This window comes from Eriocheir sinensis, chromosome 70 (genome assembly GCF_024679095.1).
Source record: "Eriocheir sinensis breed Jianghai 21 chromosome 70, ASM2467909v1, whole genome shotgun sequence".
NCBI lineage: Eukaryota > Metazoa > Arthropoda > Malacostraca > Decapoda > Varunidae > Eriocheir > Eriocheir sinensis.
This window is the reverse complement of record NC_066578.1, coordinates 2101152-2173240: the sequence shown is the minus strand read 5'-3', so window position 1 is coordinate 2173240 and position 72089 is coordinate 2101152. Positions and strand designations below refer to the sequence as shown.

General features: G+C 42.5%; 4 protein-coding genes and 1 long non-coding RNA gene across 8 annotated transcripts in view; 3 read left to right on the top strand and 2 right to left on the bottom strand.

Annotated features, from left to right (window-relative positions):
* Nucleotides 1-7413, top strand: part of LOC126988716 (uncharacterized) — a 91893-nt gene extending 84480 nt beyond the window's left edge. The window contains exon 3 of the long non-coding RNA XR_007742480.1: nucleotides 6641-7413. This is a non-coding gene — a long non-coding RNA (uncharacterized LOC126988716). The remainder of the gene's footprint in view (nucleotides 1-6640) is intronic.
* The window catches only part of LOC126988712 (decapping and exoribonuclease protein-like), a 16211-nt gene extending 2113 nt beyond the window's left edge, over nucleotides 1-14098 (bottom strand). Inside the window, exons 1-9 of the mRNA XM_050847073.1 lie at nucleotides 13938-14098; nucleotides 7420-7513; nucleotides 6347-6516; nucleotides 4603-4736; nucleotides 4291-4401; nucleotides 3830-3981; nucleotides 3288-3495; nucleotides 904-1039; nucleotides 1-642 (exon numbers count right to left, since the gene is read on the bottom strand). The exon at nucleotides 1-642 is cut by the window's left edge and continues 2113 nt beyond it. Coding sequence (XP_050703030.1) covers nucleotides 445-642; nucleotides 904-1039; nucleotides 3288-3495; nucleotides 3830-3981; nucleotides 4291-4401; nucleotides 4603-4736; nucleotides 6347-6516; nucleotides 7420-7513; nucleotides 13938-13976 — 1242 coding nt within the window. The 5' untranslated portion in view covers nucleotides 13977-14098 and the 3' untranslated portion in view covers nucleotides 1-444. The remainder of the gene's footprint in view (nucleotides 643-903; nucleotides 1040-3287; nucleotides 3496-3829; nucleotides 3982-4290; nucleotides 4402-4602; nucleotides 4737-6346; nucleotides 6517-7419; nucleotides 7514-13937) is intronic.
* A 2529-nt stretch (nucleotides 14099-16627) lies between these two features.
* Nucleotides 16628-18780, top strand: LOC126988713 (beta-1,3-galactosyltransferase 5-like). Its single transcript, XM_050847074.1, has one exon. The coding sequence runs from the start codon at nucleotides 17404-17406 to the stop codon at nucleotides 18595-18597; it is 1194 nt and encodes a 397-aa protein (XP_050703031.1). The 5' UTR covers nucleotides 16628-17403; the 3' UTR covers nucleotides 18598-18780.
* Nucleotides 18781-23808: 5028 nt separating this feature from the next.
* LOC126988710 (diacylglycerol kinase epsilon-like) lies at nucleotides 23809-57704 on the bottom strand. 4 transcript variants are annotated; one of them, XM_050847070.1, is made up of 12 exons: nucleotides 57458-57689; nucleotides 52129-52295; nucleotides 50074-50245; nucleotides 48916-49046; nucleotides 46155-46296; nucleotides 40014-40234; nucleotides 36989-37169; nucleotides 34227-34354; nucleotides 33008-33185; nucleotides 31866-32002; nucleotides 30359-30508; nucleotides 23809-29015 (listed from the first exon to the last, which is right to left on the bottom strand). In XM_050847070.1, the coding sequence occupies exons 2-11, from the start codon at nucleotides 52282-52284 to the stop codon at nucleotides 30389-30391; spliced, it is 1566 nt and encodes a 521-aa protein (XP_050703027.1). In that variant the 5' UTR covers nucleotides 52285-52295; nucleotides 57458-57689; the 3' UTR covers nucleotides 23809-29015; nucleotides 30359-30388. The 4 variants fall into 4 exon arrangements, with proteins under 4 accessions (XP_050703027.1, XP_050703025.1, XP_050703024.1 ...); XM_050847068.1 differs by having other exon boundaries at nucleotides 23809-30508; nucleotides 57558-57704; XM_050847067.1 differs by having other exon boundaries at nucleotides 23809-30508; nucleotides 57458-57688.
* Nucleotides 57705-62860: 5156 nt separating this feature from the next.
* LOC126988709 (CD109 antigen-like) overlaps nucleotides 62861-72089 on the top strand; it is a gene marked incomplete at its 3' end in the record, with an annotated part of 123160 nt that continues 113931 nt past the window's right edge. Inside the window, 1 exon segment of the mRNA XM_050847066.1 lies at nucleotides 62861-63061.

Here is a 72089-nt window from a genome sequence, read left to right as displayed (position 1 = left end):
GTGGGTAGTATTAGGCCACTCGGCGGTGACTGAAAAATCCCAGCATGTGGTACCGGGTGGGACATGAACCCGCGTAGGATGAGGCGTCGGCACGTTAACCACTCAGCCACCGTCTTCCCCGCCCCCACCGCCATAATGAGGTATGTTCAGAGTTGCCAGCCAGCGGGCGTCACCACCAATCACGTCTGTGGGCCCACGAAGTTTGAGCTATTCTTTCAATTGTCGTAAATTACCTGTGTTTCTCTGGGACTTGTAACAATCACACTTCAGTACAATAAGTGATACTGTTGTTGATAAAAATGTAGTTGATCATTCTCGTTGTTTTACTTACTGGTAGGCTATACGAGGGAAAATGAATGACCGTTCTCAAGGCTGCCTATATGAGACATGATATTTGGTATGTTACCCTTAGTTACTACCATCGCTTCAGTTGCTCTCTCAGTTTTATGTGGCGAAGAGCTGTTCTTTGTACCAGTCGGGTAAAAAGTCTTCCAGGTTAGGACTGCTGGAGTGGAGGATCTTACGGAGTTCGGCAGACTTCTCAAAGCGATGAACCACGTCAGGTTCCGCGACCACCTTTTCTTTGACAAAATTGAGGAACTCGTCCAAGAAATTGATGCATACGGATGGTTCCCACATCCCCTGGAGAAAGAACGAGAAGTCAGAATTCCGCTCAGGACTTTTTGAATGCTAATATTTAAAGGGTAATTGAAGTTTTTGCTACTGTCTTCACAAATGGAAAACTCAGACAGTCCGTCATTTAAAGTGAAATAATTCTTGACACCAATCCTGGATCATGTAGGCACTTCACTACTGAATTATATTCTCAGTCAACTAATCTTGCCTGGTAATGTGCTGACCTTTCTAAAACAAAAAAAGCTCAAAGAAATGTTGTAACCTCACCTGAGCCAAATCAGGCATGTCATCTGTTTGTAACATCTGCAGTGTGTACACCACTTCATCTGCGTTCCTTTTGCCTACCAGAAGCCGTGGGACACCTGTTATCTTGTTTTCAATCCACCATTCGTTTAGGACATACCTGCAACAAAAGCAATGCACGGAACTAATTGGCGTGGCATACATTTTTCGTTCTCACATTGTTTAGTGAACCATATTTATTTTTCAACTCGTGGTGTTATAATATTTGCTATATTGTTATAGCTGTACTGCTGCTAGTTTTCATGCTGAATAAACCTTTTACTGAATAAGGATTGCCATTGCTTTTCTGTGCATGAATATGCAAAGCCAATGTTTCCTTGTCTATGACAATAAATGAAACATGGAAGGAGAGGGCAGTGCAGGCCATTGCTTTTCTGTGCATGAATATGCAAGGCCAACGCTTCCTTGTCTATGACAATAAATGAAACATGGAAGGAGAGGGCAGTGCAGGCCATTGAGTTAAATCAAGATAATCTTGAGAGGTAGAAATGTAACATTCAGGTAAAGAGAGATGCAGGACATGTTGGGAGGAGGATGCTGAGGATGGAGCTGCGAGGGAGGAGAAGGTCAAGGAGGAGATTCATGGACGACACAGAAGAGAACATACAAGAATGTGGAGTGACGGAGGGACGCAACAGATAGAGATGGAGCGATAATCTTCTGTGGCACCTCCTGAAGAAGACAGGCTGAAAAATGATGAATTCTGCCCAGCTTGACCTATACCTCTGAACACCAGAAAGTTCTCAACCAACAAGGATATGTGTAGCTGAAACGAGTTACTTGAGAGCATGTGGTTGAAGATAGGATGACATAAGGAATATTGAGGTGTAAATCAGATTTAGTATGGATATCAGAGCAAGAGGTATAGTAAGTAGTAGAGTGAGTAAAGCAAATTAATTCATTGAACAGGTTTGAACAAGTCTCAAGAATCCAGAATTCTAATAATGTGAAGAGGATCCATGAGAGTCAAACAGGAACACAGGGTCTAAGGCACTGGTAAGTCGGCATCATGCATATATGGAATGTTTGGTGCTATTGCTGCTCAGTTTTGTGTCACAATGTTCTGTCTCACTGGTGGCGCTCGGGTGACGTGCCGTTGGTCAAGAAGGTTCCTCGCGCTGTCTCCGCACCAAAACAGCCTGACCTTACCTAAACATTGCGACACGAAACTGAGCAGCCATTGCACCATACATTCCACCCATCTCTATATGCATGATATCTACATACCAGTGGCTTACAAGAGTATGATAGGGAGCCCATTGTTTTGGTGGACGGATAGGACTGGGGAATACATGAAGAAGAGGTGGGGAAGGGGGGCAGGAATGCTGCAAAAAGGAAGCTAATAAATAAAGGTTCTGCTTCGGTCACCTCTTCACGAGAAATAGACCGTGGGCCATATGCTCAAAAGGTATATCCCTCACGCTTGTCCGCCTCTCTTCATATTAACCGCGGAGAGGCTATGCTCAAACGCCTAAGATACACAACAATCGCTGTGGAAGGCTTAGGATTTGATTTGAAGGGTGGTCGACCCCAGTCTGTTGCTACTTTATTTAGTCAAATGAGGCTTATAAGATGTATTAAGCATTCTTTCATTTGCTAACCGCTTTCCAAAATAATTTCAAGGTGGCATAAGCCTTCTGAGATACGAAACTTACCATAAAAAAATTCCCCGATATAACAGTAGCCTCTTGTGGCGAGGGATGGCATCCTCAGGCGTGCCTACAGCAGCAGTGTGTGTTAACATTTATTTTAAGACCAGAAGTCGAAATAACCACTCCTTCAGATATAAAACCCATTCAATATCAAATTCGATTTTACCAGATGCTAGAAAGCAAAACACAGCCATGAGCGAAATATTCAGGCGACGAAACATCTCATGTTGCCTTCAGCCAGTGTGGGGCTGTTCATGAGGTAGATACCGACCCGGGTACATTCGTCACTCAGTGGTCATAAATACCCTTGATAAATACCATAAGTACGTAGTCGCAAACCTTAAAACCTACGAGCAATGGGTAAAATGGGTTTTTTTCCCGCGGCCGGCAGGTGCCGTGTCTGGACAGTTGGCACCAAACATTAACTCTCATTCCGGAATCCCGAAATAGAAAAAAAGAATCGCTTTCACTAGGAAAAGCACCTCTTTGACAGTTCTCCAGGTGGCCGCGTGTGGCGCTGCGTGTATAGCCAATGCCGTATCTTCCCAGGTGGAACACGGTATACTCGTATGAGCTTTAGACATGGAGATGCTTTAATTTGAGTTTTGAATCTCCTAATTGTGGAAAACAGCTTTAATGCAGCGAGGTATTACCATCATGGACCGAGAAATCACAGCAAAACCAATGTATGTTTACCTCCTATAGATATTATCAGCATGTTGTTTGGTCGAGTCCTTCCGTGCTTTCAGTCTCACAAAGCTGTTCATGTCCCTGAAGTCTTCTTGGTGGCGTGTTGGGTCTGCTGCATCGATGTGTGCGGAGAGGAGCAGCGACTTCCCGTTCAGGTCCAGCTGCAGCACACACTGGAACTGGCAGTCACCTTCCAGGACACCATTGGGATCCCCTGAGAAGGGATGGAGGCATGAAGTGAGTTCGTTTGTCTGGCTGAAGCAGTTTTGTCATTCCTACTTCTGTTTTATATGAATCAAGTTTATGAACCTACCCCAGTAATGGATTTCTACACTTTATTGCACTGTTTTCATATTTCAACTTTATTTTTGTACTTTTGTGATTTCTAATTCCCTCACTCCATCTCAGCTGCGAGGTAATTTTCATACTTCCATATGATTTTCAATTCATTCATCCTACTCATAATGCTAAGTTTGCGCAAATTTCTTTGGGTGCGGCATCAGGTGCCAAGAATATAGCAACATCCAGTGCTACAAAGCTGTCCGTACCTCCCGTCATGTACTGTTCAAACCTATGCCCGTAGCGGGCTCCCTCCTGGATGGCCCCCTCCTCCCGGTTGGCCCCCTCCTCCTGGCGAACTCCCTTGCTGTGTTTCTTCTGGTCTAGATTTTCCTTTGTCATGTATATCGTTCCCTTGAAACTGGCAACGGGAATAACAAAAGACATGTGTTATGGATAACTGCATATCAGTAGTTCAATAGATTTCTTGAGTAGCACAAAAGGAATCAAGAAAGGGAAGTAGTGCAGTGGATCATTGATGATGAGTGTTATGCTTAAAGGCGATATGAAACAAGATTACAGGAATTAAGGCATACTTAGTAATGGATTGGTCGTCTGCTTAACTCTGTTCATCTAGATATACTCGCATCTTTATCTTGTTTTTGGTACAGTAATAATATTGTGTAGTATTGGTAGCTGATTCATGTTTAGATTAACCATATTTACTCACTATTTGGCATAAATCTTCCACTGAGCATTGAAGTTCTTAGGATGTTGTGCATACGGGGCCAGCATGAATTTCTTGAGCATGCTATTTGAGCACACAAAATCAGCCGCCAGTCTGAAGACACATCATGAGGAGCGTGTGGGGAGGCAAAATTAAACAATGAGTTATCACTAAATTCTCCTTTTCTTTTCTTTATTAACATTAATGCAGACATGGGAAAAATATGTGACCAATGACCACTAATGTTTAGGAATACATTTTCCAGTTAAGCCTCACAATGAAATCAAACGTGCTGCTGAATAGGCGACGACTAACCTGTCAGGCGAGTCTTCAGCTTTTAGTTTTTCCTGGTTCCGAAGAATCCATTGAAGGCGACGCCCTATCCCTTCACCTGACCTTCCTGTTCCGTAATTGCCTCTCTCCCAGCCCTTTTTGAGGTCTATATCCACCTGAAAAATGGAAATTATGTAGCACAGATGTTCGTCTTACCAACAGGGATGTGTGGGGTGATGAGTTCTTAAAATTACGTACTTAGTAATGAGTTTTATGGCAAATAATGAGTGCCATAACTTGAAGTTAACTTGCAGTGCCTTAACTTACAGTTCATTATTATTATTGCCATTATCATTATTATTATTATTATTATCATATTATAATAGTGATGTATGCACTATGATGTAAGTATTGAACTTTAAAGGTGAGGTGGAGGCATACAGTAAGCTGCACTCTGCCTCGGGGCTCATCTCCATTCAACTGTCCCATGACTCTGTGGTGGTAAGAACCCATGTACACTCACAACAAAAAGTTCTCGAACACCTGGGCACAATGGATGTGAAAATGAATCGATCGCGGCTAGTAGCCTCGGAATGGTTGCTACCCCTGATTGTGATGACGCATCTGAATCCATTACTGTATAATTATGATGCGTTTCAATCCCATGTTGATTTCATGGTCGAAGTAAGTCATGCTCACATTAGTCTCAGTGGAGACCTCACAAGACCGGCGCAAAGTCATTATTATCCTCACACTGAAGGCCTCAGTTACCGCCGAACAGCACAGCGGATTGGTGTGTCCATCTCTACCGTATCACTGTGGGCCAGCAGATATGTAGAAACTGACACCACTAGTGACACGCCTTGAAGTAGACTTAACAGTAAAATCGGTGCAGGTGGTTCATACACTCATTATTAAATAAATACCTCCCATCCTCATATATCTTACACTAAACTAAGCTGTAGCAGTATGTGGTTTACGTATTTATTTTGGCAGATAATTTAATTTTGCATAATTTTACTGGCAATTATACTCAAACTACCACCTGGAATTATCATTCCCTCATATGAATTGGACTGTGACGTCCGCCACAGCATTCAACCTGACCGATAGTCCTGAAGCAGAATGGGTTACAAAATAATTTTATTCACTCGGTGGTTCTAAATTAGCACCAGAATAACGTAAATCTACAAACGAAAAAACATCCTTGTGACGAGGATTATACAACGGTTACTTAACGGATACATTTTCATCGAAATCAAGCGACAAGGCTACCAGTGCGCATGTAATACTGAGCCATTGGCACCGCACTCCTTCACACAGAGCATTTGTACACAGGTCTACTGCCCGTTCTACACAGGGAGAGGAGTCTCACAACTCTTCGTCCGTGGATCTCAGAATGCATAGTGCTTAAAGCATTTGGGAACTTTTTCTTGAGTGTACCTTCCCCTGTGTTTCCCCAGCAACCCATTCGTCAACCAGTCTATAAGACAGGATTGTTTTGGCCTGGGAGGCGGATAGAGACCACAGGACTCTTTGGCTCGACGGTTATGTGTCTGCAGCTTGTCTCGGGGGTTCGGGTTCGAATCCCAGGCTGAATGTTTGTGGGAAAAGAATTATTCTCCCGAAAAGATCAATTACTCGTGTGTTTTGTGACACTTGAAATAGTGTGTGAGATAATGATGAGATAATGATGGGAAGTGAGTCCCATCAGAGGGTGAGCTGCGAGCACGGGTCACTCCTCAAAACACGCCGGGAACACCCCGTTACCACTCTTGTGTCTTGCCTCCATGAATTCGCCGTCCGGAATGTACATTTCGCACAGTTTGGGCATCATGGAGTTGTTGAAGATGATGTTCTTTTCTTTGTCCACAGAGAACGACCCCAGCACGGTGGGCGGGGGCAGAAGTGGGGCCTCCCTCTCGTACCTTGAGGCGTTCAACACGGGGAAGCAGTCTGGAAAAGGCAGTGAATTGAATATTAGTGTCAGTGTATCGTCTCCTCCACAACCAGTAGGAAAGGGAAGTAAAATGATCCCTGCTCCATCTAGCGCCATCTCCCATAGCAGCAGTCTTGAAAGGTAAAGTAACAGCCCCATAGTCTCCAGTGTTCACTAAGGTTATTCTAAATACTATAAGGTTACTCAATACAATATCCGAATATGTGCTTCTGTAGGCTGCCTCTCCAGTAGGAACTGTTTTTCAAGTTAACCCTTCGGTGCACCTCCACCACCTCATAGTATGCAGCAAGGTATAATACTGTCATCTTAGTTTGAGAAAATACCAGTTAAGGTTAAGGATGTTGAGATGCACAGATTTTTATGGTTTTCATTATCTGTATTTTAGTCGGTCTCTTAATGGACTGAATAGTTTTTTTGATCGAAAAATTCAAATTGCTGATGAAATGAGTTAAACACGCTGAATAATAACAGATGGTTGTGGCGACATTTTCCGTACGTTTCAGCTGGGACCGCTCCTACTCTCAGACCGCTACACCGGCCCACTAGTCAGAGCTTTCTCAAGAGGTAGTTACTGGATATTAATTGTGGGTATATCCCAAGGGAGGGCAGCCCATGATGTAACAACACTCCATGGGAATTATGGCTTTCTTAATACACCTGATTAAAGCCTTCAGTGTGAGCCGTGTCTAAAGAGAAGTACAACCAATCCCACCAAGGGTTGCCCGGCGGCCTTCAGGTGTAGGGTGCATTATTTCTTTAGCTGTCTGCATCGGGATCTTCCGCTAGTACTGAGAATCAATGAAAATATGAATACACGAACACATGAATAGTAATAAACCTCAGTAACCTCTCCATCTTTCATGCATGCTCTAATATAGGAAAACAAGACTTATCCTCACTGGGGTCGTGCTCTGCAGCTCTGCCCCGTCCTCGTCCTCGTCCTCGTCCTTGAACCAGCCTCCCTTCTTGTCCGCGCTCAGAGTCATCGTCGCCCTGCAAGAACAAAGATTTTCCACCATGAACCGCGATCACTCTCCTGCCTACCACAACGCTGATCTTTTTAAGGCGTCGGGTCAGTCTTCATCACCAATAATGTGTCCGATTTGTCTTTCCTGACCTGTTCTCCAAGGCGCGGTTTGTTGGCTTTGTTGATTATCTTATTTCACAGGATAAATGAGGTTGCAAATGCTGGCTTTGTGAAAATCCAGCACTTTTAAGAAACTCTGTTCTAAAAATGGAACTGAGAAAACAAACTAGTCGCACAACTTAATGTATTTTAATATGACGTTTAAACAATCAGACGTAATTGTCAGCTCACCTCTTTTTGTGGTGCTCGAGCAGCTTTTTGTTACCCAACCCAAAATGTTAGCAGTGTGGCGTCAGGGTATCTAATAAAACAATGAACAGCTAGAGTAATACCACCACCTGGCTAACTATGGATGATTCAAGAAAGTAGGCTGCCACCAGTCTAAGATATACATTCATACCTCGGTTTACGAGTGTTTTGATTTACGAACAAAAAATCACAAAAAACTTGGTTTACGAGCGGTGACTTGGTATACGAGCATCCTGTTCGTACAAGTCTTATTTATTTATTTATTATTTTTTCTTTTAATTTGTCGCCATCTCAAGGATGGGGACGGGCTATATAGAGGCCGTCAGGGTCAAGCGCGTACGTCCAACCGAGGAGGGACTACAGGCCCTTGCCGGGCAACGGCTCATGAAGGGGAGGGAAGGATGCCGACAGACCGACTCTATTGGGTGACGTCAGCCTAGCTGACCAAGTCGGTCTTTCGACTTTCGGCGTGTCTCTTTGTACAAGTCGAAGACGTGAGTGTGAGTTCCCTTTGTTTGCCGCAAGACGAGAGTGCTCAAAGCGGAAAACAATGGGAATAGTCTCAGTTAGGATTACCACCTATTTTTATATAAATATTTTTTGAGATATGGGACACATTATTGGGATTTACATTATTGGGGAAATTTGTTTTGGTTTACGTGTTTTGGTGTGCGAAAAAAATTCCGGAACTAATTAAAATCGTAAGCCGATGTATGACCGTATACTATAACTCGTAGGACAGCCCTCAGACATAGACTGATTATAGGAAATGATTAATAAAAACAATTCAACAACTTTTTACATAAAGAGATGGACCCTCGTGACTGAAGTTAAGGAGGGTGGCGTTGAGAGGTGAGTGTATATAGGGATGACCGAGTATGGATCTAGTCTGATAAGGATGAGAGGCTGTGGAAAAATAATTTACTTTCGCACTTCGCGGGTCACTTGACAAGTCATGTACATAGAAAATCAGACCACACAGACCCCATGGTCCTGAGTTGGTGATCTGTCCTTGAACCCAAGTGTTTCTACATCAATCAGATGGCTCCAAAATTTGCTTTTCAACTCTAGTATTAAGTTGAAGGAAGTGTCGGTCGAGGTTGTTTTTAAAGGAGTCATTCGTGTTACACTGAACCACTGAAGGTGGGAGCTTATTCCATTCTCGCACTACAACGTGGGTGAAGATAAATTTGGTGCAGTCTGAATTTACTTGCCTACATTTAAGTTTTGTGCCATTATTCCTCGTTCACAAAGTGTCATCGATCATAAACAATTTTGATTTGTCCACATTTGCGAATCCATTAAGTATTTTAAAACATTCGATCAGGTTTCCTCGAAGGCGACGTTTCTCAAGGGAGAACATGTGTAGTGCAGCGACTAGCCTGATGGGGTAGCCTCCCATAACTCACTCTGCGAGTGGGGTACCTCTTTGGCCGACTGGTTAAGGAGCGGCTCCTCCGTCTCGCTGGTCGCGGGTTCGATCCCCGGCGCCGGCAAAACCTTTCCTTGTCCGGATCAATTTCTCGTGTATTTCGTTACACGCGGTAGTCGTGTTGGAGCATAGTAAAGAGCAAATTCTGGCGTTTCGCTAGTGGCAAGGCGGTGGACATCCTCTCCTGTGATTCTGTTGTGTCTCCTCGAGTGGGTACCAGGTAGAGTGATGGCCCGTGCTCTCCGAAGAGTTCATAGAAAATGGGAAATCTCAACACAGAAATTAATCTAAATAGGAATAGGGAGCCGTGTAATGCAGCGGCTTGCCTGATGGGCGAGCCTCCCATAGCTCACTCTGCGAGTGGGGTACCTCTTTGGCTAAGTACCCGCTGATCGCGGGTTCGATCCCCGGAGCCGGCAAAACCTTTCCTTGTCTGGATTAATTTCTTGTGTGTTTCGTTACACGCAGAGGTCGTGTGGCTTTTCACATGTTAGAGGTAGACATAGATAGATGGAAAGACAGATACAGATAGAGATATAGAGATTTAAATAGACATTTCGAAAAGGTCTTGAGGTCTTGGACGTTTTTTTTTTTTGTCGAAATCCTGTAAATCTTGGATTTTTAAAGGATTTTCAAAGACAGAGAAAACAAAATATATGCCTATTGTATCATCCTAACAATGTAAATTGAAAGGGACGTATATATAACTATCAAGATGTTTTTCATCGTGTAGAATAAAACAAAGAAATCTTGGTCCAGCAACTTTTGGTGGAATTTTCCGTCTCCACGACAGGACACAGACATGTCCTGTTCACGTAATCTCTTCGCCGCCTCGCCTGCACTGAGTTGCCAACTGGTATATTCATTACTCAACAAAGCAAGCGAACAGACTCAAGGCCAGTTAGCACAATCGCAAACAGGCTCCAAGCAAAAGTTTTTTTTTTTTCTTTTACAAAGGAGACAGCTCAAGGCCACACAAAAAAAGGAAACTAATAAAAAAGAACCCGCTACTCGCTGCTCCTAAAAAAATAAGAATCAAAATAGGTGCACTACATTTGTTCGCCAGTCTAGCACATTTTGGTCACTCCCATTTGGCAACACTGCGGCAGTGGTTCTGAGAAAACCCTTGTGCAAGTCTCTCTACACTCTACACACACACACACACACACACACATACACACATATATATATATATATATATATATATATATATATATATATATATATATATATATATATATAAAGTGAAGAAGTACAAGGGAAAGATTTATTCAGGATGAAAACGTATTGTAGGACTTAACTTGGAAAAAATGTGACTGGAGAGAGAGAGAGCGAGAGAGAGAGAGTAGCGGATCCAGGGGGGGTGGCCACCTGGTCACGTGCCCCCCAAAAATATTATAATTCGTAATAACGGATTAATAATAATGATAATGAATATTATTATTACCGAATTATTATTAACATTATTCTTAAAATGCATAAATGAATGTTTATCTACTAGTTCGCGTTAACATGTTTTAAAGCTAAAAAGAAAAAAAGAAAAAAAAACGTGAAATATTCCCCCGAACAAGTATCTACAATACAGTTTATTAGGGATGGGCAAGTACCGTTAATTTGAGTACCGGTAGTACCGGTACCGAAAACTCAAGTACCGTTAGTACCGGTACCGGTACTGGTACCCAACGGAGTTTTTTTTTCTTAATGACTTCTGATGAAATTCCCAAACAAATTTCCTGTAAAGAAAACTCTCTCTCTCTTCCTTCAACTTAATATCAACTAAAGTAGAAATGCAACGTTTAGGAGCCTTCTGATTAATGTAAAATCACTTAGGTTTAAGGACAGACCACCTAGTCTGTACCATGGGGTCTGTGTGGTCTAATTTTCTATGTAAATCTATGTAAATCTCTCTCTCTCTCTCTCTCTGAATGAAGTGAATATTTATTTTTTCGAAAAAAAATAGCATGTATAGTTATTATGGATGTACTCGATCATAGTCTAATAACAATAAAAATATTTATTAGCAACCTAAAAAAGAAAAAGAATCGGACATGAAGAATTATCCAGTAACTCCAATAAATAAATCAAATAATAAAATAATGGAAACGGGAGCTGTGATGGAAACGGAAAGCAGGACAAAATGGTGGGAACTTGGGGAGACGGTCAGCGGGGCAGTGACTCAGCGTCTACACACAGGGCCCATACCGCGTGATACCACATGGAGGCGGGCGGGCGAGCGCCGAGCGTCACTAAGATCCAAACGGTACCGGTACTAGCGGCAATGCGCAGTGCCGAGTGATCATTAAGCTTCCCGGAACCCAAGTGATCATGATGCTTCGCGGTACCAGTACCGATACCAGTTATCGGTACCAGGTACCGGCGATCACTCGCCGGTACCTGGTATCGATAACTGGTATCGGTACTGGTACCGCGAAGCATCATGATCACTTGGGTTCCGGGAAGCTTAATGATCACTCGGCACTGCACATTGCCGCTAGTACCGGTACCGTTAGGATCTTAGTGACGCTCGGTGCTCGCCCGCCTCCATGTGGTATGAGCCCTGTGTGTAGACGCTGAGTCACTGCCCCGCTGACCGTCTCCCCAAGTTCCCACCATTTTGTCCTGCTTTCCGTTTCCATCACAGCTCCCGTTTCCATTATTTGATTTATTTATTGGAGTTACTGGATAATTTTTCATGTCCGATTCTTTTTCTTTTTTAGGTTGCTAATAAATATTGTTATTGTTATTAGACTATGATCGAGTACCCACTACCCATATCACCGAGATATCCACTCACTAAGTGGTGATCTCTCTCTCTCTCTCTCTCTCTCTCTCTCTCTCTCTCTCTCTCTCTCTCGCCTGCTACACCTCCAATATTTAATCATCTTATATAATTCATCATGCAATTCTTTATAGCCAGAAACTCTCGCCAAGGGATTCAAACTTTTTTCGTTCGTGCTTTATTGGATAAATGATTCTCTCTCTCTCTCTCTCTCTCTCTCTCTCTCTCTCTCTCTCCTACTCACCTCCAATATTTAATCATCTTATATAATCCATCGTGCAATTCTTTATAGCCAAAAACTCTCGCCAAGGGATTCAAACTTTTTTCGTTAATGCTTTATTGGATAAATATGATCTCTCTCTCTCTCTCTCTCTCTCTCTCTCTCTCTCTCTCTCTCTAAAAGTTAACGAGTCATACGAATTTAACAGTGGCAAGTAAAAAGAAAACGAAGTCTTGGGTTAAAAGTTAGTGAGTCCCATGAGTCTTTAGAAAACGCTAATATATAATGTTATTGTTATTAGACTATGATCGAGTACCCACTACCCATATCACCGAGATATCCACTTACTAAGTGGTGATCTCTCTCTCTGAATGAAGTGAATATTTATTTTTTCGATAAAAAATAGCATGTATAGTTATTATGGATGTACTCGATCATAGTCTAATAACAATAACAATATTTATTAGCAACCTAAAAACAAAATCGGACATGAAGAATTATCAATAAATCCAATAAATAAATCCGAGCAACTGGTACCGGATCCGAGCAATCTGGTACCAGTACCGTACCATTTAGCTGGTACCGTTAGTACGGGTACTGGTACCGGTACCTGCCCACCCCTACAGTTTATTCACGCTCTGTGAGTTTCGCCTCGCTGACATGTCTAGTACGCGTATCGGGTGGGTACTGGACTAGGGGGGGCGATGCTGAGAGAGCTGCGGCCTGCGGATGGTCGCTTTTGATGTACAAAGACTACCTCTTAATAAATGATCCAGTCCTGGGCCTGGATGATTTATATGATTGTCACTGAATCCAGAATGTGTAGATCACGTTGGTATTCTGTACCTAAGAGCTCCTTGCCAAATACTGTACTTAATACATATGGACAGTGCTCACAAAATTATCCTGTTACAAAGAAATTATTACTTATTTATGTCACTTTGCTCATTTCATCTGCTACAGCTGAACAAAATTTTTCTACACAAACATATTAAATCATACAGACGGCTAACTATGGATGAGGAGAGACTGGATGGGCTTGCAAAATTATACATTCACCGTGAACTAACTAACGGTGATCTGATCGAAAATTTTGTTACGGCTAACACTGATATATCTAAAAAAAAAAAAAAAGAAAAAAAGGAAGAGGAAACTTTATTCTGTAAGGTGTACGTCACAACACACACACACACACACACACACACAATGTATATATATATATATATATATATATATATATATATATATATATACGTGTATGTGTGTGTGTGTGTGTGTGTGTGTGTTGCGACGTACACATTACATAATAGTTTCCTCTTCCTTTTTAACATTTAACACTTTAAAACATGTTAACGCGAACTAGTAGATAAACATTCATTTATGTATTTTAAGAATAATGTTAATAATAATACGGTAATAATAATATTCTTTATTATTAATCCGTTATTACAAATTATATTTTATTTTTTGGGGGCACGTGACCAGGTGGCCACCCCCCCTGGATCCGCTACTCTCTCTCTCTCTCTCTCTCCAGTCACATTTTTTCCTAGTTAAGTCCTACAATACATTTTCATCCCGAATAAATCTTTCCCTCGTACTTCTTCCCCTCCCCCCTGTCTGTCTGCCATGCACAACTGTTCCGGACCTTACCCTGTGGCGCCAGTTGCCTCGCGGGTGATGCCGTTCCATGTTGTGAGACCTGCGGCTGAATGGGCTGGACTGGTACCGACGAACTGCTGGGTTGGTCCACTACACGAACACTACACGTATTCTCCGCCTGGGTGGAGCTCACCGTTGCCAGATTATCGTACTCTGAGGCTCGTATTTACCGGTTTCTGAGCCATAGCTATTGCCAAAAGCACCAATAATTAACCATTTTAACGATAACTATATATTAAGGCAATTATTGGGGTCGAGGAGGCAGTTTTGGGGTCGGAAATAGGCAAACATAGGAGGCTGAGTACGACAATCTGGCAACGTTGGACTGGAGCTCAGGCGGGCAGTAACACACACACACACACACACACACTCATGCACAGTTACCAGCAGTGCATCCGCTCACAAATTTTATTCATTTATTATCGGATCTGATAAACGTTTTGCACTTCACAGCTGCTTTGTTAATAATCACTGTCCTTAGTGTTAAATTAGAGACACTTTAAAATTTAAGTTCGCGGATGTTCTTCGAGAGGCAAATATTCAGCAAGTGGTCACGTGGCGCCTAATTGGAGCCTGGGCAGTCAGTGCAGTGTGCCACATGTGCGACGATTATCTGGCATCAACGACAAATTTACCCTTGCCATTACGTACCAATGATTGACGGTTTATTGTTGCAAACGTACACAACAAAGGAAAATTATTTGTCCGACATTAATTTTTGGTTTTGAAACCTCACAAGACATTATAGATTTAATAGGTTATTGTATTTGTTATTGGCGATGCATAGAAAGTGTATATCTGTAACAATATATAATATCAATCAATCAATCAGAAATGAGTAATGCGCAAACATCCCCAGTTCAGAGGAGTTCAACATAAATGACCGGAATAATATGGGAGCAAAAAAATGATGTGCAGTACTAGCACATAATTAATCAGAGAATCAGTTTGTGTATGTTAGCCTGCGTTTATACACGTACCGCTTGTATTCCTTGAGGGGGAGGGATGGGACGCTCCAAAACCTAGATCATGGGTCGACACTCCACCGGCAGTGGCTGTGGCCTAGCTATAGCTGTGATCGATTGGCTGGCACTCGTGGGCGCCTTTGCCTGCGTGGACAGGGGAAAGTTTGGAAAGTTTCGTTTAGTCGGCGCAACATCTGTGGTCATATGCCGGAGAGAGACAGAAGGGGAAGGAATTATAGGAGAAGGGAACAGACCCCAGGAGACGGGACACAACCCCCGATTAATACCTGGTACCCATTCACTGCTGGGTGGACAGGGGCGTAGGGTATCGGAAAAGCCGCCCTAATTTTTCCACTCCGCCTGGGAATCGAACCCCGGCTCACTCGGTTGTGAGTCAAGTGTGCTAACCACTGCACCACGAAGCCCCTGCGTGGACAGGGGAGGCCGTGCTGCCAACTGCCAAGGATAAATGTCAAAAGTTCCTGGCTGGTGTGGAAAATGTCATAACATGATAACTTATAATGAAAATAATGTTAAGAGAGAGAAAGAGATATGTTGTTGTTCAACTTAATTGTTGATTTGTCCTCCCTAGGGGAGGGCACGGGCTGGTGAGCCCGTCAGAGGATGTTGCCAGATTTCAGAGTTTATCGAGGAGGTGGGAATTCTGCCACCACCTCTGCCAGGGTGTAGTCTAGGGTGAAGGGCTCACTCGCTCTGCTGCTGTCTGGGGAGCCGTGTCGTCGTCAGGATGGATGGAGCTGTGGGCCGGGTGGATGCAATGGGGTGGTGAGGGGGCACTCCAGGATGTAGTGCCGCAGAGGTTTCCGGGTGGCTTGCCAGCAGTGGGGGCAAGGTGGGCTATCCTTGTTTGCCACCTATATAGCTCCTCGTAGCAGGCAAACCCGAGTCTAAACTAAAGCCTCTTGGCGGAGGGTGATGGGGTGAGAGGCCCTAGGAGCTGAGATGGTAGGGAGGCTCAGACCTGCCGGCTGCCACACCCTGCAGGGTGTGGCAGGTCTGAGCCACTGCAGACAAAAATTAAGCCTCTCCACTTCCAAGTGACGGACTGCGTCGGCGGCATCGTGTATCCAGTCCCCGTCAGGAGTGGCTTGTGGTGGTCTCTGGAAGGCATGAAGCAGCTGTGTGGAGACTGTGCCGTGTGGTTGCTGCTTCATGAACTTCCCAACTGCAGTGGATGTTCGGGCCAGGATGCGGTGGTGGAGTGATGGGAAGCCACTTTCCAGGCGAAGGTTGGTCAGGCGGGTCCATGGCGGGGCTCCTAGGATGACCCAGAGAGCGTCATTTTGAGAGAGAGAGAGAGAGAGAGAGAGAGAGAGAGAGAGAGAGAGAAGTAGCCTTTAGGGAGGGAGGGTGAGCCTCCCATAACACCCAGTAAGGGCGGTAACTCTTTGGCCGACTGGTTAACTGTTAAGGAGTGGCTCTCCCGTCTCGCTTGTCGCGGGTTCGTGTGTATCGTTACACGCTGTGTTGGTGTGGAGGTCTAGTGATTTGGAATTTAAGGGGAGTGTCTCAGGTTGCTATTCTCACACGTTTCCGCCTCCCACGTTAACTATTTCCAAGGGGCCAAAAAGGAGATCAGTCGAGTTCTGATGAGTGTAATCTTAGGGTCGAGTTCTAATGAGTGTATTCTTAGGGTCACGGTACAAAAGAAGGGTCAATTTACCTTAAGGCGTTACGAGTTACGACTCTCCAACGGGTCACCTGTACAACAAGAGCAAGGGTGGGCAGGTGGCAGCAGTCACCTGACTCACACTCAGCGCATTGTATTTCACGATACCTGACCCAATTAAAGGTGTCGCACCCACACGGAAAAACAATATCCAGTCATGCCTATCATAAAGACCGTTGCTCACTGACGTTTTAGGCGTTGATAAAGCTGATCTGAGTGTCGTGTTTTGGATTGATTTGTCGTACGTCTGGGAACGCAGGTGACGGGCGGGCGGCGACGCGGCCCTCAACGCCAAGTGGAGGCTGGTTGACATTCTGGGCCACGCGTGTGCTTGCATGTTCCCTTGTTCCCCCTGAACCCCTGCAGTCGAGGTGTGTGCTGCAGCGAGGCCCGGTGACCACTGACCACAGCCGTGTGTCTCCCTCCCCTGCCAGCACAGCAGCCCGCCTGCCCCGTGTTGTGTCCTGGCCGCTGTCTCCTGTGTTGATGTCTCCCGTGTGCTGGTGTGTGTCTTCCAGGGGCGCCAAGGAGTGGTGTGCAGCGGCCGGGCCCATGTGCTGCTGAATACTGAACACCTACAGCCGCCGCACATAAGCCGGGCCGAGGCGCCCCCTTGAGGGAGCTCTGCCCCAGGCCCCGGGGGACACCAGCCGACAGATCATGTCCTCGGGGCAGAGGTTGATGTTACTGTTAAGTGAATGGGTGAATCAAGGTGAATATGCAGTGACTGGCCAACGGGACAGTAGCGTGTGGCTGTGGTGTTGGTGTCCGTCTGGTGCTGTGCCTTGGCTAAAGGGAGAAAATGCTAAAAGATGATTTTTACTTGTGCTGCAAAAGTGAAGGTCAGTGGCCAGCGATGGGCAAGCCCTTTGGGTGGTGGGTGGTCCGCAAGGCCCTGGTGGTGTCCGGGGTGGTGCTGGTTGTGTTGCTGGCCATGGGTGTGTGGCAGGACCTGCAGGCAGCGGCCTCAGTGCGTGCGCCACCACCCCTTAACGTCAGTCCACTGTATCCCTCGCACATGTCACTCCTTGACCTGCCTCACTTCTCCTACGTGATCAACAACAACATCTGCGGCACCGGCAGTGTGTTCCTGGTGGTCATCGTGCACACTCACCCTGCCAAGCGACGGGAGAGGGATGTGATGCGCCAAACTATGCCCTCTGAGGATCTGGAGGAGCTTGGCATGCGCAGGGTGTTCCTCCTGGCCCGCGCTGAGTGGGATGACCAGCCGCAGTACAGCAAGACACCGCAGTGGAGCATTGAAGAAGAGAACGAGGAGCACCACGATGTTGTGCAGGGCAACTTTAAGGAGCATTACCACAACCTGACCTACAAGCATGTTATGGGCCTGCAGTGGACGGCCCGCTATTGTCCCCAGGCAAAATTCGTCATTAAGATGGATGGGGATATTGCTGTTGACTTGTATCAGTTCCGGAACAGGCTGTGGAGTAGATATCAGGAGCGGCATAATCTAATTGTGGGGCTCCTTCAGGTGGGGGCACGGGCGGTGCGGGACAAAGCCAGCAAATGGTATGTCAGCGAGACCTACTACCCTGGCAAGTTCTACGTGCCCTTCATCTCTGGCTGGGCGTACGCCATCACTGCCGATGCCGTTCGTGCCATCATCAAGGAGTCGTTCAAGTTGCCATACTTCTGGATTGATGACGTGCATGTGACGGGGACGCTGGCAGAGCGGGCTCACGTCAAGCGCGAGGGCATCAACGGCTTGTTCACCATTCACTCAGACCACTTGCACTGCTGCCTAGAGCTTCCCGGCAGTGCTGATTACTACTGCGACTACCTGGCGGGCCCAAGCGAGGGCGACCTGGACCTGCTGGCGCGGGTGCTGCGCCATGCCAGGACCTGCTACATTGATCCCTGCCAGCGCCGCACCCCTGAGGCCAGCGTGGCCAGAACTTGTGTGCGCGTCAAGCCACCGGGGCCAAAACCCCTCCCTGCCAAGGGCCACGGGGAGATCAAGCGTGTTTTCAGGTGACTGAGGCACAACACAGTGGGCAGTTGTGGCTGTAACTGAGCACCAGCTGGATGACTTGATCTTCATGGTGCACATAATCTTTATCATGATTCAGCTGTGCAGTGAATCTCCTTCACACTTAAGTCATACATCTGGCATTACATGAGCTGTTTGAGGCCAAATAAATCTTTTTGAAATGAAGAACTGCTCTCCTTTTATCTGTGTAGGGTGTGAGGTGGTCAGTCAGACTGAACTTTTAGAAATGTTAGATGCATATTCATAAATGCATTTGGGAAGGGAGTCGAGTGTCTCAGTGGGTGTGGTGAATGGCTCACAATTAAAAGGTTGGAAATTGAATCCCAGCTCATCGCAGCTTCTTGGTGAGAGACAGCACTCTATTGTAGCTGTGGCAGAGCAAATTAGTTTAGCTACCTCGCTCAGGAGAGTCTTTAATCGTCTTTTGGAAAATAGGGAAGAGGATGCAGCATGTTTGATGGAAGCATTTTATTTTGTGTATTTACTGAATACATATATGCATACGTCATACCTCGGTTTACGAGTTTAATTTGTTCCGGAAATTTGCTCACAAATCAAAACACTCATTAACTAAAACGAATTTCCCTGTTTAAACCAATGGGTCTCCCATTTATGTGTCCCATATCCCCAAAAATATCAACAAAGATAATTTTACATTTGATTTTTTACAGAATAAAAGTAATTTTAATAACAACTAGCAATGATAAATGATATAGTATAATAATAATATAAGTATAAAATAATATAGTATTATATATAAATAATATAGTGCTGAAAACACAGATCATGTACTAGAGCACAAATGTATGCGGACAGGAGCGTGCTGTGCTACCTCTGCAAGTGTACAAAGTGGACTAAGGCAGTGTCAAACTGGGCATTTTCATCTAACTGTTGGAGCAACCACAGTTTCCCCTACAGCCAACCGGGAGAGTTGTTGGAATGGGTAAACACGCCTGTCCTCTCGTCTCTGAGGCAATGATCGTACCCACAATGGCTTCTTCCTTCCAGTTAGCTGTAGCAACAAGTCCATAACCACAACAGCCCTTAGTTTGGCAAACGGCGCCATGTGGATGCAGGGCGACTGGTTTGTTTACGTCGTGGATACAGACAACCGACCTTGGGTGTATGTGATGCACACCCAGAAAAGTTGAAATTGTCTGTTACGCATACCGTTACGGTTGGAGAAAAAAGGCCCAGTGTGATACCAGCTTGAGACCCCATTCCCATTGTTTTCCACTCTGGGCGCTCTCGTCTAGCGGCAAAAATCGAGAACCCACGCTCGTGTCTTCGACTCGTACAAACAGGATGCTCGACATTGCTCGTAAACCAAGGCATTTTGGTTGATTTTCTTTTGCTCGTAAATTAAGATGTTCGTAAACTGTAGCACTTGTAAACTGAGGCATTACTGTATGTTCATTTAATGTTGAGAAGAGGTGAGAGAGAGAGAGAGAGAGAGCCTATTGATATTCTCATGAATTCCACCCAAAATTTTGTTTCATGCACCATTTACTCAAGAACATATGGCCTACTATTTTTTAAATCTCCATCTGAACATGTGTTGCATGGATGACCTCACTCCAGCAAGTGAGCAGATTGGTAAGGCAGCTCCTACTCCAGATCAGTGTCATGAATCACTCAGTGTTCCATCGCTTCCATTCAGCATATCAATGATTTTACAATGCCTTAAGGGATGCAGGTCTGTAGTCAAGGGCTATATATTTCTTGCCTGTTGAAAATAGAAGTGCTATTTACTCTATTTCGGTCTCTGGTACCTTGCCAGTGTTGAGCAGAGACTGAAAAGTGATTTGCCTATTTATCTATTTATTTATATCTCAGACACCCTGTTCCCTCCCAGGGACTTTCCTTGAGGGAGTGGCCTTGGAAGATGTGCCTCCAACTTTCCCTGTTACGGCACTCCCTCTCTGCATTCACTTCTTTGTCTACAAACTCTCTCCCCAACACTCATTCTTTATTATATGTTATCAGCCTTGGACATAACTCCTCTACTCTACCTCTGGCTCACACCAACACGAATACTCTTACTTAGCTCCTGATTCACACGCACAGAGGCACTTGCATTCTTGTTAAGCAATCCGATCCTTTCAAGTAAATGTGGCTGAGTCGTCAAAGTAACGGCCTCGTGTTCAGGAGGACGCGAGTTCAATCCCCGCCCGGTGCCACCAAGCTGGGATTTTTCAACCGCCGCCGAGTGGCTTAAAACTACCCACATGCTGTCCAGAAGACCACCTATCAACCCGGACTCTAGATTCTAGGATCAAAGATGAGCTCTGGGAGGGCAGCATGAGCCAATGCAAGATGGCACCACTATAAACACTCGCCTGCGCCAGAACGGGCTGGGCCGACCATCAGGACCTACCGGAAAGAAGCCTTGGACCGACCATCAGGATCCACCGGGAAGAAGCCTACCGGCGCAATAGGCTGCAATGTAAAAAAAAAAAAATAAAAAAAAAATATATCTATAGAACAACCCATAAACCTTTCCTGTAAGTAGTCCTATGGCAGGCTTTCTCCAGGTCTATGAAAACAGCAAACATCTTCCTATCCTTCTCATAAGTACTTTTTAACTACCATTTTCAGTCAAAAAATTTGGTCCACATATTTCCTTCTGCTCCTAAAACCTTGTTCATTGCCTAAACTTTTATTGGTTATTTTCATCCTCTCATTCAAAACCCTTCCCTGTACCTTTCCTGCTACAGTGAGAAAGCTTATTCCCCTGTAATTGTTAAACTCATCCCTGCTTCCTTTTCTTTTGTACAATGGCTCAATTATGGCCAGCCTCTTGGCACCTCATCCTGCCCCCATATTAGATTACATATCCAGATCATCCACTCCCTAACTAAACCTCCTCCTGTTATGCCATTAATGCTCAGAGCTTTTCCTACTTTAAACTTCTTACTTGTTACTTCCTATCTCACCCCTCCACCTCTCCCAGTGCCCTACATTGATATTTACTCCCATACTGGTCACTTTTGCTCTCCCTCTTACTTGGGAAAGGTAAACTGTGATAACCCAGTTGTCACGCTTGCCGTGTGTCTCTGGGTAATGGGTTCTCACCCACCAAAGGCTCAAAGGCCAATGGGATGGAAATGAGTACGAAGGCCACATGCAGCTATGGCATATGCCCCCAACGTTACCTTTACTTTCAGACAGAATTATAATCTTGTTTTCCAGCTCTGTCTTTAACCCGGTATCAGCGACGGGCCAGATTTGTGGCTCTACCGTGTAGCAGTGACGGGCCAAATTTGTGCCATGATATAAACCCCCAAAATAGATGATACATAATCTGATCATTAATGCTTTGATATATATAATGAAATGGTTTGTGTGAGGGGTGATTTTTTCTCATTTTTCTCGCTTGGAGGGACCATTAAGAAACATGATCCCTGCTGCTACTGGGTTAATTCCTGAGCACTGTACATAAATATCATCTCCAAAGAAAGGATGCTAACAACACTTTCTTCCCAGGGAGGGAGATTATTAGGGTTTTCTTTACCTTAGCAGGAACATTAGGTTTTGTTTATACCTGCCATTAGTCCTTTTATATAACCTTGAGCCTTGTTTCTTGAAGGCTCTACTATCTTGTCATTGTGTGCCAGCCAGATTTGAGTTTTTTTTGCACCTTCTGTAATAATTTTAGGGTGTATTGCAATCTCTCACTTCAGGAATATGGTAAGTAGCGGATTGTGCAGTGATGTGCAACGAAGGTATTGCTGCTAAACACGAACACCCAGCTCTTGTGGTGGAAGTGGAATGTGACCAGCCAGTCATTATTTATAGTTGCAATGATTTGAACCGTTAATTTCTCATGATTTTTATTAATTTTATATCAGTTTAAACATTAAAGGTATTGCAATAATTATAAAAAGGTTGATTTTGTTGATTTATATTTAGATACTATGCTTGTGAAAAGAAGGAATCCATAATTCCATAATTTTTGAGATATTTCATATAGTTTTCCTTTTTATATTTTTTCCTATAAATATTGAGGATATTTTTGTACCTACCCAAATATTTTATAACTCATTTTATCTTGTTTATTAGCTAATCCAACTTGAGTTATATTAAGATTATGCCGAGTAGTATGAGTGTCTGCATCTGATGATACAGAAACTTGTGTCTCGTCATCCACTAGGTACTAAAAATTGGAAATTGCTACGGATGTGATGTGTATTGTCAACCTGAAGAGCCAGATGATGGAGGAACATTTTGAGATCAACAAAATTACACCCCTGCTTAAATTTTTTTTATGAAAATATTTTTTTAAAAGCGTCCGAATCATCAGCACTCTCCCCTACATCTTTGTGTCATTTTGACATGTTCTGTTTCTCAATTTTCCTCATGACCTCTTAGCTCTGCCTTCACTAAACCCTTTTCAGTAATAGTTCTTTATTATCTGATTCAGATTACTCTATGTCATTTATGAGTTAATATAATGTAATTAGGTAACTCTCTCTCTGTGTTAACATCTGCATTTCTTTTAATATTTCTTCATAAGTTAAGTTCCCCAGACCTGGTACCATCTTGGTGGCTCTTTGTACTTTCTCCATTTTTTTTCACATGCTTTTTCTCGACCACACAACCTCGGCATATTCTAGTTTTAGGCTAATCATTGTGGTTATCATCGTCATTATATCTTTATCCAGGTAGTGAAGTGCCATTTTTATATTCCTTAGCATGTATGTATCTCCAAATATGATGTTTACATTCTTTTCTGGTGACAAGTCATCCTGAATTACCACCTCTAGGGCTTTTTCCTCTTTTCCTCACCATATATGATCTCCCATTTTATAAGTGTATATTGGTCTCATTTCAGTTGTCCCCATTTGTAGAACATTGCATTTTTTTGCATTAAACTCCATTTCCCATGTTTTACTCCATTCATATATCTTTTTGATGTCCTTGTGTAACTCAATCCTTTTTTTTATTTTTCCTTAACCCGGTAGCAGCGGGGATCATGTTTCTCAATGGTCCATCTAAGCGAGAAAAATGAGAAAAAATTTGAAATGAACTCACAACAAAATATTGGTTTATTTCCTTTTCTTTATTCTGGAATCATTGCAACTCCAAAGAGTGGTTAGGAGTTGTGAAAGTGTTTATTTAATTTCTGTTGTAGTCTGTAATAACCTCAACTATCTGCAAGGCATGTTAGTTGGGATCATGAAATAAAAGACACAGTAACTAAAAAAGAAATATATTCAAACTACAGCTCTGCAGTAGATGTAAACCTACTGGAGTCTCAAGAGATTAAAATTTTCATTTCTATAGGAAATGGGTAAAAGCACATCATGAAACAAGCACATTACAAAAGTCTTTGGTTTGTAAGTACATATTTAAAATCATTTGAACATTACAATGCTATCCTAGGATTATTTTCAATCAATCACAAAATCTTGAGTGGAACAGCATATATATGACACTACCTATCTGACCATTACATGATCTATGAACACTTTGTCACTGGTGTGTAGACATATTTACTAATTCAGAGTTATATACAGAAAATTTGACCTCAATCTTGCAATCAAAGACCTCAGAAAAAACACATCCTATTTATTATTGGAGCCCACAATAAAGACCTTGGGTTCACAAATAACTCCTACAACATCATGATCACAGTATACCATTCACACACAGGTGCCATACACCATAAGAATGTTTGCCACACTCTTCTGGCCTGAGGCCCTCTGAGGGAAGAGACTAGACTGTAGGTCGAGGTAGGGTGGACTAGCAAAATTAGACAAAAAACTTGAAAATCTGGCAATTGTCCATTCTGGCCTTTCTCTAGCTAAGTTGCGACTTGTTTTAATCTTTTGCTGCTATAAGGAAAGCCTGGCTACTCATATAATACTGTCCTTATTCATAACTGAATGCAAATTCTATCTAATTCACATTCAGTAACAATATATATTTCATCCTAACTGTCATAAAACAGCTATATCTAAAAAATGTTGCAAAAACTCTTGGAAATTAAATGGCATACCGTTACTACATGAACACTGTTAAGTATTCACCCATGCTCTTTCACACACACACACAGACACAACAAGCACGGTGATATACTAGGATGTCACCTGCTAGGCTGAGGTACGTGCCTTGCTCAGGCCGAAAAGTTTAATGCTGATATAAGTTACTGCCCCCCTGAGCATGGGAGATGGGGTTATGTGAGGTTCCAGTCATACCCATAGATTGGATCACTTGGATCATGATTGCAACTGGGTGGCAATCATGAGTCTAGCACATAATCTAACCATGGGTGAGTAACTGCCTCCATTACACACACTCTTTGCAGTTTAAACATCATACCCATTTGGGGGTCTGGAAAGGTGTAGAATTTGAACAGGTTCCACCTGCAGCCTGAGAGTGGTGACTTTAGTCCAGCAAAGATGGACTTAGTTTGGGAAACTAAATTGGTGTATGAATGCTCCAAGCTTAATTGCTAGAAATGTTTAAGAGTGAAGGATGCAAGATGTCAGAAGCCAAAGCAATAATGATGATCTTGTCAGTGCAAAGATCTTTTTGTGACAGATTACATGCAGATCTGTAGAAGGAAGGAACTACTGGGAAGAGCAAGAGTAGGAATAGAGAAATGTGGATGCATTTGACAAGGTGTGTAAAACAAGTCTAAAGTAAATTTAGGCAAGAATTAAGTTTATGACATGGCAAGGGATTTGGAAATTCATAGACAGCATAGAGTATGGCAGTGTAGATCTGGTTGGGGGGAAGAGGTGGGGTGATTGCATTTAAATACTTATAGACAGTTTGTAACATGGAGGGGGAGATATAGGATAGAGCAGTGAAGGGCAGACAGGTAATAGATGCAGTAGAGAAATTTTGAAAAGATGAAATGTGAGCGTGTAGCTAAAAAAAAGGTATTAGGAATAGTATTATCCTCCCAACTCTTGTCATAATATTATGCATCAGAGACATGGATCTGGAATGTAGCACAGTAATCACATTTACAAAAATTGGAAATTAACTACAAAAGAGGTACAGTGAGGTGTGCTAAGATGTGATGAAGAAAGCAATGAAGATGCATATGAGAGTTAATGTTTGTTTAATAGTAAAGGGAGTGGATTGTGGAGTGGTTGAATGGGTGAAGTGCTGTGCCCCAAGACAGTCTGGACATGAGAAAGGAATGAATGAGGATGACTTTGTGATGAGAGTGTATGATGACAGGACTGAAGGAGAGAGTATATAATAAAAAATGGAGACCACCAGTGAAATGGATCAAAAGAGTGAACAAGTAATGGAGTGTTGACAGGGAAGGGATTAAATGTATTGGAATGGGGAAAATTGGAGAGGTATTTGTGAGGTAGAGGGCAGAAGACCACCAGAAAGGCCAAGGAAGACATGGAGAAAGGTGGTGGAGGAAGATATGAGGAGGCTGAACATCACGGAAGAAATGGCTATGGACCGGCAACAGTGGAGGAGGTTCAGATCTCGTCCAACCCCCCCATAGGGAATAAATGGACGTTAAACGATAATGATAATATTTGCTATGGCCATCTAAGTGAGAAGTTTCCAAGAGGGGACAGAGTGTTGGAGATAAGAGATAGTAAATGGAAGGGATACGAATGTAGCTGAGAAAAGCAAGTTCAAGACAGTTATAGAAGCAAAGGAGAAAGAACTATAGCGATGGTGAAAGGAGTAGCTTAGGGAAACCTCAATTACTGGTAGTGGAAGATAGACACAAGAATGCCAAAAGATAACAACAATATATGCACCACCAGTTTACAGAGAAGCAGGGTAATAAAAAGTATGAATGACTGAAAACATAAGAACTAGACTTAATTAAGATATCACTGCAAATTAATATCAGATTTTAACCTAATGACTGATAATGTTTATAATCAACATGGTACAAAAAGGCTGATTAACCCAGTAGCTGCGGAGATCATGTTTCTAAATGAGAAAAAATCATCACTCACGCAAACCATTTCATATATCAATGCATTTGTGATCAGTTTATGCATCTTCTATTTTGGGGGTTTATATCATGGCAAAAATTTGGCCCGTCGCTGGTACACGGTAAAGCCACAAAATTGGCCCGTTGCTGCTACCGGGTTAAGGAGCAAATGGGGAAGATATGGCAGTGACTGTATAGGAACTGTATCACCAGAGAGCATATGAACACAATAAATGGAGGACAGGCATATATCATGGATGGGGACTTAGCTGTATAAATGAAGAAATGTTGAAGGAGTCACATTGTCAGTGATATGTATGAGATTGTAATATGCAGTAACCATATCTGAAAGGTACTACATCAGTGAGAGGGAAGGGAGGACATGAGGATGATGAACTTCTAACAGTATCAAGAGAGAGACCTGAGGGGTTTGGATCAGGTAAGTATGGAATCTTTTTGAGATGGAAGATAAGGCCAGTCAAAGCTGTTAGAAAAAGAAGCTGGGAACGAACATAGTGACGTTCACTGGTGAAAGGATGCTAAAGCGCTGATTTTGAAAGATCCTAAAAGGTCTATTGTGGCCAAATAAAGTAATGTAGTTGAAAGAGGGAGATGATGGGGGTGAAAAGCTCAAACTTTAGTTACAGGAAAAGCAAAGGGAGTAGATTTGGGGTGGGGAGAACTGTGCTGGAGTGGTACTTGACTTGTAGTGAAAAAGATAAATTCAAGAACATCAGATACTGGTAGTGGAAGCTACACAGGAATGTGTCACAGATAGCAACAGTGTAGTTTCATACTTGACTGGTTTGCACACAATTTTCAGTTGTCCATACTGCTACATGTGCCTGTCTAGGTATGTCAGGACTCCAACAGGGCAATGATCCAGAAAAATACATTAGAAAAGGACCTTGAGTTTTAACTCCATCACAATTTAATAGTGTTTTTTTTTTGTTAAACATGAATCTTTAAGTTTAATGTCCTTATTTTCCTTTACAAGGTTGGACGGGCTATAAGTCTCTCCCACTCTGGAGACAACACAAACACAAATGGCAGATGATGGGAATTCAAATTTAAGAGCAAAGACTGGTTGGTGCCTATTAAATATTTCAGAATTCAATTTGATGCAAACTTTTCATGAGTGAACAAAATCTTTCAGCGGAAATTGTTGGTGTGTTGGCACTGAAGTGGAAAAATATTACAAGAAAGAAAAGGAAATGGGCTGTCATGAACTTTAAAGTTGAAATATTACTTTATACTCATTTGATATTAAATTTTGTTCAATTAGTGACTTCTTTACCTAAAGCCAAAAATATATATTTTTAAATTTCTATTCTGGCTTTTTATCAAGCATGTAATTTCAGAATTTGAACTCCTCAATCATATTTGCTCAAAACTCAAGCTTTTGGTTCTTTTTCTGCAGAATGCAATAATGTAACATTTGGCTACTAGCAACTCAAGTGTAAGGACTTGACTCCCATCACAGAAAGGCTCCATATATTAACAATGTTGATTATGCATGAACATTATGCATGCAGAGAAGGTGGTCTAGACCTGATTGGACCATTAATGGTGACACCGAGTCTGGAGAAAAAAAATCAGGAAAAGTTGTCACCTCCTTGAAGAGACTGGTTTTCATTTAACAAAGGCTAAGCACACACACACACACACACACACACACACACACACACACACACACACACACACTGCCAATTTCCTACAAAATGCATAATGGAAAGGTACAGAACTAACTGTGAGAATAAGGAATGTTCCTCAAGTGTTACTGGAAGATTACAACTTGGAATGAATGACAATATACAAAGGTATATAAGTGAAAACACCATTGTCTAATATTCACACACGCACACATGCATATAAGCATGCACACCATTTTTTTTCTTTTTTTCAGTGAATAAAATGCACCTCTCTTTTAAAGGAAAAAACATTTCCAAATTTCTACCATTGTCTCCTGTAATAACCCATTTTATTTAGTGGGTGCCCATGCCCCTTATTTGCCCCTCTCATCAGATGACAGATGGACTCCAAGATTGATGTGAATAGCAACATGCTGCTAAACACACCACACCACTATCATGTTGTTCCCCAAACCACCACACTGCTCCCATGCTGCTAAACACACCACTGCTTCACTCTTCCTTACTTTTCATGTCAGTGTTGGTCAGAAGCTTTCCTCTCCTCCATTTTCTGTGCCTGCCTCCTGTGCCAGGACCAGGGCAACAGCATTTCACCTGGGGATTAAACCCGGGCCTCCCGAGACGCGAGGCAGATTCTCCAGTGTGGAGCCCAGGGCTTAAGGCCTTATAGTCTCTACCACAAATCATTACACTAGGAGTGACAAAATTAGAGCCCTGGTGGTGACACTGAGTCATGGTGTCTGTCCACACCACAGCCTAATGAGCCGGGCAGTGGACTCGGGTGGAGTGTATCGTGCCGCCAGCTTACACAGGACTCTAATGGTCTGGAGGGTAGGAATTTTTTTACCTTCAGTGTATAAGATGCAGGAGGGTTTCAAGACCCTGATTTTTTCAAAGGTGCATCTTATACACAGAAAAATCTGGTATATATAATGATAAACTATTATATAACAATTAAAACAATAATACAAATAGTTGGAAAAATCAGATCACAAACACAGAATTATATACTATGTTCACGTTATGTCCACAATGAATGCTTGTATGAATCTGGAAAACTTCCAAGTTAGAATTCATTAGAAAATTGACAAGAAAACATTTTTAAGCTGTGAATCCTGGGCGATTAAAAAAATGTTGGGTATTGCAAAATGGTCTTGTAACAGATGGTAATATGTTGTAACTTTGTCCTCCAACAAATGGGACCACTCATCCTTCATTTACTGTCATTGAAAGGTAAAGTAACCACACAATTCTTTGGTACAGAATAAGAGGGATCATGGAAAACAGGTACAAAAACTTAATTTTTGTTTTGGTGGTGAGTTCCTCTCCCATCACAGTGCTTCTGTAACAACGTCCTACTGTAGCCCAGGAGCAACAGAATAGCTCTCCCAAATCAATCTTTTCACCTATTCCTATGACTGCTAGACATGCTGAACTTTAGAATACACCATCCTGCTCCATTGGTAAACAATGCACTACAGAAGATGACCATGATATGTCAGTCTACAGCCAACACTCATGAATTGTTGACTACAAGACTTTTGCAATAGGTAACATGTTTTGACTTAGCCTGTATATAGAATACAGATGTCAGTACCTTTTTACAGTATTTGCCAGCTTATAAGGCAAATGGGGCATGTTGAACAGGGTACAGCCAGAAACATAAGTTTCTCCATTAAATAAATACTACTACTAAATGTTTACTTTTTTGTTAGGAGGCAAGTGTAACTTTCTTGCCATAAATCCTTTGCTGTTTCTTAAGGAATCTTAATCAGCTCTTACACTGGGGGCAAGTGGCAGCATATTGTAATCCTCCTCCTTTTTTCTTTTTGAGAAACTTTAAAATAGGGCTACAGGAGGGCATACTAAATTTCAGTTCAATTGTACAAGTCAGACTGAGCCCAAAAACATATAGTTGAAAGATGAACATTAAACAATGTGACTGAAAGTGCTGTCAAACATGGACAATTGGGATTATGTACAAGTTTATAAAATGACCACACATTTCTCTCCAATTTCTTTTCTCCAAAAGTGCTGTCTGTCCCTCAAGAAGTATGTTTTCTCATACACTGATCTTTGTTATCTTCCTTATCTTTAGCTGCCTGACTAATTTAATCCTCCTCTCAGCCACTTTCTGGTTCCCAGTCAACATAACCTTCTCACTTACATTTCTTACTTACTGTCATTTACTGTCCCTTCAGCTGTCCTCCCTCATGAGTACTGATGCCTGTTTGCTGTGGCTCAAAGTTATGGTTCCTGGTGTTTGCTTCCAGGGCTCCCCATCCACTTGCATGGGGGCCTCTCCTTTCAGGCACAACTGAAAAAAAGGTGCCATTTAGCAAGATATTTTTAAGTAATGCATGATCAAACCTGGGAGATTTACAAGGCACACACACACACACACACACACACACATATATATATATATATATATATATATATATATATATATATATATATATATATATATATATATATATATATATATATATATATATATATATTTGACACCCTGTTCCTTCAAGTGGGTGACCCCAGCAGAAGACTCCAGCTTTTGCTGTTCTGGCACTCCCTTTCAGAACACTCAATTCCTCCCCTACCAACTCTCTCTAATACCAAACCACTCTCTTGTTCCATTTCACTGGTCTTCCCCTGCCACCCCCTCTCTCAGTCTTGCCCTCATATAGTTACTTCACAAAGTCATCCTCATTCATTCTCACCACTGTCCAAACCATCTCTGAGCACCATGCACCACTCCACAATCCACCCACAATCTACTTCCTTTGCTGTTACACTCATATAAAACCTCTTATACATGTTATCATAACTTTCTCCAGCCCATCCTGACGCCCTGTATGTAGCTCATTACCACTGTGCATGTTAGTGACTACTGTGGTACATTCCACCTCCATGTATCAGATGCATGTGACAGTGTTGTGAGGAAAATTCTGTTTCTTATACCGTTCTTAACCCACACGCTCACACTTCATAACTTTCCAATGCACCTATTACCTGTCTGCTCTGCACTGCTCTCTCCCTCCATGTTTCCATACTTACACATCGTTACTAAATATTTGAATTCAATCACTTTCTACATCTTCAACCAAGCAGATCTACACTACACACTTAATGCTTTCTGCCCTAACTCTATGGGTTTCTAAATTTCCTGCCTACTATGGACGGAAGAGTTCAAGAATATGTTATGTTGTCTTAACTGCTTGACTGCAGATTTCCTACAAGAAGACCTCACCAAGCTACAGGAATGGAACAAAAAGTGGCTGCTACAATTCAATGAAGAAAAATGTGAAGTCCTGCATCTTGGGAGGGGAAATCTAGCATACCAATACCACATGGGAAACACTCCACTATCCACCACAGAGGCAGAGAAAGACCTGGGAGCATATGTTACCAGGCTACCAGTGAAGGCCAAATCCGTGCCAATTGCAGCGGACAGATTAATAAAGCATAAAGTAGAAGCTGCATAATTATGGGTCTTGGGGAATCAATGGTGATGTATCGAGATGTTTTGAAGCGTGCATTGCATTGATGTGATGAGGATGATCAAATGTATGGTGGGCAGATGTGATGAAGGGAAAGACAATGGGAGTTTTTTTGTCTTGCAGAGAGTGGAGCATTTTTCAGAGAGTCAGTAATATAATGCTGTCACAATTTACCTTGAGAGATGAACACTGTCCCAATCTGATGGGTTCTCCAAGGCCAACCTGCAGCTGGGCAATGTGTAGAGACGAGGCAAGGCAGAAAACCTCCATCAGACCATCGCTGAAGTTCTGCTCTGGAGCCTCACTGCCCCCTGGAAATATTGGCAGCAACGTCACAAGTTATAAAAGGAAACAGGGCTAACAGGGGACAGTCTTAGAATATATAGGGGTTGAGATACCTGCACCAAATCACAACTGAAATATATGTAGCATTGTAGGGATGAAAGAAACAGTTGGCAATATCGGACAGTAATTCAGGCATCAGGATTAACAGGGGACAATCTTAGAATATATAGAAGTTGAGATACCTGCACCAAATCACAAATGAAGTATATATAACATTGCAGCGATGAAAGAAACAGTTGGCAATGTTGTTCAAATGTGTAGTTGCTGAATATATGTGATACCATTACCTCTCAGACTGACTGATAACCGAGAAGTGAAAATAGTCCAGCTTTTATCTATAAGCAGTAAAATCTCTCATCCAATAAATTAAATTCACATCTAACAAGACTATTCTACATGGTATTCACGTGGATGGATTGCTCTTGTTCATATTCCCAGAGACAACATGTGCTTCCCTTCATTCGTGAATCCTGCGTTGACGACAATCCCTATTTTTCGGCCACTCCTTTAACTCTTTGTAGGAGCAGTGAGTAGCGGGCTTTTTTCACATTTGTTACCCTTTTTATGCCCTTGAACTGACTCCTCTTTTGGGGAGAAAAAAAAAATCCCATCTCCATCTCTCCCTGACTGCCTTGCTTCCCTTCGTCTAATTATCATCTTTCCCTTTCATCTTTCCAACAGCTGATGTCCTCTTCTTCTCTTCGATTGTTTTATTGTTTAAATTTAAGGCAATTAGGCTGTCAAGTAAAAACAGGGATGACAATAAAAATAATACTGAAAGCAATTATCATGAAAATTATAGACAGTTGATGATTATTATTTTCAAGAAACAAAAATAGGTAAATACATAGATGGATAGATAGACTGATGAAAAAATTGATAAAAAGAAAAATATAGATATAAAAAGGAAGATTACAGATAAATACATGGGCTGACAGCAAGCAGCCCTCTTGCCTTGTTGCTACACTCACCTGCCCCAAGAGTCCAGGGTCTGACTCCCGCTCCCCAGCAGGCAATATTCAGCACCACCAGTGACTCCAGGCTGGGCAAGGGCACGCGCTGGCCATCCATGAAGACCTCCAGCCGCTGGTCCAGGTCTTTGCACTCATGCTCCAGGACGTCTTTGGTGCCGAAGGTGAAGTAGATCATCTGGCGACCAGAGTGACAGTGAACAGCAATCAGCCATCATATTCTATGCACAGACTCCTCAGGAAAGTAATTTGATGGCACAGAGGGAGAGCATTCTGAGCCTGATATTATTAGTCTGTGAGATCTAAGTCTGTGACAAAAAGAGGCTTTCAGCTTACAAAGGTGTATAAGATCCACTTGTTTTCATCATCCAAAAAATGTTTTTATCAATTAATTATTATTATTATTTAGTATGCTTCACAATGCATATAATCAATGACAATGAACTAATATGTGCATAATAAAAAAAATGTATGTCTGGTGTAGTGGTAAGCATGCCTAGCTATAAAGGGAGCGTTGGAAATGAAAGTGGTGGATGCTTCATCACCCAGGCCAAAGCAAAAACTTTTGGCCTCCAGCGTATAGATGCAGGGTGGTTATGAGACCCGTTTTTCTGGAAAGTGTCTTACTCACCAAAAATACAGTTCCAAGGAGCATTTGGTCAGCTGGTACAAGCAAACAAAGGATACGCAGCATGGGCTTATCTACCGTAGTTTGTGATGTATAACACGCTCCAGCGTATATCGTGCACCCTAAGCTTTAACCCTTTCATTGCTAAATGCTCGCAGCGAGCATTAGGCGTATTTGCTGGTGGTGCTAAATGCTCGCTGCAAGCTCCAGCCGCACTCAAATCTCCCACGTATGAGAGTGTTCCAACACTATTTCTCACAACACAGGATTGCTAATTGAGTGGATTCTTCACTAAATTTGGTGGAAAATCATATTAGCCGACTATACCGACTATAGTTGTTTTGAAGCATGAAAATTCTTACCTAAAAACAGCTTCCATGAGTACATAACTCTAAAATGCCTAATAAAAATGCAAAAGGCTGACAGTCTACTCCGCACGTCTTTGAATAGTGACTTCTCCATTTGCTTCAGTAGTCTGTTTGACATACAACCACACCCCCCGATTATATTAAATTCCATAGTTTCCTCCATTTTCTTTCCCTTCTCCTTTACCCAAACCTGTCCTCTCCGGCAGTGCTTTTATTTTCTCACCTTGTTGATGAGGCGGTTCTTGAAGATGTAAAATGGGGACTGTCGGGCGAGGTGAAAATTGAGTGTGACGAGAGCATCCACACCAACACTCAGGTAGTTGTACATGTAGACCTCCCGAGTGCCAATGTCTGAAAGGAGGTGGACCAGAGTAAGAAGGTGGTGAAGTGTTTGCAGGGAGGGACAGGGAAGGTTGATCTATTTTCAGTCCGAGTGCTGTACATTAACCCGGTAGCAGCAATGGGCCAGATTTGTGGCTTTTCCGTGTAGCAGCGACGGGCCAGATTTGTGGCTTTTCCGTGTAGCAGCGACGGGCCAAATTTGTGGCTTTACCATGTAGCAGCGACGGGCCAAATTTGTGGCTTTACCATGTAGCAGCGACGGGCCAAATTTGTGGCTTTACCATGTAGCACCGACGGGCCAAATTTGTGGCTTTACCATGTAGCAGCGACGGGCCAAATTTGTGCCATGATATAAACCCCCCAAAATAGATGATACATAAACTGATCACAAATGCTTTGATATATATTATGAAATGGTTTGTGTGAGGGGTGATTTTTTCTCATTTTTCTCGCTGGGAGGGACCATTAAGAAACATGATCCTCGCTGCTACTGGGTTAATGCATGATACAATACCCTCAGCACGGACAAAGAACAAGGTGGAGAGATGAAATTAGAGCATGTGCCGGAGTAGGATGGAGTACACTAACATTAAACCAGGGGTGTGGAGTCGGAGTTGGTGGAGTCGGGTACTTTTGGCTGGAGTCGGAGTCAGTAAAAATACCCCCGACTCCGACTCCTTAACGTAATCATTTATCGTGTAATGTAATTGTGAAGTTTTTTTCTTTTACATTATCTGGATGTTGTCTATATAGAGTACATGTAATTTGGATGTAAATACAGGTAAGAAAAAGAACCTCAAGGGAGTCTTATGGTGCTACAGGCAGCAACTATAGAAAAAAAAAAAAATAAATAAATAAATAAATAAATAAATAAATAAAATAATAATAATAATAAAAAGATTTACAGTAGAGGGGGAGGGGCATAGGAGCCGGAGCCGGAGTCTAAGTCAGAGTTGCAACTTTAAAATTTCCTGGAGTCGGAAATTTTTTACTCCGACACTCCACACCCTTGCATTAAACTTCGGGAAATGATACGTTTGGAAAGGCCTGTATCATGGTGTGGACTAGTAATGGCTGAATAATTATCACAATCAAGTAAATTTAAATATCTACAATTTCTTAGCCCCTTGACAGCAGATTTCCTACAAGAAGACATCACCAAGCTACAGGAGTGGAACAAAAAGTGGCTGCTACAATTCAACGTCATGCACCTTGGGAGGGATTATCCAGCACACCAATACCACATGGGAAACACTTACCAATCCACCACAGAGGCAGAGAAAGACCTGGGAGTATAAGTTATCAGGCAACCAGTGAAAGCCAAATCCATGCCAGTCGCAGCGGACGGGTTAATAATATAATTAATTCATATACATAAAAGGGGAACAAAAAAAAGAAAACAATAGTGTCTTCCTTCCCATCTCAATCATTTACTGAGGCATGAAGCTTCCCTGTGATGATGAAGATCTAATATATTGTAGCTATGGCACAAAGTATGGAAAAATTTGTTTATCATGTGAGGGGTGAGCAGTGAGGCAGCAAGTGGTTTCTGTCGGCATGTAAATTCCAGCATCATATACAGACTCCCTTCTTTTCTCAGCCATTTATTTAGGCTCTCATCTGCTGACCAGTAGTTAACCCGGTAGCAGCGGGGATCATGTTTCTTAATGGTCCCTCTAAGCGAGAAAAATGAGAAAAATCACCCCTCACACAAACCATTTCATAATATTTATCTAAGCATTTGTGATCAGTTTATGTATGATCTATTTTGGGAGGTTTAAATCATGGCACAAATTTGGCCCGTCGCTGCTACACGGTAAAGCCACAAATTTGGCCCGTCGCTGCTACACGGTAAAGCCACAAATCTGTCCCGTCGCTGCTACACGGTAAAGCCACAAATTTGGCCCATCGCTGCTACACGGTAAAGCCACAAATTTGGCCCATCGCTACACGGTAAAGCCACAAATTTGGCCCATCGCTACACGGTAAAGCCACAAATTTGGCCCGTCGCTGCTACACGGTAAAGCCACAAATCTGTCCCGTCGCTGCTACACGGTAAAGCCACAAATTTGGCCCATCGCTGCTACACGGTAAAGCCACAAATTTGGCCCATCGCTGCTACACGGTAAAGCCACAAATTTGGCCCATCGCTGCTACACGGTAAAGCCACAAATTTGGCCCGTCGCTGCTACACGGTAAAGCCACAAATTTGGCCCGTCGCTGCTACACGGTAAAGCCACAAATTTGGCCCGTCGCTGCTACCGGGTTAAATCAAGAAGTACAGTAATGTTGAAGCTCCACAAGCACTGTTTCTGGTTCAGTAAAACAACACCACTTCTCTCACATGAAAACGTCACCACCTGCCAGCTGCTCCATACTGCTGCTTGATTCACCGATGAGCAACGGGCGCCATGGAAGAAATGTAATATTCCTTGGTGACCCCTTGCAAGGCTACCTATTATGCTATTTTTTCTTACTAATCTAAACCCTGCATCAAATTTTCTACTTTAATAATTCATAACAAATCAATAAAGGATCTAAATACCTCACTCCCAAGGATATATCACCAAAGAGAGAGGAGTGGGAGAGGGAACACCAACAGAGGGACAGAGAGATATATAAAAAGAATCCCTTGGCACTCACTGAGACTCCTGGCCGGGGTGAAGTGGACTCTCCAGCGGTCCAGAAAAGCGGGCCGGGCCGTGTTGAGCTCCTGCAGGTACTCCACCACATCAGCATCCCCCGACTGTCCCGTACCAAAGCCCAGGACTCGAGAGAGGTCATTTCCAGTACCCAGCGGAAGAACAGCCACCAGAGGGTCTTTCTGTAAGAGGAGGATACATACAAATAAAAGCAATCGAAGGATCGGTAAGTTTATGTTTACTTAACCTGGTAGCAGCGATGGGCCAAATTTGTGGCTTTACCGTGTAGCAGTGACGGGCCAAATTTGTGCCATTATATAACCCCCCCAAAATGGATGATACATAATCTGATCACAAATGCTTTGATATATATTATGAAATGGTTTGTGTGAGTGATGATTTTTTCTCATTTTTCTCACTTAAAGGGACCATTAAGAAACATGATCCCCGCGGCTAACGGGTTAATAACTGTAACATAAGCGTGGCATGGAGCCTGTGTTAAAATTAGTTTCTAGTGCTTTTGTTATCTAGTTTACTCAAGGATACTAATATAAGCATTCAAAGGATCACTGCAAAGTTTATTTTTTAATTTTTTTTTATTACAGAAGTGTCATGGAAGTCATATCAACACTTCTCTGCATCGTGTGTTTGTTATCTAGTTTACTGAAGGCTTTATGAATGGTACTTGCCCGGAATGGTTGTGATGCAAGGCCATCATCTTTTATTTCTTCTTTAGGAGCAGCGAGTAGTGGGCTTTTTTTTTATTATTGTTTTCTTTTTTTGTGTGCCCTTGAGCTGCCTCCTTTGTTGGAAAAAAAAAAAAAAAAAAAAAAAAAAAAAAAACATATACCTCATTGTTTCTGTTTGGACTGCAAGGTTCCTTACATGATGCTGATATCTTACCTTTCCTGGCCTGTTTACTGTATTTGCCAGCACATGTGACAAACAGGGTATAAAATAGCTTAAAAGAGTACCAGGATCTCTATTTAGGGCCGCTTTCACAGTCGTTTTGTTTGTTTCGATCGTTACCAATGGCGACGATCGCCGCTTTAGAATTTCCACTTAAAACTGGCCTATGGGGTAGTGGTGGCTGCGGGGTTAGCCTAGCTCCACACCTTACCACACACTCTCAACACCTCTCGTTTCCTCTGCAGCCGCCACTACCCAATAGGCCAGTTTCACGTGGAAAACTATAGCGTTGATCGGCCCCCTTGGTTCCAAAGTTTTACTGGAACACCCTTTTGCCAGACTCGCTGATGTCACATCCACGGAAGTCCTGCAACCATATACCAGCAGTTAAGGCTGGCTGGCTGTATTGTTATGTCTCGCTTAACCCCTCCAAACCGCAAATTTTTTTCTCGGGAGATTACCCATAACGCAGTCATCGAAAAATACACTTTGAAACTAAAAATAAAGTCATAAAAGATGTTTTATAGAAAATTTTGTGGCGTACCCTTCTGTGAAATCCGTTTCTTTCTAGGTTGTCGCATTTGGCTGGAATTCCACGATTCCCGAAAAATTCCAACTTTTTACTGGTGTGATGTACAGAAAAAATTATTGAAGAAAAGTTGCTCATTTTATCACGATGGAGTCTGGAAAATATAGTTTATAATCTTTGACCGGGGAATTTACTGCCTACAGAGAGACAAAGTTGTGGTGAAACTCAATAAATAATTTTGGTAAATTTTTGTAGTTTTTTCATTCTGGAATGAATCTCATTGAATAAAGGTTGTAGAAAATTATCTGTATAACTCAACTGTGAAATCAGATCATGATTTGGACTGGCCGTTTGGCTGGAATTCCATGATTCCCCCAAAATTCCAAGTTTTTACTGGTGTGACGTACAGGAAAATTTATTGAAAAGTTGCTCATTTTATCGCGATGGAGTGTGAAAAATATAGTTTATAATCTTTGACCTGGAAATTTACTGCCTACAGAGAGCCAAAGTTGCAGTGGAAAAAAAAAAAAAAAAAAAAAAAATAGTTCAAAATCGTCCATATAACTCAACTGTGAAGTCAGAGTATGATTTGGACTGACCGTTTGGCTGGAATTCCACGATTCCCCAAAAATCCCAACTTCCGCTTCCCACTCCTCTGAAGACTCCTGTGAACAAGATATTGGTTCATCTAGATTACATCACGTATATCAGTGGAGGTGTCAAGACTACGCTCAGCACGCACACAACGAGCAGAAACTAAAGGAAGACTGCCGAAACAGATCGACTGAGGGAACATAATCGCTCTGCAGACGCCATGATGCGTAGGCAGGAACTGTAGACTATTTTTAGCACGGAGTCGTCTAAGGGGTAAAAGAGGTGCCAGTTAGTCACTTAGCATCGACAGATACATAGTTACGTGCACCGTTCAATTTCCAGAGCGCTTCTCACCCCAGCGTTGGCGTCATGCTCGTCGCCCACGTCAGAAAAAATTATATGGCGGCATCGGCGTTGTTAAGGGGTTAACTTGTTCACCGAGAATAAAAATACAGTCATCCCTCAAATAGTACGGTTTCCAATAGTTCGGCTTTGGTTTTATGTGGATTTTCTAAGAAGATTTTTTAGGATTTTTAAATTTCCTGACGAGCAGGAAGAAGCAAAAAGAAGAGGAGGAGGAGGAGGAGGAGGAGGAGGAGGAGGAGGAGGAGGAGGAGGAGGAGGAGGAGGAATGGAATGATGTATGAAAGGCAAGGAAATTGTAGAGAAAATAAGGGGTGGGAATGAAAAGAAGGAATGAGAGAAGAGGAAAGAAATAAGGAAGGAAAACTAAATACAGTCATCCCTCAAATAGTACAGTTTCCAATAGTTCGGTTTTGGTTTTATACGGATTGTCACGGAAGATCTTTTAGGATTTTTAAATTTCCTGCTTGTCGGGAAATTTAAAAATCCTAAAAAATCGTCTTAGAAAATCCACATAAAACCAAAACTGAACTATTGGAAACTGTACTATTTCAGGGACGGCTGTATACAAGATCAATAAACCAAGCACAAAGCCACTGTATACTTAGATAGCAGGAGTGTCAGTCCATACCTCGAACTTCATCTTGAGTATAGAGGTGAGCACCCAACAAACAGTGCCGTCCCCGCCAGCAACCACCACGCGGCAGGTGACATCAGGTGGCAGCAGGTGGCACCACTCCAGCGCCTCCTCAGGTGAACAACGGTTGAGGTCAATCACCTGGGCAGGGTTCAGCACACTGCAGAAGGAGGAAAGCACTGCATCTGCCTCACTACTGCCTGATTTGCTGTTTCCTGCAAGAGAATCAAAAGAAGGGACCTTTAACCCGGTAGCAGCGACGGGCCAAATTTGAGGCTTTACCGTGTAGCAGTGACAGGACAAATTTGTGCCATGAAATAACTCCCCCAAAATAGATGATACATAATCTGATCACAAATGCTTTGATATATATTATGAAATGGTTTGTGTGAGGGGTGATTTTTTCTCATTTTTCTTGCTTAGAGGGACCATTAAGAAACATGATCCCTGCTGCTTCTGCCCTACGCCCCTGTCCACCCAGCAGTGAATGGGTACCAGGTATTAATCGGGGGTTGTGTCCCGTTTCCTGGTATCTGTTCCCTTCTATAATTTCTTCCCCCTCCTGTCTCTCTCCGGCATATGACCACAGATGTTGTGCCGACTAACCGAAACTTTCCAACTTCCTTTCCCGCTGCTTCTGGGTTAATTCCACTGGGCACAAGTTATTCTTTATTTGCTAAAACAATGATCAAATGAAGCAAAAAATGGCAAAAATGATTGTAAAAGACTTAGAATACAATGGATGATTAGAAGACATGATGACATTAGATAAGAAAACATACACCCAGCTTTAACCCGGTAGCAGCGACGGGACGAATTTGTGCCATGTTATAAACCCCCCAAAATAGATGATACATAATCTGATCACAAATGCGTTGATATATATTATGAAATGGTTTGTGTGAGGGATGATTTTTTCTCATTTTTCTTGCTTAGAGGGGCCATTAAGAAACATGATCCCTGCTGCTACCGGGTTAAGGTCTAAAATGCCCGGCAGGAAGAGAAATAAAGATAAAGTAGTAATGGTAAAGTCCACACAAGGTAACACCAATAATGAATGAGAACAATTCTACGCAACAGATGATTAATCCAGGTAACTTTTAGGACATTTAGGGTCGTAAGTAGAAGACATTTGACAAGGCTTCTGTAGGAGTTGTGGGCATTTAAAGTAGTTTCGTGACCCTGGTGGTAGTTTGACCCTTCCTCTGTACCGTGAACCTGAAGAAACACTCATTAGAACCCGACTGACCCCCTCTTTGACCTTTAGAAATAGCTGATGAGAGGCAAAAGTGTCTTAAGGTATTTCGTCGCCCAAGAACACCTATTTGACAAGGCTTTCATAGGAGTTGTGGGCATTTCCAGGAGTAGTTTCATGACCCTGGTGGTAGTTTGACCCTTCCTCTGTACCGTGAACCTAAGGAAACACTCATGAGAACCTGACTGACCCCATCTTTGACCTTTAGACAAGACCTATTTGACAAGGCTTTCATAGTTGTGGGCATTTCCAGGAGTAGTTTCATGACCCTGGTGGTAGTTTGACCTTTCCTCTGTACCGTGAACCTGAAGAAACACTCATTAGAACCTGACTGACCCCCTCTTTGACCTTTAGACAAGACCTATTTGACAAGGCTTTCATAGGAGTTGTGGGCATTTCCAGGAGTAGTTTCATGACCCTGGTGGTAGTTTGACCCTTCCTCTGTACCGTGAACCTGAAGAAACACTCATTAGAACCTGACTGACCCCCTCTTTGACCTTTAGAAATAGCTGATGTTAGGAACGAAAGTCTTATAATACCGACCTTAAGACTGTTCCTCTCCTTGACAGTGGTGAGTCAATTATTCCACAGTTTTGGTCGTCTCACTGTAATTGTGTTATTGTTGAAGGGTTCGTGTCTTTGAGTTCTCAGGACATGCAGCAGCTTTCATTGCCTAGTCTTGGAATCATTTATGTTCCTTATTCGTTAACCCGTCCGCTGTGACTTGCATGGATTTGGCTTTCACTGGTAGCCTGGTAACATATACTCCCAGGTCTTTCTCTGCCTCTGTGGTGGATAGTGGAGTGTTTCCCATGTGGTATTGGTGTGCTGGATTTCCCCTCCCAAGGTTCATGGCTATATTTTTCTTCATTGAATTGTAGCAGCCACTTTTTGTTCCATTCATGTAGCTTGGTAATATATCCTCCCAGGTCTTTCTCTGCCTCTGTGGTGGATAGTGGAGTGTTTCCCATGTGGTATTGGTGTGCTGGATTTCCCCTCCCAAGGTGCAGGACTATATTTTTCTTCATTGAACTGTAGCAGACACTTTTTGTTCCATTCCTGTAGCTTGGTGATGTCTTCTTGTAGGAAATCCACAGTCTTCTTGTAGGAAATCCACAGTCTTCTTGTAGGAAATCCAGTCTTCTTGTAGGAAATCCACAGTCTTCTTGTAGGAAATCCACAGTCTTCTTGTAGGAAATCCACAGTCTTCTTGTAGGAAATCCACAGTCTTCTTGTAGGAAATCCACAGTCTTCTTGCAGGAAATCCAGAGTCTTCTTGTAGGAAATCCACAGTCTTCTTGTAGGAAATCCATAGTCTTCTTGTAGGAAATCCAGTCTTCTTGTAGGAAATCCACAGTCTTCTTGTAGGAAATCCACAGCCTTCTTGTAGGAAATCCACAGTCTTCTTGTAGGAAATCCACAGTCTTCTTGTAGGAAATCCACAGTCTTCTTGCAGGAAATCCACAGTCTTCTTGCAGGAAATCCACAGTCTTCTTGCAGGAAATCCACAGTCTTCTTGCAGGAAATCCACAGTCTTCTTGCAGGAAATCCACAGTCTTCTTGCAGGAAATCCACAGTCTTCTTGCAGGAAATCCACAGTCTTCTTGTAGGAAATCCACAGTCTTCTTGTAGGAAATCCACAGTCTTCTTGTAGGAAATCCACAGTCTTCTTGCAGGAAATCCAATCTTCTTGTAGGAAATCCACAGTCTTCTTGTAGGAAATCCACAGTCTTCTTGTAGGAAATCCACAGTCTTCTTGTAGGAAATCCACAGTCTTCTTGTAGGAAATCCACAGTCTTCTTGTAGGAAATCCACAGTCTTCTTGTAGGAAATCCAGTCTTCTTGTAGGAAATCCAGTCTTCTTGTAGGAAATCCACAGTCTTCTTGTAGGAAATCCAGTCTTCTTATAGGAAATCCAGTCTTCTTGTAGGAAATCCACAGTCTTCTTGTAGGAAATCCAGTCTTCTTGTAGGAAATCCACAGTCTTCTTGTAGGAAATCCACAGTCTTCTTGTAGGAAATCCAGTCTTCTTGTAGGAAATCCAGTCTTCTTGTAGGAAATCCACAGTCTTCTTGTAGGAAATCCACAGTCTTCTTGTAGGAAATCCAGTCTTCTTGTAGGAAATCCACAGTCTTCTTGTAGGAAATCCACAGTCTTCTTGTAGGAAATCCAGTCTTCTTGTAGGAAATCCACAGTCTTCTTGTAGGAAATCCAGTCTTCTTGTAGGAAATCCACAGTCTTCTTGTAGGAAATCCAGTCTTCTTGTAGGAAATCCACAGTCTTCTTGTAGGAAATCCACAGTCTTCTTGTAGGAAATCCAATCTTCTTGTAGGAAATCCACAGTCTTCTTGTAGGAAATCCATAGTCTTATGGTAGGAAATCCACAGTCTTCTTGTAGGAAATCCACAGTCTTCTTGTAGGAAATCCACAGTCTTCTTGTAGGAAATCCACAGTCTTCTTGTAGGAAATCCACAGTCTTCTTGTAGGAAATCCACAGTCTTCTTGCAGGAAATCCACAGTCTTCTTGTAGGAAATCCACAGTCTTCTTGTAGGAAATCCAGTCTTCTTGTAGGAAATCCACAGTCTTCTTGTAGGAAATCCAGTCTTCTTGTAGGAAATCCACAGTCTTCTTGTAGGAAATCCAGTCTTCTTGTAGGAAATCCACAGTCTTCTTGTAGGAAATCCACAGTCTTCTTGTAGGAAATCCACAGTCTTCTTGTAGGAAATCCAGTCTTCTTGTAGGAAATCCATAGTCTTCTTGTAGGAAATCCACAGCCTTCTTGTAGGAAATCCACAGTCTTCTTGCAGGAAATCCACAGTCTTCTTATAGGAAATCCACAGTCTTCTTATAGGAAATCCACAGTCTTCTTGTAGGAAATCCAGTCTTCTTATAGGAAATCCACAGTCTTCTTGTAGGAAATCCAGTCTTCTTGTAGGAAATCCAGTCTTCTTGTAGGAAATCCACAGTCTTCTTGTAGGAAATCCACAGTCTTCTTGTAGGAAATCCACAGTCTTCTTGTAGGAAATCCAGTCTTCTTGTAGGAAATCCAGTCTTCTTGTAGGAAATCCACAGTCTTCTTGTAGGAAATCCACAGTCTTCTTGTAGGAAATCCAGTCTTCTTGTAGGAAATCCACAGTCTTCTTGTAGGAAATCCAGTCTTCTTGTAGGAAATCCACAGTCTTCTTGTAGGAAATCCACAGTCTTCTTGTAGGAAATCCACAGTCTTCTTGTAGGAAATCCAGTCATCTTGTAGGAAATCCACAGTCTTCTTGCAGGAAATCCACAGTCTTCTTGCAGGAAATCCACAGTCTTCTTGTAGGAAATCCACAGTCTTCTTGTAGGAAATCCACAGTCTTCTTGTAGGAAATCCAGTCTTCTTGTAGGAAATCCACAGTCTTCTTGTAGGAAATCCACAGTCTTCTTGTAGGAAATCCACAGTCTTCTTGTAGGAAATCCACAGTCTTCTTGCAGGAAATCCACAGTCTTCTTGCAGGAAATCCACAGTCTTCTTGTAGGAAATCCAGTCTTCTTGTAGGAAATCCACAGTCTTCTTGTAGGAAATCCAGTCTTCTTGTAGGAAATCCACAGTCTTCTTGTAGGAAATCCACAGTCTTCTTGTAGGAAATCCAGTCTTCTTGTAGGAAATCCACAGTCTTCTTGTAGGAAATCCACAGTCTTCTTGCAGGAAATCCAGTCTTCTTGTAGGAAATCCAGTCTTCTTGTAGGAAATCCACAGTCTTCTTGTAGGAAATCCACAGTCTTCTTGTAGGAAATCCACAGTCTTCTTGTAGGAAATCCACAGTCTTCTTGTAGGAAATCCAGTCTTCTTGTAGGAAATCCAGTCTTCTTGCAGGAAATCCAGTCTTCTTGTAGGAAATCCAGTCTTCTTGTAGGAAATCCACAGTCTTCTTGTAGGAAATCCACAGTCTTCTTGTAGGAAATCCACAGTCTTCTTGTAGGAAATCCACAGTCTTCTTGTAGGAAATCCACAGTCTTCTTGTAGGAAATCCACAGCCTTCTTGTAGGAAATCCACAGTCTTCTTGTAGGAAATCCACAGCCTTCTTGCAGGAAATCCAATCTTCTTGTAGGAAATCCACAGTCTTCTTGTAGGAAATCCACAGTCTTCTTGTAGGAAATCCACAGTCTTCTTGTAGGAAATCCAGTCTTCTTGTAGGAAATCCACAGTCTTCTTGTAGGAAATCCACAGTCTTCTTGTAGGAAATCCATCTTCTTATAGGAAATCCAGTCTTCTTGTAGGAAATCCATAATCTTCTTGTAGGAAATCCACAGTCAAGGGGTTAAGAACAAAGGAGCGAGTCAGGAAACTGCTTCCCCATGGCTTTGAAAACTATGATACATTGTTCAAAGACAAACTGAGGAATAAAAAAGTAAAGGTAAAGTTGGGTGCATGTGCCATAGCTGTGCGTGGCCTCAGTGTTCATCTCCGTCACAATGGCTCTTTTACCCTGTGGGGGAGAACCCTTTACCCAGTGAAGTCCGGGATTGCCAGAGTTTACCTCCCCCAGGTTTCTCCAAGTACCCATTTATCAACCAGCCCAAATGGGAGGATGAACAACAGTTGGGTGAGCTGCAAGACGACTGCCCGGGCTGTGATTCGAACCTGGCCTGTGGATTTGCAGCTAGGTATGGTAACCACTGCACCACAGAGTTGGGGAGTAGTGAACCATTGTAAGTCATCTATGACTGGGGTTACATGATCAAATTTAGAAGTCCCAGCAATAGTAAATTAGGCAGTAACTTTCTGTGACCTAGATAACTTCAGCACGGGGCACCAGTCTGTCAGTATCTCGGCAGACAACCCTGCACAATATTCTCTGCCAGGCTCCCTCTCAATAACATCAGCAGGAATCAACTCACCTACAACAATAACAGGACTCCAACCACTAATTTTGGGTTTCAGCACCTCCTTTATGTACAGGTGTTGCTTTATCCGTGAGTACTTGAGGCGGATACAGTTTGGTGGGACAATGCACTCCCTCAGCTTACCAAAGTCACATATCTGAAAAAAGGGTAAACTTTGTGATTCATACATAAAACTGAGGAGGAAATTGTCACACACACTGAGCAGTCTGGTACCATTACTGTGTATAACCGGTACTGATGGTACAAGTACAGGTACCAGCACTTGCCCAGCCCTACTGCCAACAGGATCTGTTTGTTTATTTTTATCAGCTGAACAGATGCTTGCAGTTGTGATCCAGTGTTTATACCTATTTCATATTTTTATCACCTGATTTTTATAGAAAGAAGCATTAATTACCAAATAATTTGCAAGGTATGAAATGTTTAGCCATCTGAAGGTGGAAAAGAAATTGGCAGACTTTGTGGTGAGGACTCAACAGTTAAGTGAGATTTCAACATGTACATATTTGTAAGACGTTGATGTAAATTACAGAACAGTTTATAGCATGTACAGCTGAGGAATAATGTTACTCATGATGTTCTATGCTGCCCTAAGGTAACAGAAACGCTTGAATGGCTTTGGTTTATGTAAAATTGCTCGTGTGTTTTCTGGGGGTTTGGAGGCTTTATTTGGGTGTGTGCCAAGCATTCCCGCTACGTGCCCCCTAGCCCTCATGAATAAGGGGGGACAGGTGGTTCAGCCCAATCTTTCCACACACCATTGAGGGAAATTCCAATAAACAAAATCAGCTTCATCATACTCTTGTCCATGTAGTGGAATGCCTCTCTCATATCAGTTACGAGCTTATGTGTCTGTCTTGTAATCTTGCTTATGTGTTTCTCTGGGGAAAAGGTGTTTTGGAATATATTACCTAAATCTTTTTGCTCTTGTGCTTTCTGAATTTCACTGCTCCATATTTTTAATTCTGGCTTGGTGGTTCCTTTGTCCAGTGCCAGAGCTTTACATTTCCTACTGTTCATTTCCCATTCATGGGTCCAGCTATAAAATTCACCGTCTTTTTGCAGCATTAAACAATTCTCTTCCTTCCCTTTTATATCACACAAACAGGTGTATTATTCCAGGCTTTCAGAGATTAAAAGATGCAAAATCTCATGTGGAAAAACATATATTTCTTTTGTTTCTTTGTTCCTCAAAACTAATGAAATGTTTCCGAGTCTCTGTTTTGATAAGCGCTTTAGCGCCTCAACAAAATGCAGGGTATATGGAGATGCATTCCCAGCTCCCATGTGCCAGAGCTAATTGTGTTTGAAATATATCTATGCTCTTTTTTTATCTTTTATTTATTTTTAGGTGCTGCCTATAGTGCTGGTAGGTTCTCTTGATGGGCCTCTAGGATGACCACAGTCCGTTAGTGGCCCAGGTAAATATTACTTATAGTGGCTGGGCAGTGATGGGTGACTCCTGCCTGGCCCGTGCTGCCCCTTGAAGCTCCACTTGAAAAATGTCGCTGAAGTTAGGGTAGACTGAATACCTGGGCAGCATCTTTGGTTAACATTTAGCCAGTTACCTGCTTCCATTCCTCTGTGCATGATATGAGTGCTAATTCATCTCCCTTATCACCCAGTCTCCTTGTGAACTCCCCCTGAAACATCCCTCTTCTATCTTTCATCACTACCATCATCACCTCAACACCCCCATTGTCTCTGGTGTATATATAGACACTTCCATTCCTCTGTGCATGATATGAGTGCTAATTCATCTCCCTTATCACCCAGTCTCCTTGTGAACTCCCCCTGAAACATCCCTCTTCTATCTTTCATCACTACCATCATCACCTCAACACCCCCATTGTCTCTGGTGTATATATAGACACTTCCATTCCTCTGTGCATGATATGAGTGCTAATTCATCTCCCTTATCACCCAGTCTCCTTGTGAACTCCCCCTGAAACATCCCTCTTCTATCTTTCATGTCACCATCACTACCTCAACACCCCCATTGTCTCTGGTGTATATTTGGCCACTTCCATTCCTCTGTGTATGATATGAGTGCTAATTCATCACCCTTATCACCCAGTCTCCTTGTGAAGTCCCCCTGAAACACCCCTCTTCTATCTTTCATCACTACCATCATCACCTCAACACCCCTACTGTCTCTGGTGTATATATAGCCACTTCCATTCCTCTGTGTATGATATGAGTGCTAATTCATCACCCTTATCACCCAGTCTCCTTGTGAAGTCCCCCTGAAACATCCCTCTTCTATCTTTCATGTCACCATCACTACCTCAACACCCCCATTGTCTCTGGTGTATATTTGTCCACTTCCATTCCTCTGTGTATGAAATGGGTGCTAATTCATCTCCCTTATTACCCAGTCTCCTTGTGAAGCCCCCTGAAACATCCCTCTTCTATCTTTCATCACTACCATCATCACCTCAACACCCCCATTGTCTCTGGTGTATATTTGGCCACTTCCATTCCTCTGTGCATGATATGAGTGCTAATTCATCTCCCTTATCACCCAGTCTCCTTGTGAACTCCCCCTGAAAAACAAACAAAAGTAGGAACAGCGAGTAGTGGGCTTTTTTTTCATTATTGTTTCCTTTTTTTGTGCCCTTGAGCTGTCTTCTTTGTTGTAAAAAAAAAATAAAAAAAATAAATAAATAAATCTTCAATCTTCCACCTCACTACCACCACCCCAAAAGCTTCCTGCAGCGCCATTCTCAGACACCTCCCTCAGCTGATCTCTCACCTCCGTCACACTGTGTATGCAGGAATCGTGGGCACACCAGCGGCACCAGCAGCACCACCAGTCACTCAGATGTGGGTCGGTGCCACACTCCTCCTCACACACGTGGCACTGGACATTGAGTGGCAGATTACCTGTTAAAAGGTGGCATGTGTCAATTTCTGGCATGCAAACCCAAACCCACACCTACTGTTTTTTTTTTTTTTTACGTTGTTGCCTATTGCGCCAGTGGGCATCTTCCCGGGGGGGCCTGATGGTCGGCCCAAGGCTTCTTCCTGGTGGGGCCTGATGGTCGGCCCAGCCCGTTCTGGTGCAGGTGAGTGTTTATAGTCGAGTGTAATGACTAGATTTGGGGAGCTGTGCCTCCTAACACTTGAAGAAAGAAGAGAAAGAGGAGACCTGGCAGCAGTGTACAGGACCACAACTGGAATGGACATACTGGATAGAAATGATTTAATTGACATGGAAAGGAGGAGGGAACTAAGAGGACACAGTAAGAAATTGAGGAAGGGGACTTGTTTGAAAGACATAAAGAAGTACAGTTTTCCATACAGGAGTGTGGATACATGGAATGGACTTAGCAAAGACATTGTTGAAGTGGACAGTGTCCATATAATGAAGGAAAAGTTGGACAAATATAGTTTGGGTGACAGGACCGACCAAGCTTGAGCTCAGGCCCTGTATACTACAAATAGGTAAACACACACACACACACACACACACGAGGAGTTACTACTAAAAGAAGGAATTACCACCAGGAACACAAGAGGACATAGTAAAAAACTGAGGAAGGGAAGATGCTTGAGAGACAAAGAAATATAGCTTCCCACAAAGAAATATAGAGGTTTGGAACAGACTAAGTGAGGATGTAGTATCGGCGAGGAGTGTGCAAAGCTTTAAGGAAAAGTTGGATATATGTAGATACGGAGACGGGACCACACGAGCGTAAAGCCCAGGCTCTCTAAAACTACAACTAGGTAAATAGACACACACACACACACACACACACACACAAACTAAAACATATATAACATGAAAAGATAAAAGAACAACAGTTTACAAAATATGTGTTGATAAATTAATGGGGAAAGTACAACAAGCAGCCTATCTACCTTCCTATTTAACCTAAGCTCAGTTTGACAAGGTAAATAGTCACCTTACCTTTGACCCAGTGATGTTTATGCTTAGTGCAGCGTGTAGTGATGACCTTGCAAGGCAGTGTGCGGTCTGATGTTCTCATGCACTGGGGGCTATCTGCACACACCCCACATGAGTTGCAGAAGGACCCATCGCTGACATTGATAAGGGTCTCACAGATGCTGCAAAAGATTGGCTGTGGGATGAAGCAGAGAGGAAAATGGTAATTACAGGTAACATTATTACGGGTCGTATTATGAGACATTTCGCCGCCCAAGAACATATATTTGACAAGGCTTTCGTAGGAGTTGTGGGCATTTCTAGGGGTAGTTTTATGACCCTGGTGGTAGTCTGACCCTTCCTCTGTACCATGAACCTAAAGAAACACATATTTGACAAGGCTTTCGTAGGAGTTGTGGGGATTTCCAGGGGTAGTTTTATGACCCTGGTGGTAGTTTGACCCTTCTACTGTACCATGAACCTAAAGAAACACATATTTGACAAGGCTTTCGTAGGAGTTGTGGGCATTTCCAGGGATAGTTTTATGACCCTGGTGGTAGTTTGACCCTTCTTCTGTACCATGAACCTAAAGAAACACATATTTGACAAGGCTTTCGTAGGAGTTGTGGGCATTTCCAGGGATAGTTTTATGACCCTGGTGGTAGTTTGACCCTTCTTCTGTACCATGAACCTAAAGAAACACATATTTGACAAGGCTTTCGTAGGAGTTGTGGGCATTTCCAGGGATAGTTTTATGACCCTGGTGGTAGTTTGACCCTTCCTCTGTACCGTGAACCTAAAGAAACACTCATTAGAACCCGATTGATCCCCTCTTTGACCTTTAGAAATAGCTGATGTGATATGGCAGTGTCTTGTAATGCCAGCCTATATGTTGTCAATCAACAATAGTACATTTATACAATTTTTAGGTTTTAACACAATTTTTTGCTGGGTTTCACCTCGATGTTTACTTATATGACATTCACATAACTCATCTTGCACAAGTTTTGGTAACACATAAACTGCCTAACACTTAACCCAGTAGCAGCGGGGATCATGTTTCTTAATGGTCCCTCCAAGCGAGAAAAATGAGAAAAAATCACCCCTCACACAAACCATTTCATAATATATATCAAAGCATTTGTGATCAGATTATGTATCATCTATTTTTGGGGGTTCATATCATGGCACAAATTTGGCCCGTCGCTGCTACACTGTAAAGCCACAAATTTGGCCCGTCGCTGCTACACGGTAAAGCCACAAATTTGGCCCGTCACTGCTACACGGTAAAGCCACAAATTTGGCCCGTCGCTGCTACACGGTAAAGCCACAAATTTGGCCCGTCGCTGCTACACGGTAAAGCCACAAATTTGGCCCGTCGCTGCTACCGGGTTAAGGGTCAAAGTCTTCAATTCTTCCACTCTTCCCAAACGGAGAACTTCATTTGATGGACAGCAGTGGAGCATTGAAAAGTCTACCATACTTTAATAAATAAAAACCTTAATACATATTGCAGAAACAGAACATAAGAAATAATGCTTCAGTATGTCAGCTTCACATTCCAAGAGCATCTCCATCAAAAAGGGGAATGTAAAGCAGAAAAGATTTTGGTTTTGAAAATTTGAATTTGAACACATATGGGATAGAGCGGGGGGTGGGGGGTGGGGGGGGTCACAACTCAGAATATTGAATAACTCCGGAAGGCTAGAGCCCCTTTTGTGGCAAGTTATTAACCGTGTAGCAGCGACGAGCCAAATTTGTGGCTTTACCGTGTAGCAGCGACGGGCCAAATTTGTGGCTTTACCGTGTAGCAGCGACGGGCCAAATTTGTGGCTTTACCGTGTAGCAGCAAAGGGCCAAATTTGTGCCATGATATAAACCCCCCAAAATAGATGATGCATAAACTGATCACAAATGCTTTGATATATATTATGAAATGGTTTGTGTGAGGGGTGATTTTTTCTCATATTTCTCACTTGGGGGGACCATTAAGAAACATGATCCTCGCTGCTACCAGGTTAAGGTTTTACTGTATCCATGTTGCAAGAGGAAAAAAAGAACCAGGGAGGGCCACACCACCTTGATGGAGTGAGTGGAGCACCAGGAGTGGCCCTTGTGCACATCCCTGGCCCTCAGGGTGTAATGCGGCGGCCGTCTGCTGAGGCGCACCAGAAGGATGACCAGCAGCAGAGAGAGAAGCACCCAGATGAACACCTCCCCTGACCCCTCACTCATCCTGGTGCCTGCTGCGAAGGAGAACGGGAAAGAGGCCGTTAGGTGCTGCTGTCTGTATGGAGTGTGTTGAGTGTGCTGAGGAGGCAAAGGCAGAGGTGATATAGGCACACCCAGAGGAGGGAGGAGGGCCATGTACTCAGAAGAGCTGTGGAGGTTTAAACTGGAGAAATGGCGACCAAGGAAAGAGTGAGCGATGTCCATATGATGACTGTGACAAGGAAACATCAGAACATTTTCTTTTAGAATGTACGGGTTATGAAGATATAAGAAACAAATTTAACTTACAACCAACTTCTCACAACACAGAAAAAATAATGGCGGAATCACTACTTTTTGGTGAACAAAGAATCGAAGATATACAAGAAAGAAAAGAATATATTAAAACTATCTGGAAAACAAGACACAGAAAAACACATGAACTGCAGCACAACTAAGGAAACAGCCTAGTGGGAGCTGACGCCAAGGCTGATCCCACGCCTACTACTGAACTGAACTGGACTGGAGGTGGAGGTAGAAGGAAGGAGACCAGCTGGAAGACAAGGCCAGGAGAGGGTGTGTGGAGGAGGACATGAGAAGGATGAACATGAGGGAGAAGTGAGGATACAACTGGCAAGTGTAAGAGACTAAGGGTCGCATTATAAGACATTTCATCGCCCAAGAACACTCATTTGACAAGGTTTTCGTAGGAGTTGAGGGCATTTCCAGGAGTAGTTCTATGACCCTGGTGGTAGTGTGACCCTTCCTCTGTACCATGAACCTGTAGAAACACTCATTAGAACCCGATTGACCCCCTCTTTGACCTTTATAAATAGGTAATGTGAGAAGCCAAAGTGTCTTGCAATACCGCCCTAATAGCCTGTCCTGCCCCATAAGGGAGAATAAGGACTTTAAATGAAAAAAAGAACAAAGGTACTACTGTCTGCAATGTTGTAAGAAATAATAATTCATGTCAAAAGGTGTCACGTGTTATGCTGATTTGTGAATGCCGAATTACGTAGAATTACAGACACCTTTTATTTTTCATATTAATACAACTGTGGGGGTAAGAGAGACAATCCTAGTGATTTTCTAATATGAATTTCTGAAAGTTAAATTCAAAATGAGACTATTGAAATCTTGGAAAATCATATACATCTGAAAAGAACGTATACAGTACATATCACCATAAAACATTGTAAAACTAATGTGTATGAGTGGATACACCATACAATACATACATACACCATACTGTAACTGTAGTGCGGCGACTATGCCTGATGAACAAGCCTCCCATAGCCATCAGGCATAGTCACTGCACTACTTAACAACAGCACCACATGGAAGGTGAGTTAGGTGATCTGTTTGCTTTAAGGGTTTGTTTACCTCTGTCGAGTCTTCGTTTGATTAAAAAGTGCACAGTTGATGACCAGGACCCGTCTTGGTCATCTGATGTAGGCTACCTTGCTGAGTGAGGTGAAGTGAGCATGAAGGTACTCGCCAAACAAAAAATTACTCTAGAAAAGTGGCGTAAAGTTGAAACTGACATGTCCAAATGACGTAAAACAGGATATGACTGTAGCAAGAAACAGTGCCACAGCAGTTCAGTTTCTTCATGACCAGTGTCCTGTCCAAGGGTGTTACGCTTCCTCACTGCAAGAAGCCCTGCGTGCCCAGACAAGACAAACCCCTGTGGTGTTGTCCTGGCTGGGCAGGCTAAACCCCTTAAAACAAGGAAACGATGACAGTACTTAAGATGAGTAAGAATGAAGGGTTGAGCTCATTGAGAAATAATTCTTACATTATTAAGGGGTGATAGATTACTATACACAGCTTAACCCGGTAGCAGCGACGGGCCAAATTTGTGCCATGATTTAAACCCCCCAAAATAGATGATACATAATCTGATCACAAATGCTTTGATATATATTATGAAATTGTTTGTGTGTGGGGTGTTTTTTTCTCATTTTTCTCGCTTGGAGGGACCATTAAGAAACATGATCCTCGCTGCTACCGGGTTAAGGTTACAGGAGTTGAAGTGCGCGGGCCTGGATGACTTGCCCAACAGTCCGCACTGCCACCTCACAACTAAGTGTTTTCATATCATATCATAACAGGGGACACTATTTTTCCTGATAGTCTTAAATGTGTTTTCACTAATCTGCTGTCTGCTACTCTCAGAAATCCCTAATATATGGGGGTGAAAGAAAGAGAAATGTCAGACAAACGAAATACACATCAAAAACTATCAGAAAAAAACAATGTGAGGATGGCATACTGAAAATTAACCCTTCTGGCAGACCTCTGAGGAAATAAGGAATGGCCTGCCTGGAAAGGTGGTCTGTGGCCCTCATGGCAGCCTCTTTAACCTGGTAGCAGCGGGGATCATGTTTCTTAATGGTCCCTCCAAGTGAGAGAAATGAGAAAAAATCACCCCTCACACAAACCATTTCATAATATATATCAATGCATTTGTGATCAGATTATGTATCATCTATTTTGGGGGGTTTATATCATGGCACAAATTTGGCCCGTCGCTGCTACACAGTAAAGCCACAAATTTGGCCCGTCGCTGCTACCGGGTTAAAAAGTCAATATGATAAATTTTGGAGATGTACAGAGAAGAGGCAGCATTGGGAGTGGTGAGCACCTCGACTCCTTTAAAATCACCAAGGCAAATGATCACTAAGGTAAACATGTAGGGCCAGAAAATTCATCAGACATCATTATCTCAATTATGACCAGTTGTGTTCATTGGAATGTCAACTCTAAGTGTCTGATCATACCCATTATGTCAGACAAGAATCCATTCCACCAGTAAGCCAAATTCTCATACGTCCACATGATACACATTGCCCATTTCTCATCTATCCCCAAAGCTGGATGAAGGAGTGGATGCTAGTTTAACCCGGTAGCAGCGACGGGCCAAATTTGTGGCTTTACCGTGTAGCAGCGACGGGCCAAATTTGTGGCTTTACCGTGTAGCAGCGACGGGCCAAATTTGTGGCTTTACCGTGTAGCAGTGACGGGCCAAATTTGTGGCTTTACCGTGTAGCAGTGACGGGCCAAATTTGTGGCTTTACCGTGTAGCAGTGACGGGCCAAATTTGATTAGTTTGCCAGTGATTAGTTTACCCCAGTGATTAGTTTGCCCCAGTGATTAGTATGCTAGTATTTAGTTTACCACAGTGATAAGTTTGCCCGTGATTAGTATGCTAGTATTTAGTTTACCACAGTGATTAGTTTACCCCAGTGATTAGTATGCTAGTATTTAGTTTACCCCAGTGATTAGTTTACCCCAGTGATTAGTATGCTAGTATTTAGTTTACCACAGTGATTAGTTTACCCCAGTGATTAGTATGCTAGTATTTAGTTTACCACAGTGATTAGTATGCTAGTATTTAGTTTACCCCAGTGATTAGTTTACCCCAGTGATTAGTATGCTAGTATTTAGTTTACCACAGTGATTAGTTTACCCCAGTGATTAGTATGCTAGTATTTAGTTTACCCCAGTGATTAGTTTGCCCCAGTGATTAGTATGCTAGTATTTAGTTTACCCCAGTGATTAGTTTACCCCAGTGATTAGTATGCTAGTATTTAGTTTACCACAGTGATTAGTTTACCACAGTGATTAGTTTACCCCAGTGATTAGTATGCTCGTATTTAGTTTACCACAGTGATTAGTTTACCCCAGTGATTAGTATGCTAGTATTTTGGTTTACCCCAGTGATTAGTTTGCCCCAGTGATTAGTATGCTAGTATTTAGTTTACCACAGTGATTAGTTTGCTAGTATTTAGTTTAACCCAGTGATTAGTTTACCCCAGTGATTAGTATGCTAGTATTTAGTTTACCACAGTGATTAGTTTACCACAGTGATTAGTTTACCCCAGTGATTAGTATGCTAGTATTTAGTTTACCACAGTGATTAGTTTGCCCCAGTGATTAGTATGCTAGTATTTAGTTTACCACAGTGATTAGTATGCTAGTATTTAGTTTACCACAGTGATTAGTTTGCCCCAGTGATTAGTATGCTAGTATTTAGTTTACCACAGTGATTAGTTTGCCCCAGTGATTAGTATGCTAGTATTTAGTTTACCACAGTGATTAGTTTGCCCCAGTGATTAGTATGCTAGTATTTAGTTTGCCCCAGTGATTAGTATGCTCGTATTTAGTTTGCCCCAGTGATTAGTATGCTAGTATTTAGTTTACCACAGTGATTAGTTTGCTAGTATTTAGTTTGCCCCAGTGATTAGTTTGCTAGTATTTAGTTTACCACAGTGATTAGTTTGCTAGTATTTAGTTTGCCCCAGTGATTAGTATGCTAGTATTTAGTTTGCCCCAGTGATTAGTATGCTAGTATTTAGTTTGCCCCAGTGATTAGTATGCTAGTATTTAGTTTGCCCCAGTGATTAGTATGCTAGTATTTAGTTTGCCCCAGTGATTAGTATGCTAGTATTTAGTTTGCCCCAGTGATTAGTATGCTAGTATTTAGTTTACCCCAATGATTAGTTTGCCCCAGTGATTAGTATGCTCGTATTTAGTTTACCACAGTGATTAGTTTGCCCCAGTGATTAGTATGCTCGTATTTAGTTTACCACAGTGATTAGTTTGCCCCAGTGATTAGTATGCTAGTATTTAGTTTACCACAGTGATTAGTTTGCCCCAGTGATTAGTATGCTAGTATTTAGTTTACCACAGTGATTAGTTTGCCCCAGTGATTAGTATGCTAGTATTTAGTTTACCACAGTGATTAGTTTGCCCCAGTGATTAGTATGCTAGTATTTAGTTTACCACAGTGATTAGTATGCTAGTATTTAGTTTACCACAGTGATTAGTATGCTAGTATTTAGTTTACCACAGTGATTAGTTTACCACAGTGATTAGTTTGCCCCAGTGATTAGTATGCTAGTATTTAGTTTACCACAGTGATTAGTTTACCACAGTGATTAGTTTGCTAGTATTTAGTTTGCCCCAGTGATTAGTATGCTAGTATTTAGTTTACCACAGTGATTAGTTTACCCCAGTGATTAGTTTGCCAGTGATTAGTTTACCACAGTGATTAGTTTGCCCCAGTGATTAGTATGCTAGTATTTAGTTTACCACAGTGATTAGTTTACCCCAGTGATTAGTATGCTAGTATTTAGTTTACCACAGTGATAAGTTTGCCCCAGCCACTGTAAGGCCCCCGGGTGCTCACCACTCACACAGGGGCGCCGCTCCCCTGTGCCCCTCACAAGGCTGCCAGGGTGACTCAATGGAGGGGTTGACAAGTATTGGCGAGTGTTCCGGCCCCTCACCTTCCCCCGCCGGCCTCTAGCTGGTGCCCCTGGTCCCCATGAGGCGGGAGGGTGGTCAGGTCACGGCGGTTCACGCGGGGAGGTCACTCATCAGCTGTCAGATCTGATGTAGTCGTACCAACGTTGCCAGATTGTCGTACTCAGTCTCATATTTACCGACTTCCCACCCAAAAACTGCCTCCTGGTCCCCCAAAACGAGATTCATTTATATTTATCGTTAAAATAGTTAATTTCTGATGTTTCTTGGCTATAGTTATGCGTCAGAAACCGGTAAATACTATATGTTCTGAGTACGATAATCTGGCAATGGTGTGTAGTCCCGGGATATGCCTTTCCAACGGCTCCCGGATTTTCTTTTCACTCAATGTCAATGTTCTCGTGTTTTATTTTCTTTTTCAATATTCACTTGACATCTAGGGCCGTATTACTAAACATTTTGTCGCTTAAGTTCACCTATTTGACAAGGCTTTTCTAGGACTTTTGGGCATTTCCAGTAGTTTTTTGATCTGATGGTAGTTTGTCCCTTCTTCTGTACCATAAACCTAAAGAAACACTCATTAAAACTCAATTGCTTCCCTCTTTGACCTTTAGAAATAGTTGATGTTAGAAGCGAATGTGTCTTAATACCAACCCTATTTTTTGTTTTCACTGGTTTTGCAATTGTTTTAGCCTTCTGAATTCTTTGTCTTTCCTTCCAGAGTTTTTTTCTAAGTAATTTTTTCTTTCTTCTATTTCCTCACTTCCTTTATTGCTATTTCTCAGTAATAATATGTCAGCTAGGTGTTGCCAGATGGTGCAGAGGAAATTTCAGTAGATTATTGCGAGAAAATTCAGTAGGTAGGTAAAAATTCGGCAGACGCACTTCAATATATATATGTAGTGGTTCTAGGGATATATGTTATGTAGATAAAATTAAGCTAAAAAGCATTATATCAGTGTTGTTTTATAACTATTTGGTGAAAATTTGGAAAAGCAATATACAAATTATTCATGAGATTGATTCAATGATAAATTATTTCTGAGATTCGTCAAGATTTCAGTAAATCTCCTGATATTTCGGTAGATCTGGCAACCCGGCTTGGCGCAGCGGCCGCGGGACAAACAATTACTGGCCTCGTGTATAAATAGACGTTATGTTTTATGGAATGAATTATTATACAAGGTCAGTGATGATCGAGCAAGCTCACCTAAGATGACCAGATGGGACATATTTTAACACACACACACACACACACACACACACACACACACACACACACACACACACACACACATGAAAAAGTATAGTTTTCCACATAGAAGTATTAACACCTGGAACAGTTTGCGGGAAGAAGTGGTGCAGGCGAGCAGTGTCCATCAAATGAAGGAAAGGCTGGATGAATGTAGATATGAAGACGGGACAATTAGAGCTTAGCTTGGGCCCTGTAGACTACAAATAGGTAAATACAAATAGGGAAATACACACACACACACACACACACACACACACACACACACACACACACACGGAGAGTGCACCTCACGCCAGCGATGGAAATCTAATACTAATGTGAGTAAGCTAGTAGAGTCGGAGGCACAAAGTCTCATACGAACTCTGTACCCATATCAAATAATTATGTAATTACGTACTGCGCCTAGCTATCTTTACCTTGACCTGTAGGTACGGAGTGTGAACGGTGCGGGTATACCTACGACTTAAAATTGTGTATGATCGATGACACTTTGCGTACGAGGAACAATGGCGTAAAACTCAAATGTAGAGAAGTAAATTCAGACTGCACCAAATTTTTCTTGACCAACGTTGTAGTGCGAGAATGGAATAAGCTCCCACCGTCAGTGGTCCAGTGTAACACGATTGACTCCTTTAAAAACAAGCTCGACCGTCACTTCCTTCAACTTAATATTAACTAGAGTTGAAATGCAACGTTTTGGAGCCTTCTGATTAATGTAGAATCACTTAGGTTTAAGGACAGACCACCTAGTCTGGACCAATGGGTCTGTGTAGTCTGATTTTCTATGTAAATCTATGTAAATCTCTCACAAACTTTTGAACCATGTTGAAACTGTCCGTGCGTTCTCCTACGAGTATATTCTCCGCGCGTAGATCTGTCGGTCAGTCACTCTTCAGATTTCATCTTGAAAGTGTTTTGCCTTGCTGTGTGGCAGGAGCTTACCGCATATTATGGATATAATTCAGCGCTTCGAGAATCCTTGCAATTTTTAAGGATTCTCCTAATATCATTATATTAACACTTAAATTGCTAGGATAGGAAGTATGTCAGCACCGTTGCACAAAATTAATAACCAGTCAATACTCTCTCGTCGCAGAAAAAAAATCACAACAGTTACTAACAGTTACAATCCTCACAGAAGGTGTAGTAATATACAAGAACATTTACAGTTATAAAGATGAAGTTGGTGAGACCGTGAACTCGGCTCTCCAATTATTACTTTCAAAAGACGACTGGCAAGTATGAGAGAAAAAAAGCGGGTTTTTATTATCATGTTCATTACAAATGATAAGTTGCCTGAAGAGGGCAAGATAAGAGACAAGAGGCACAAGGATAAGAGGGCGAGTGTAAAACAAAAGTGTGAGATGTTTTGGGGAGAACAGGAATGAAAAGGAGTCTAATGAACCATTAATAAAAGTGTGAGATATTTGGGGGAGAACAGGAATGAAAAGGAATCTAATGAACCGTTAATAAAAGTGTGAGATATTTGGGGGAAAACAGGAATGAAAAGGAATCTAATGAACCGTTAATAAAAGTGTGAGATATTTGGGGGAGAACAGGAATAAAAAGGAATCTAATGAACCGTTAATAAAAGTGTGAGATATTTGGGGGAGAACAGGAATAAAAAGGAATCTAATGAACCATTAATAAAAGTGTGAGATATTTGGGGGAGAACAGGAATAAAAAGGAATCTAATGAACCGTTAATAAAAGTGTGAGATATTTGGGGAAGAACAGGAATAAAAAGGAATCTAATGAACCGTTAATAAAAGTGTGAGATATTTGGGGGAGAACAGGAATAAAAAGGAATCTAATGAACCGTTAATAAAAGTGTGAGATATTTGGGGGAGAACAGGAATGAAAAGGAATCTAATGAACCGTTAATAAAAGTGTGAGATATTTGGGGGAGAACAGGAATAAAAAGGAATCTAATGAACCATTAATAAAAGTGTGAGATATTTGGGGGAGAACAGTAATTAAAAGGAATCTAATGAACCGTTATTTTGGTAAAAAAAATATACACAGAAAAATAATACATTTATAGGGCTATAAAACGAAACTTTCTAGATATTTGAAACTAATTAATATTTCTATTGCTTTGAGAGACAAAACTTTTTAATAAATGTTCTCATAACAAAAAAAATCAACAGAGTATTCCATATGGGCAGAACATCAGTGTAACACAGGGAAGAACTTGCATTCTAGCTTGAAGACCTCTGAAGGCCCAGGCATTATTTTGATAAGTTCGATTTTGGTCCTCGCCACAATAAAGTTTCATTTCGTGTCATCACACTTTCCTTCGTCTCTGCCTCTGTCCCTTAGATGAGCATCGGCGTGCGGAGGGCAGAGAGTAGACACCTTGGGGAAATAGCCTATTTTTTCTATGTTCGGCCAGTAGGCTTTCTTTTTGGGGCCTGTTGGTCGGCCCCAGCTATAATGGCGCAGGCGAGTGTATTATAGTGGTGCCATTCTTGCGTGGCTCATGTTGCCTCCCGAAGCTCATCTTTGATCCTCTATCTAGAGATGACAAGCGACCAGGTTAATAGGTGGTCTTCAGGACAGGTGTAGGAAAGGCTAAGCTGGTAAGATGAATGTTTTATTACGAAGTCATGGCAGCACGGCACCGAAGGGTTTCCGTGGAGGCGCAGTGCCACAGAAGACACTGCAGACAAACATTCCTACGAAACTAAAAGAACATTAAGACCACACATAAAAGTAAAACACACACACACACACACACACACACACACACATAAAAAGACAGAGAGAAACACTAATAAGGGTCACATTCTCAAAAACTGCGGCATTTGGCAAGGCTTTCGTAGGAGTTTGGGGCAATTTCCAGGGGTAGCAATACGGCTCTGGTGGTAGTTTGACCCTTCTTCTGTGCCATGAACGTGAGAAAGCACTCATTAGAACCCGACTAATCTCCTTTTTGGCCTTTGGAAATAGTAGATGAAAGTAGAGGAAGCGGTTGAGAATGCCAACCCAAAAAACAAAACTCGTGGGGCAAAAATCGGCGAATTGGATGATTAATTAGACATCCACGAAACACATTTTTGGCAAGTGTTTAGTGTGTGTTTTTAGTGTGTTTAGTGTGTGTTTAGCGTGCATGTGAGGTCCCTGTACATGAAACTGATCCAGGAGTAGTTTTGATATATAGGATTAGGTTCATTTACGTGTGTTATCCTATTTCTATTATGTTTTTATGTGTGTGTTTTATGGTGGATTTTCCGCGTCTGCCTCAGCGAAATTGACTGTTTTATTAGGAATATTACGTGGTGACATTTCTTCCAAACTTATTTTCGACATGAAGCCAATTAACACGTACAGTCGATACATGTGCTTAGTCAATACACTACTATGAATCATATATTATTGGAAGCCTGACTGTGCTCACATTTGCATGAGTTTGGTGAAAGGACGGGAAGAAGAAGCTGTTGCCTGTTTTATTATTATTATTATTTTTTTTATATACACTGGCTTCGTTTTGCAGGAACTAAAACAAGACAAGTGATCCTTTCTCTGCTATATATTCAAACGAGGATATGTTTGATTTGTTTGAATGCAAGGTTACGGATTTCCGCCTCATATCTCATTCCGAGGAGCAAGAGAGAGAGAGAGAGAGAGAGAGAGAGAGGCAAACACTTTCCTTCCCGTCTGTTCCCTGTACGGTGCTGCCCTCTGCCACAGTCCCCCATGCTCTAAGTGTGTGTGTGTGTGTGTGTGTGTGTGTGGTTGCTAAGATACACCAGAGGCCACCAGCGTAACACATAACCCACCATGAGGTCACTACAATGCGTGTGACCCCGAGCCTGCGTGCATGCGTCTGACCATGCCCACCGAGACAATACCGAGAAACACCGCCCGCTTCTAATAAATTGCTTCATCCCCGCCTTCCTACCACATGACCTTCACCAGTAGACTATAATACTGAGGAATTTAGAGGTTAGGAAGGTTGTGACAGAGGGAGGAAAGAAGGGGAGGGAAGTGGGAGTGAGGATGGGAGGGCCGGTGAGCTGGGTGACGTGAGAGAGGAGGGAGTGAGCGGGAGAGGTCAGTTAGTGTGGCGTTGGCGACGGGCGAGTCAGGTGGCAGAGCGCGATTCAGTTTTGTGACAGGTGTTAACTCTCGCTGACGTGGAGATTCAGGGAGGCTTGTGTCCGCAGAGGCTTGTGGTGGAGTGACTTTTTCTGTGTTATCTCCGCGTTGACAGTCACCGTCTCCGCGCCCAAGACGATTTTGAGTGACTGACATCCGTGCGTGACTAGCGGTAAGTCTAATGAACTTGTTGTGTTTGTTTAGTGTGTGTGTGTGTGTGTGTGTGTGTGTGTGTGTGTGTGTGTGACTGAATTGTGTGTGTGTGTGTGTGTGATTTGAGTGAGTGACTGACATCCGTGCATGACTGTAGCGGTAAGTCTAATGAACTTGTTGTGTTTGTTTAGTGTGTGTGTGTGTGTGTGTGTGTGTGTGTGTGTGTGTGTGTGATTTGAGTGAGTGACTGACATCCGTGCGTGACTGTAGCGGTAAGTCTAATGAACTTGTTGTGTTTGTTTAGTGTGTGTGTGTGTGTGTGTGTGACTGACATCCTTGAGGGACTGTACTGGTAGGTCATATGAGATTGTTTTGTGTGTATGTGTGTGTGTTTTTGTGTGTTTGTGTGTGTGACTGAAGTGTCTGTGTGTGTGTGTGTGTGTGTGATGTGAGTGAGTGACTGACATCCTTGAGGGACTGTACTGGTAGGTCATATGAGATTGTTGTGTGTGTATGTGTGTGTGTGAGAGTGACTGACATCCTTGAGGGACTGTACTGGTAGGTCATATGAGATTGTTGTGTGTGTGTGTGTGTGTGTGTGTGTGTGTGTGTGTGTGACTGAAGTGTGTGTATGTGTGTGTGTGTGTGTGTCTGATGTGAGTGAGTGACTCATCCTTGAGGGACTGTACTGGTAGGTCATATGAGATTGTTGTGTGTGTGTGTGTGTGTGTGTGTGTGTGTGTGTGTGTGTGTGTGTGTGTTTAATGTGCATGTGAAGTCACGTACATTAAACTGATCCAGGAGTAATTTTGATAACATAAGATTAGGTTCATTTAAGTGTGATATCCTGTTTCTATTATGTTTTTGTATTTGTGTTTTATGGTGGGTTTTACGCGTCTGTACCTCCTCCTTATTCAATGACTTTCAATACGTGTAAGGAAAACTACATCACTGAATTTCTTGAGATTATGACCACAGCTTGTCTTTCGTGATCGACCTCCTGTCCTTTCCTTATCTCTGGCGTGTGTGTGTGTGTGTGTGTGTTAACTGAAATCTGCACACATGACAACGTACAGAAGAGGGAAAAACGAATGTAAAGTTAACAGAATCGTGCTTTCTCGTCCTCTCTCTCTCTCTCTCTCTCTCTCTCTTGAAACTGAGGAAATCGATGAAGAATGCCATTGATATGATTTTTTAATGCCCGTATCAATGGTGCGTGCCTTCAGCCTTCTTTAATAATACATAGAAAGTGTGGATTATGAATGAACAGTGTGCGTGTGTGTGTGTGTGTGTGTGTGTGTGTGTGGAGACAGGCTGATTGATCTAAGACTAGCCTACTGTCCTATCTGTGGCCCGGAGTCAAATGCCATGGAATTATCGCAGTGTCCCTCACCCTCAACTCGTTTTCTTTACCGTAGATCATAACGAGAGGGGCATCTTATGACACTAGACTTTATTGACAAACGGATAGTGGAAAATATGAATCGTCACGTGAAATAATAATGGTAGTAAAAATATGGGTAGGGTAAGGCTGGGAGGGAGTCGAGAGTAGGCTAGTGAAGTGTAATTTTGTGAACGGTTTGCGGCATATGGGAAGTAATAGGAGTTAGGGTTACTTTATAAACGGATTGATAAAAAGTGGAAAATAGGAATCGTCACGTGAAATAATAATGATGGTAATGGTATGGATAGGGTAAGGCGGGGAGGGAATCGAGAGTAGGCTAGTGAAGTGTAATTTTGTGAACGGTTTGCGGCATATGGGAAGTAATAGGAGTTAGGGTTACTTTACAAACGGATTGATAAAAAGTGGAAAATAGAAACCGTCACGTGAAATAATAATGATGGTAATGGTATGGATAGAGTAAGGCGGGGAGGGAGTCGAGAGTAGGCTAGTGAAGTGTAATTTTGTGAACGGTTTGTGGCATATGGGAAGTAATAGGAGTTAGGGTTACTTTATAAACGGATTGATAAAAAGTGGAAAATAGAAACCGTCACGTGAAATAATAATGATGGTAATGGTATGGATAGGGTAAGGCGAGGAGGGAATCGAGAGTAGGCTAGTGAAGTGTAATTTTGTGAACGGTTTGTGGCATATGGGAAGTAATAGGAGTTAGTTAGGGTTACTTTACAAACGGATTGATAAAAAAGTGGAAAATAGGAATCGTCACATGAAATAATAATGATGGTAATGGTATGGACAGGGTAAGGCGGGGAGGGAATCGAGAGTAGGCTAGTGAAGTGTAATTTTGTGAACGGTTTGTGGCATATGGGAAGTAATAGGAGTTAGTTAGGATTACTTTATAAACGGATTGATAAAAAGTGGAAAATAAAAACCGTCACGTGAAATAATAATGATGGTAATGGTATGGATAGGGTAAGGCGGGGAGGGAGTCGAGAGTAGGCTAGTGAAGTGTAATTTTGTGAACGGTTTGCGGCATATGGGAAGTAATAGGAGTTAGTAAGGGTTAGTTAGTTCACCTTCACTTGTTCAGATGTGGTGTACTTTTTCTTGTCTTTTCGATTTGCTTCCTTTCTCTGTTCGTGTTAAGACAGAGGCAATATTAGGAGGGATTGGTCAGTGTTTTAGTCTACTTTTCTTGCCTTTTTCGTCTTTTTTCTTTCTCTGTTCGTGTTCAGACAGAGGCAATATAAGGAGGGATTAGTTAGTGTTTATCTTCAATGTTGAGATTGTGATGATAGCCTACTTTTCTTGCCTTTTTCGTCTTTTTTTTTCTTTCTGTTCGTGTTTAGACAGAGGCAATATAAGGAAGGATTAGTTAGTGTTTATCTTCAATGTTGAGACTGTGATGTATAGCCTAATTTTTCTTGCCTTTTTCGTCTTTTTTTTTTCTTTCTCTTTTCGTGTTTAGACAGAGGCAATATAAGGTAGGATTAGTTAGTGTTTATCTTCAATGTTGAGACTGTGATGTATAGTCTAATTTTTCTTGCCTTTTTCGTCTTTTTTTTTTCTTTCTCTTTTCGTGTTTAGACAGAGGCAATATAAGGTAGGATTAGTTAGTGTTTATCTTCAATGTTGAGACTGTGATGTATAGTCTAATTTTTCTTGCCTTTTTCGTCTTTTTTTTTCTTTCTCTTTTCGTGTTTAGACAGAGGCAATATAAGGTAGGATTAGTTAGTGTTTATCTTCAATGTTGAAACTGTGATGTATAGCCTAATTTTTCTTGCCTTTTTCGTCTTTTTTTCTTCCTCTGTTCGTGTTCAGACAGAGGCAATATAAGGAAGGATTAGTTAGTGTTTATCTTCAGTGTTGAGGATGTGATGTATAGCCTAATTTTTCTTGCCTTTTTCTGTGCCGACAAATAGAGGCATTAGACAAATAAGGAAGGATTGGTTAGTGTTTGTCTTGAGTTGTAGAGAATGTGATGTAGCCTACTTTTTCTTGCTCTTTTTCGTCTATTTTCTATTTCCAAGTCGTGTGCTGATAGTCACGGAGGCAATACCGTTTTAGACATGTCCTTTTACATGTTGGTTATCTTCCCTTCCTTTTTTTTTATGTAAAGGAGAAAGGTCCAAGGCTAAGCAAAAATAAGAAATAGATAAATGGATAAATTAATAAATGTCTGTGAAAATGTTGCTTTTATAAAGGAAAATCTAACAGGAACTGCCTTATATAAGCCAACCGGCCTCTTGCAGACTCCTTATGTTCTTATGTAAAAGAAAAAAAATCTTCAGGTAGTTAGGTGATTCACACATTTTATTTACACACACACACACACACACACACACACACACACACACACACACAGTGCTCCCATACTTCACCGTTTGGCTCCGAGAGTGTTGTTCAGTAGTTCACTTCCTCGCCTGTTGGACAAGGTCTTTTGCTCCTTGAAGTTTCCATGCGGTGGTGACTGCTGTGTAATCTTAAGCATCGTCAGGCCACAGTAGCCTTCAGTTGCCCATCTCTGTGCGTCGTCGCTTACCTGAGCAGGTTGAGCCTCCAAGAAGCACATCTGCTTTTTACCCGGCCGGTGAAGTGTCACACCAGGCATGCAGTTTTAATGGTGTTGCCCTCACAGCACATTCTGTGGCTGGAGTTCCTGCTGCAGACAGGGCTCAGCGGTGCAAGTCGAAGGCCAATCACTGGTTATGGCCAATGCTGTGACGACTAACAACAATTGCTTTCGTATAGCTTTTAGACTGTTATGCTTCACTTGAATGTTTATATATAAGGTTTGCTACACTGTTCACAATCATACAAGACATGGAGTGAAAGTGACGCAAGCAAGATGGCGCCACCATAAATACTTGCCTGTGCCATAACGGGCTGGGGCTGACCACAAAGCCCCACCAAGAAAGCCGACCGGCGCCTTAGGCGAAACGTAAAAAAACCCTCAAATGTACAGGCATACACAAGCACTGAAAATATCTAACTCAAGCTTGTCGAGACCTATTCTTCGAGTAACTTTTTGTTGAGACCCGCCATTGTATACCCGCGATCAAGGTGTATAATGATTCTGAAGGTGTCATTCTTCCCGTCACACACACGGCCTGGGTGTACTGATTAAATCATCAGTGCCCTGAAACATTGCATCTTCGCCTTGACCTAAAGGACGACACGCCTTGAACCACTCCTTGACCTACAGGACCTTGGGAGCCGCTCTCCTTGCATCCTTATGAAAGGGACCGAAACCCATCACCTAAAGATTTAGTGACTGATCAGTGGATAGCAGTGCCGAATAACAACTCTATATATGTACTGGAAAGAGTTGGATCGAGCACACACCTTCCGTAGACTTGAATTCATAGTAAAAGACACAAAAACCGGTGCACTCACATTTACAAAGACACACAGAACCGGTGCACTCACATTTACAGAGACACACAGAACCAGTGCACTCACATTTACAGAGACACACAGAACCAGTGCACTCACATTTACAGAGACACAGAACCGGTGCACTCACATTTACAGAGACACACAGAACCAGTGCACTCACATTTACAGAGACACACAGAACCAATGCACTCACATTTACAGAGACACACAGAACCGGTGCACTCACATTTACAGAGACACAAGAACCGGTGCACTCACATTTACAAAGACACACAGAACCGGTGCACTCACATTTACAGAGACACAAGAACCGGTGCACTCACATTTACAGAGACACAAGAACCGGTGCACTCACATTTACAAAGACACACAGAACCGGTGCACTCACATTTACAGAGACACAAGAACCGGTGCACTCACATTTACAGAGACACACAGAACCGGTGCACTCACATTTACAGAGACACAAGAACCGGTGCACTCACATTTACAGAGACACAAGAACCGGTGCACTCACATTTACAAAGAGACACAGAACCGGTGCACTCACATTTACAAAGACACACAGAACCCGTGCACTCACATTTACAAAGAGACACAGAACCGGTGCACTCACATTTACAAAGAGACACAGAACCGGTGCACTCACATTTACAAAGACACACAGAACCGGTGCACTCACATTTACAAAGACACAGAGCCGGTGCACTCACATTTACAGAGACACACAGAACCGGTGCACTCACATTTACAGAGACACACAGAACCGGTGCACTCACATTTACAGAGACACATGAACCGGTGCACTCACATTTACAGAGACACAAGAACCGGTGCACTCACATTTACAGACACACAAGAACCGGTGCACTCACATTTACAGACACACAAGAACCGGTGCACTCACATTTACAGACACACAAGAACCGGTGCACTCACATTTACAGACACACAAGAACCGGTGCACTCACATTTACAGACACACAAGAACCGGTGCACTCACATTTACAGACACACAAGAACCGGTGCACTCACATTTACAGAGACATATAGAACCGGTGCACTCACATTTACAGACACACAAGAACCGGTGCACTCACATTTACAGAGACATATATAACCAGTGCACTCACATTTACAGACACACAAGAACCGGTGCACTCACATTTACAGAGACATATAGAACCAGTGCACTCACATTTACAGACACACAAGAACCGGTGCACTCACATTTACAGAGACATATAGAACCGGTGCACTCACATTTACAGACACACAAGAACCGGTGCACTCACATTTACAGAGACACAAGAACCGGTGCACTCACATTTACAGAGACACAAGAACCGGTGCACTCATATTTACAGAGACACAATAACCGGTGCACTCACATTTACAGAGACACAATAACCGGTGCACTCACATTTACAGACACACAGAACCGGTGCACTCACATTTACAGAGACACAATAACCGGTGCACTCACATTTACAGACACACAGAACCGGTGCACTCACATTTACAGACACACAATAACCGGTGCACTCACATTTACAGAGATACAATAACCGGTGCACTCACATTTACAGAGACACAGAACCGGTGCACTCACATTTACAGACACATATAGAACCGGTGCACTCACATTTACAGACACACAATAACCGGTGCACTCACATTTACAGACACACAATAACCGGTGCACTCACATTTACAGACACACAATAACCGGTGCACTCACATTTACAGAGACACAAGAACCGGTGCACTCACATTTACAGAGACACACAGAACCGGTGCACTCACATTTACAGAGACACACAGAACCGGTGCACTCACATATACAGAGACACACAGAACCGGTGCACTCACATTTACAGAGACACACAGAACCGGTGCACTCACATTTACAGAGACACAATAACCGGTGCACTCACATTTACAGAGACACACAGAACCGGTGCACTCACATTTACAGACACACAGAACCAGTGCACTCACATTTACAGAGACACACAGAACCGGTGCACTCACATTTACAGAGACACACAGAACCGGTGCACTCACATTTACAGAGACACACAGAACCAGTGCACTCACATTTACAGAGACACACAGAACCAGTGCACTCACATTTACAGAGACACACAGAACCGGTGCACTCACATTTACAGAGACACACAGAACCAGTGCACTCACATTTACAGACACACAAGAACCGGTGCACTCACATTTACAGAGACACACAGAACCGGTGCACTCACATTTACAGAGACACAAGAACCGGTGCACTCACATTTACAGAGACACAGAACCGGTGCACTCACATTTACAGAGACACAAGAACCGGTGCACTCACATTTACAGAGACACAGAACCGGTGCACTCACATTTACAGACACAAGAACTGGTGCACTCACATTTACAGAGACACACAGAACCGGTGCACTCACATTTACAGAGACACAAGAACCGGTGCACTCACATTTATAGAGACACAATAACCGGTGCACTCACATTTACAGAGACACAATAACCGGTGCACTCACATTTACAGACACACAAGAACCGGTGCACTCACATTTATAGAGACACAATAACCGGTGCACTCACATTTACAGACACACAATAACCGGTGCACTCACATTTACAGACACACAAGAACCGGTGCACTCACATTTACAGAGACACAATAACCGGTGCACTCACATTTACAGACACACAAGAACCGGTGCACTCACATTTACAGACACACAAGAACCGGTGCACTCACATTTACAGACACACAAGAACCAGTGCACTCACATTTACAGAGACACACAGAACCGGTGCACTCACATTTACAGAGACACAAGAACCGGTGCACTCACATTTACAGAGACACAAGAACCGGTGCACTCACATTTACAGAGACACAAGAACCGGTGCACTCACATTTACAGAGACACATGAACCGGTGCACTCACATTTACAGAGACACAAGAACCGGTGCACTCACATTTACAGACACACAAGAACCGGTGCACTCACATTTACAGAGACACATGAACCGGTGCACTCACATTTACAGAGACACATGAACCGGTGCACTCACATTTACAGAGACACATGAACCGGTGCACTCACATTTACAGAGACACATGAACCGGTGCACTCACATTTACAGACACACAAGAACCGGTGCACTCACATTTACAGAGACACAAGAACCGGTGCACTCACATTTACAGAGACACAATAACCGGTGCACTCACATTTACAGACACACAGAACCGGTGCACTCACATTTACAGAGACACAATAACCGGTGCACTCACATTTACAGACACACAGAACCGGTGCACTCACATTTACAGACACACAGAACCGGTGCACTCACATTTACAGAGACACAATAACCGGTGCACTCACATTTACAGACACACAGAACCGGTGCACTCACATTTACAGACACACAGAACCGGTGCACTCACATTTACAGACACACAGAACCGGTGCACTCACATTTACAGACACACATAACCGGTGCACTCACATTTACAAAGACATATAGAACCGGTGCACTCACATTTACAGACACACAAGAACCGGTGCACTCACATTTACAGATACACAATAACCGGTGCACTCACATTTACAGAGACACACAGAACCGGTGCACTCACATTTATAGAGACACACAGAACCGGTGCACTCACATTTATAGAGACACAGAACCGGTGCACTCACATTTACAGACACACAAGAACCGGTGCACTCACATTTACAGACACACAAGAACCGGTGCACTCACATTTACAGACACACAAGAACCGGTGCACTCATTTTTACAGACACACAATAACCGGTGCACTCACATTTACAGAGACACAAGAACCGGTGCACTCACATTTACAGACACATAAGAACCGGTGCACTCACATTTACAGACACACAAGAACCGGTGCACTCACATTTACAGACACACAAGAACCGGTGCACTCACATTTACAGACACATAAGAACCGGTGCACTCACATTTACAGACACATAAGAACCGGTGCACTCACATTTATAAATACACAATAACCGGTGCACTCACATTTACAGACACACAAGAACAGGTGCACTCACATTTACAGACACACAAGAACCGGTGCACTCACATTTACAGACACACAAGAACCGGTGCACTCACATTTACAGACACACAAGAACCGGTGCACTCACTTTTACAGAGATACACAAAACCGGTGCACTCACATTT

Bases quoted from the DNA above. Each gene is read 5' to 3' on its own strand.
- LOC126988713 (XM_050847074.1), top strand. From the start codon at position 17,404: ATGCTAAAAGATGATTTTTACTTGTGCTGCAAAAGTGAAGGTCAGTGG.
- LOC126988710 (XM_050847068.1), bottom strand. From the start codon at position 52,284: ATGAGTGAGGGGTCAGGGGAGGTGTTCATCTGGGTGCTTCTCTCTCTG. The intron at 37,170-40,013 runs GTATGGACTGAC...CTCCTCTTACAG, and splicing joins TACTCAAGATGAAGTTCGAG to AAAGACCCTCTGGTGGCTGT. The intron at 30,509-31,865 runs GTAAATTGTGAC...CCTTTTTTTCAG, and splicing joins GACAGTGTTCATCTCTCAAG to TTGTGCCTGAAAGGAGAGGC.